Source organism: Mustela nivalis (genome assembly GCF_964662115.1).
Source record: "Mustela nivalis genome assembly, chromosome: 17".
Classification (NCBI taxonomy): Eukaryota; Metazoa; Chordata; class Mammalia; order Carnivora; family Mustelidae; genus Mustela; species Mustela nivalis.
This window is the reverse complement of record NC_139036.1, coordinates 37,646,358-37,707,305: the sequence shown is the minus strand read 5'-3', so window position 1 is coordinate 37,707,305 and position 60,948 is coordinate 37,646,358. Positions and strand designations below refer to the sequence as shown.

General features: G+C 55.9%; 1 protein-coding gene and 2 long non-coding RNA genes across 4 annotated transcripts; 2 read left to right on the top strand and 1 right to left on the bottom strand.

Annotated features, from left to right (window-relative positions):
• Window positions 1-2,399: 2,399 nt before the first annotated feature.
• Window positions 2,400-10,419, bottom strand: TAC4 (tachykinin precursor 4). 2 transcript variants are annotated; one of them, XM_082704722.1, is made up of 5 exons: window positions 10,059-10,419; window positions 7,154-7,238; window positions 5,028-5,060; window positions 4,019-4,090; window positions 2,400-2,774 (listed from the first exon to the last, which is right to left on the bottom strand). In XM_082704722.1, exons 1-5 carry the CDS (start codon window positions 10,173-10,175, stop codon window positions 2,743-2,745), a joined length of 339 nt encoding a protein of 112 aa, XP_082560848.1. In that variant the 5' UTR covers window positions 10,176-10,419; the 3' UTR covers window positions 2,400-2,742. The 2 variants fall into 2 exon arrangements, with proteins under 2 accessions (XP_082560848.1, XP_082560847.1); XM_082704721.1 differs by having other exon boundaries at window positions 2,400-2,786; window positions 10,059-10,408.
• Window positions 10,420-23,334: 12,915 nt separating this feature from the next.
• Window positions 23,335-26,669, top strand: LOC309850597. The gene is made up of 3 exons (XR_014304346.1): window positions 23,335-23,463; window positions 24,928-25,017; window positions 25,420-26,669. It is a non-coding gene; the product is annotated as an uncharacterized lncRNA (long non-coding RNA).
• Window positions 26,670-29,053: 2,384 nt separating this feature from the next.
• LOC309852246 lies at window positions 29,054-40,977 on the top strand. Its single transcript, XR_014305132.1, has 3 exons — window positions 29,054-29,113; window positions 37,765-37,856; window positions 40,489-40,977. It is a non-coding gene; the product is annotated as an uncharacterized lncRNA (long non-coding RNA).
• Window positions 40,978-60,948: the final 19,971 nt, after the last annotated feature.

Here is a 60,948-nt window from a genome sequence, read left to right as displayed (position 1 = left end):
TCTCTGTCAAATAAATAAAAAATAAAATCTTGAAAACAACAACAACAAAAAAAAAAAAAACAAAAAAAAACAAAACAATGAGGAATTAGTCCAAGGAGGAGTGAAGGGATGGTGGCAGCGTTTAGACAGTGGGGACGCCTAGGGACAGACCCCAGTATAAGGGGGTCCTTTGTGTGTATGTGAGGGCCTTCAAGAAAGCCTGGCTGGAGGGGGAAGGACCTGAGAACACAGGGCCTTGGAGGCCTTCATGAGACTGTCAGGTTTATCCCAAGAAGCTGAACTGTGGCCAGCAGGGGATGGCATGACCCAATTTCTCATTTTAAAAGCTCGGGCTCCCAGTGAAGAATGGATGGGCCAGGTCTGGCAATAAGATGGGAAGCAAGGAAGTCTCCCAGGGCTTCCTCCTTCTGGGCAAAGCCAGACTGGTTTGTATTAAGGGTGGTAGTGGAGGGGGTAGGAATTGGAGATGAATTTGGAGAAACCAAGAACCAGGGCTTCTATATTCCATGTGGGGAGCGTAGGGTAATTCCCAGGTTTCTAGCTGGAGCAGCAGAGTACAGGGAAGCACCATTTGCAGGATTGCCCACCACAGTGAGGAATGGCCTTGGGGCAGTAGGTGAAGAGTTCAGCATTGGGACACACAGAGTCCCAAGAACTACAGGATAGGCGTTCCAGAAGCGGTAACTGCTATTATTTATTTCAAGCGCTTGTGTGAAGTGTGGCTCTCTAGAGACAGAGACTCCTGGAGGACAGGAAGTGTGAGTCCTTTGTCAAAATACTCTCCAAGGACCTCTCACCGGGCAAGCACTAGCAGTGGCACTGGGCTAAAGATGAATAGGATGTGGTCTGTGTACTTGAGAGAAACGGAATTGGAACATCGTATGTTAAGTGTCATGGAGGAATGTTCAGGGGGCTTGGGGAACTCATAGGAGGGAGAGAATAGGTAGTTCCTGGCTTGGGAGGGCTTTACAGAGACATTGACTTCAGAGTACGAATTGCCCAGAATGGCATGTGCAGGAACCAGAAGCTTGAGGGACGTGGTAGGTTGGAGAACAGTGGAGAGCAAGGCATGGGCTTTGCACATCTCAACTCCCTGTTAAGGGCATTAGGTCTACAAGGACCAATGTGTCCCCGACTTCTTCCATCCTCCCGGGACCATCTGAGTTCCTGGCCAAGTGCCAGCACAGAGAGGAAACTCACCAAATATTTAGTGACTCTAGTTTCTTTTAAATGCCCCAGTCTTCAAACACAAAAAGAAAATCTTCAGTCTTTGTGTATTCTTCAAGTCTGGTAATGACTGAACCACCTCTTGGGCCGACAACACTGAGTGGGGTGAGGTGGGGAGGGTACCGGGGGTACCCCGGGAGTGAGGGGGTCGGGAGTGGATGGAATAAGTGCGTCCGCTGGGGTATTCTGCCCTGGAGAGGGCGAGCACCGCTCCCACCCCTAGATGGCTCGCTGGGCGTGGGTAAGGTAGGAGAAGGAAGACCAGGGAGTCCTGACGTTTAGTCAGGACTCATGCAAACAGTCGGTTTTAATATAGAGGCTGTTTCATTGCAAGGCAGAGGACTCTTGCTGGTTATGCTGACACCTGGCCATTCCTTAGTGGTCTCTGACGTCGCTAAAACCTTCCCTGGCACCCAGGTGAAGGGCCTGCCCTCTCCTCCAGGGCCACCTTCTCCTCCTAAAATAGCCTGGCCACCCCACCCCCAAAGGATCAGACATCCCTGTAAAAAAACGTCGAACCCATTTCCTCTTTGTGGGGAGAGGGACCTAGAGGCTAAATGTTATGCAGCTTAGTGAATTCACGAATTGTCCTCTACTGCTGAACCCACCCCACTCCCAGCTCATTCCTTTACGTAGCCCTCCATGCTGATGACCAGCTTTGCCCTCCATGATTTCATTCCAGCTCATGTGCCTCTCTCCAAGCATCCTGGGGTCCTCTGCATCCTGTCCCATGAACCATGGGGGCAGTGACAGTGGTGTCCCCGTCAGATGGGGGGGGGGTCCCTGAGAGCAGAAAGTGTTTGGTGGTGCCCATGGAGCTCAGAGCATGCCTCACTGCCTGTGGTCCCAGAAGCAAAGCAGCTGAAGAGCCACTTTACGCATGAGAATTGATGACAGACCCAGGACCCAAATCTCCAGGTCAGAAGCCAGGGTGTTGGAATGATGACTCTGAGTAGGGAGAGGGTGTCTGCTTTCCAGTAGGGCTTTCTTTACATGTATCCCAAGCCTGTGTTCCCGCCTGAGGGTGGGGACCAGGACTGTTTACTATTCCCTTTGCAGTTCTGGAAAAGCACCACCATGCCCCCGCCCCGTGCTGCTGCTCTGCAGTCCACAGCAGGGTGTAGCACCCAGACCATCCCTGCCCTCTGCTCTGCACCAGAGAAGAAACTATACACTGTTTGTCCATTTATTGAGCCCCTCCTGTGTTCCAGGCACAGGAGACATGGAAATGCGTAGCACTCGGCCCTGCTCAGCAGTGAGATGGGAGCTGAGTGTGGGGGGAGAGCAGGGTCACTGCAGCTCATAACTGGAACAACGGTGCATGTGTGCATCACCATGGCTTAGGACCGAGAGTTCTAGAAGGAACCACAGTGAGTTCAGGGAGGCCAGGTGGGACACACCAGTGTCAGGCGCAGGAGACACACGAGAAGAGAGTTGGTCTGGTCAGCTGTCAGCTGTATTGTCCGGGGAAGGAGATGGGCATTTCGTCCTCCAGGAAGGGTGCAGTGGGGGCGCTCAGTTGGACCCGTGGTCCTCATCCTCTCTGCCTGGGAAGAGTTCTGTACGTGACAGTGGTTTCAGGAGTCTTGTCTTGTCTGTCTCCTCCACCCTTGGGGGGCGCTTCCCTATTCACTCCTCCTTGGGCCCTCCATTTCCCTAACTCGGCCTATAGATATTTGGGACGATCAAATTACAAGTCCATCTGCCACATCTTCCAGTTCTCAGCCGGAAACACATCTGGAGCTGGGATGAGCCACCCCTTAGCTATTCTATCTAAGAGGAGGGAAGTGGTGATCCAGTATTTGCAAGCCTGCAGGCCTTCCGAGAGATGTGGAAGGTGCCGTGGACTAGGTCATGGGAGACCCAGCTTTAGCCCTGGCTGTCCTCGGCTCACTGTGTGACTCCAGGCAAGCTTTCCATCCCTGAAAAATGGGATTCCTGCCCACACTCCGCGTGCAGGGACGTTCACTTCCATTTAGGTACTGAGATGACTTCCATGGCCCTTAGGATGGAATGGCTGAGACATTTAGAAAAGAATCTTGGGTGGGGGGAGGAGAGGACTTGCCATCTTTAGTCCCAAGAGCCTATGTTGGAAGGAGCAGGTGTTGGACCAGGGAAGCTGGAAGGGCATTCTGCTGAAGGATGCGCTCTGGGGGAAGAGGTCAGGCTTTACTGAAGGCGGACTGGAGCTCAGTGTCTCTGACCCCCTCGGGTGCCGGCTGGCTTGAACTTCTGATCTTCCCCATATCCCCACCCCGGCCTGTGTCTCTTACCTACCTTAATGACGTCTCATTCATTTGAGTGTACCCTTGGGCCCCTTTGGGGTTGTGACCCCTGCCAGAAGGTGTTAGCTGGTAACTGCTTAGGGTGTGATCCCTCCTGGAGTGATTCACACTTATAATTGCTGAGGATGTGAAATACTTCAAGGCTAAAGGCATGACTTTTAACAATCATTGATCACTGTGGGAATAAGGGGGATGTTCCTGGGCCTGAAAAACACACATGATTCTTGTGGCTCCAGGTGGTCCTGAGAGAGGCGGGGGCAGAGTGTGCCTGGGTGCTGGGGTGGGTGGAGAGGGTGCAGCTTCTGGACTCCGGCTATCTCAAGCCTAGATCATTGAAGGGACCACCTCCCTGTGCTTCAACCGCTCTCTTCTATGGGACATCTGCCCAGTGGCTTGTGGGGAACTTGCTCCGTCTGTCCATCTGCCTGGCCCCCACCATGGAGACGGGCAGAGAAGCATCGGTTACTTTCCCCTGATGCCCTTGCAATTCACCAGAGCTCACCTACCTTCTATAGATAGTTGCGCCCTGTCCACAAGGCCCTGCACCATTTGTCCTTGCGGATGCTCTGGTGGTGGAGCTAGAGGAGAAAGAGTGCAGCAGAGTAAGTCTGTGCTGGGACCCAGGAAGAGCAGGGCAGGGCCAGGACCAGAGCTGGAACACAGCCATTCCTCAAGCGTTTGGGAGTTGAGGGGAAAACTGTGGATTGGTTCATTCATTCACTGAGTCATTCATTGGTTCCCACCCCTTTCTCTGGCATCCTCCCTCCCTTTGCTCTTCCCTCCACTAACACCTATGAACACCACTCATAGAAACTGCTCGCGTTGTGGGTACAGAGGCGGCAGCCCACCCTTTACTGTCGGTGGTGGGAGGCGGTCTACTCTGGGGACAGCACCCACATGACCTGGCTGGGCAGGGCTGGGCAGGGCGCCAAGGACAGCCTGGCGCCCAGGCCATGGAGACCAGCTCCATCCGGGTAGGGCAGGCACTCAGGAGAGGGGAGGTGGGGCCGGGAGTCAAGTCAGTGAGGAGGATGTGGTAAGTCGTCAGAGCATTGAACTTGAGAGAGTACTGAGGGTGTGGTGGGTAAGAGTTGGTTGGTTTTTTTTTTTTTATTTGTTTTCCCCCCTTTTCACCAAGGATTTTGGGCAGGGTACTAGCTGCTCAGATTTGCACTTTCCAGATCCTTCTAGGTGCACGGGGCGGAATGGATTGGTTAGCTTTTTCCAATCCCAGGCTTTAGACCCAAAGCAATTTTGAACCTTTGGCAGAACTGGATTCATACTGTCTCCTCCTTATCCCTGCAGCTACTCCCCCCACATGTCCAAATCCTCTCTCTGAGGAGACAGCCAGCAAGCCCAGCGTGTGGCCAAACGGTGCTGGCCCCACCCCCTCCAAGGCCAGCATGGGGTGCCCCTGGCCAGAGGGTCTCCCCCATCTCGCTGACTTGTTAGCGGCCTGGCCAGCTCAGCCCTCCCCGGGGAGCAGGCTGAGGGGAAGATCTGGAGAACACTTACCTGTTCTTCTGTCCGGCCGGATGGGAGGTATTCCTGGGGGAAAGAGAAAGAAGGAATGAGGGCCGCACTGCTTCCCCAGGGGCTTGGTGAGGTGGGAAGGCTCATGGTTCTTTGGGGTTTGGTGCCTTTGGTGGGTAGTTGGCAGAATTCCAGTCCCTTCCCATCATCCCTGTATGGCTGGGCTGCTTGGCTGCTCATGGAGGGAGACAGTGTGGAGCCCTGGGAAGGGCACAGACTTTGGAGTCTCTGGTGCCTGGCACTGCTTGGACATCCTTGGAAAAGTTTGTAACAGGTCTGAACCTTAGTTTTCCCGCTGGTGATAAAGGGGACGTTGTTGTGAGATGTCATATGTGAGCATTCTAGGTGCTCAATAAATCTTTCTCTGCTCTCCCCATCCCCTGTTCCTCATGGGGTGTTGGATTTGGAAGAGAACTCTGAAATGGCCCAGTCGAGAACACATTTTGTGGAGAAGAAAACAAAGGTCATAAGTGTCTGGTCATAAGTCAGCTTTCTCTGTTTTTATGTGCATATATATATATTTTTTTATTACAAAAGCACTCTTGGGGCACCTGGGTGGCTCAGTGGGTTAAAGCCTCTGCCTTCAGCTCAGGTCATGGTCCCAGGGTCCTGGGATTGAGCCCCGCATCGGGCTCTCTGCTCAGCAGGGAGCCTGCTTTCCCCTCTCTCTGCCTGCTTCTCTGCCTACTTGTGATCTCTGTCTGTCAAATAAATAAAATCTTAAAAAAAAAAAAAAAAGCACTCTTTGAGTACATGCCCACTATAAAAAGAAGCAAGCCATGAGAGGTTTGTACAGTAAAAATTAAAGTCCCTTTCACTCTCTCTCCCTCACTTCCCCTTCCCAGCCTAGACGTAACCACTGTTGACAGTTTCGTATTTATTCTTCTAGAAATTTCCCTATGTATTTGCTTATACAAGTGTGTAAGTAAGCAGTTAAAAAAAAATTTTTTTTTAAAGAAGTATTTATTTGTTTTAGAGAGAGAGGGAGAAAGTGCAAGCTGTGGGTTGGAGGCGGGTGAGGGAGAGGGAGACTCTCACACACACTACCACGCTGAGCCTGGAGCCTGATGTGGGGTTCCACCTCAGGACCCTGAGATCATGACCTGAGCCGAAACTGAGTTAGACACTCAGTGACTGCGCCACACAGGTGCCCCTCCATTGATGGTTTTTATGTTATTTCTAAATTCTTGCTATTACAAACAAGTTGGCAGTAAACACTCTGATGTAAATATCTTAAGATTCATGCATCAATAGCATTTCTATTTTGTACATGTTCTGAAGTGAGACTATTGGTAAAAGGTATGTGTACTTCCAGTTTTTTTTTTTTAATATTTTATTTATTTATTTGACAGAGAGAGATCACAAGTAGGCAGAGAGGCAGGCAGAGAGAGAGGAAGGGAAGCAGGCTCTCCGCTGAGCAGAGAACCCGATGCGGGACTCGATCCCAGGACCCTGAGATCATGACCTGAGCTGAAGGCAGCGGCTTAACCCACTGAGCCACCCAGGCGCCCCTGTACTTCCAGTTTTGATGGAGACTGCCGACGTGTCCTTGGCAGGGTATAAAAATGGTAGTTTCCTCAGACCCTCACTGACAACACTTAAATGCGTGTATAGATATAGAGATAGAGATAGATACAATATAGACAGTGAAAAAGGAGGAACTACCCTCTGTCCAGATCCCTTCGGACATGACTTCTGCATTAAGAATATCTTCAGGGAACACAGGTTCATTTTAAGGATTCTATATGAGCTAAACAGAATCGACTAGAAAGCTTGGCCAGTGGCTTGGCTCACATCTAGACACTGATTCCCAGCTTCACCAGCTGTCTCTGGAGTCATCCCTTGGATGGATGGCAAGGGCACCAGCAGGCCAGGAGGCACTCCCTCACCCTTAGGGTGACTGCACCCTTGCATGCCTGAGCCAGCCCCGGGTTTAACACCTGTAGCCTGGTATAATGAATTCTCCGAAGTGTTGGGTTTGACGATCATTCCTATGGCACGGGCGACCCCTACCAGGCCCTGGAGGCCTGGGCTTGAAGCTGGGCCCCTGCTTGGTGTCACCAAACCCGCTCAGAACCCACCAGACAGCACCCACCTTTGTCACTCACCTCTCACCCGCTTTCCCATCAGCCCAAAGAACTGGCTGGCTTTGCCCCTCTTCACCTGCTGGAGCTGGAGGTGAATGCCACCATCCTGGGGAAGCGGAGAGGTCATTGTTAGAGCTGTGGGAGAGGCTAGGGTCTGGACACTGGACAGGGTGGGCAGCCTGAGCAACAGCAGTATCATGCCCCCTGGCTCTGTGCCAACAGGTGGCTCTGGTGCCTTCTTTAGCCAACACGGCGCCTAGACACAATCATTCATAGACAGTGTTCCACCACCTGCGTTCCTGGCTCGGGGCCCAGCACTTTCTTATATTAACTCATTTAATCCTCGTTGAAGCCACACCAAGCTAGAACCTGTACGGTCACCATTTTACAGATGAAGACACTGAGGCAGAGAGACATTAGTCCTCCCAAGCTCACCAGCTAGGATGTGAGAGACGGAGCCAGAGCTTGAACCCAGGTCACCTAGCTCAAAGGCTCCAACACTGCAGATACAATCTCACTCTTTGCACATGCTGTATGAAGTGACTGATTTTTTTTTTTAAGATTTATTTATTTATTTATTTGACAGAGAGAGAGAGAAATCATAAGTAGGCAGAGAGGCAGGTAGAGAGAGAGGGGGAAGCAGGCTCCCCGCCGAGCAGAGAGCCTGATGTGGGGCTCGATCCCAGGACCCTTAGATCATGACCTGAGCCAAAGGCAGAGGCTTTAACCCACTGAGCCACCCAGGCGCCCCTGAAGTGACTGATTCCCCACCTACGGATGGGGAAACTGAGACTCATGGAAGGTAAGTGACTTGTTCAAGTCACACAGGAAGTGGCGGAGGCAGAATTTGAACACAAGGAGTCTGATTCCAGAGCATGGTTCTGCTCCATCATAGAAAATGTCTCCAACATAGACAGGAGCAGGCAGCTGGGGAACTCACGGTGGGCACCCTATAGGCAAAGCGGGAGGGCTTCCCCAGCACTCCCACTCTCACTGCTGCTGTCCTCTCTTCCTCCCAAACTCCCCACATGGTCCCGGATCTACCCTACCCCACAGCCTGCACCTCCCACATGGAACATGGCATGTGGCCTGGGGTGGAGGCCACTCCTTTGGGCAAAGACATTGTCGTCCTTGAGCTGATGGGGCGAAAAGTCTAGGCCAATGGTGCTGAACTGAAGTTCTCGTTTTTTTCACCAAGCTTTGTGATATTGGCCAAAAAGTGTGGCCTCACTTTCTGGCCTTAACCTGAGCCCCCAAAGGGCTTCTCAGCCCTGTTGAGAGGGAGAGATGCTTGCTAGTGGAGAGGGTGACAGTGAGTGACAGTCATTAGACCATCCTCACGTCTCTGTGTGCCCAGCACCTGGCACAGAGCTTAGAACACAATGTGTGCAGGATACTAAAAGCTGAAGAGGGGCCCTTTCTAAGCCCTGGGCCAATTCAGTCACTTTCAGTCTGTCTTCTGTGCAGGACGTCATGGACTGGGGCAGCTATCTCAGGCTGGAGTCACCTAGTCTGGCTAGGAACTGGAAAAGTCTCTTTGGAGATTTGGACCCACTGCTGAAAAGCTCATGAAAACCACTTGGCCGGGGTAAAGGCAGCCTTCAAATGCAAGCTGGGGAGAATGGCTACTTATGAATGAAGTCTTACCTTTCTCCCGCCCTCCCTGGGGTTTCTGGACCCTGGCTTCCCTTGACTCAGGAAAGACCCCTCCTCCACCTGAATCCTGCCTTATGCCTTTAACCCAAATGCCTAGCTCCAGGGATGACTGGCAGGTGGGGGACCCCCCCAGGGCTGAGGCAGTGATCTGCTCATCCTGAAGGTTTCCTTGTTCCTTCTGTCACCTCACTCCTCTTGTGTGAATGGTTCCTCTACTCCCAGCCCCGTGTCTCAGGGAACAGAACAGCCATGAGACCCAGCTGCAGGGGGAGGTGCTCACAGGTGGAAGGCCCAGCAGCACCTGGGGAAGAGGATGTTTCTCTTGTGGCTGTGAAGAGAGCTCCCCATCACACCACTTGGCTTTGCTGGGCCTGGGCCAAGTCCCATGCTGTTAGGCACAGACTCTGCAAAGACTGCTGGGGATGATTTTCTTCTCCTCCCATGTCACAGGTGGCCAGAAAGCAGCAGTGACCTTCCCAAGGTCACGCAGAGTCCATGGAGAAGCTGGGACTTGAACCTGGGTCTGTGCACCCTGTGGTCTTCTCCACTCCACACGCTTCCACATCAGACAAAGCAGGAAGGAAACTCGCCACCAATGGCCGTTCCTTCAGTGGCTCTTCCAGTGGCCCCAGGGTCCTGGCCAGATGCTGTGTGCCTCATTTTTGGATTTCTCCCCAGTGACCACATTCAGGTCCATTTAGTAGAAGACAGTGGCCATCGGACCAAGTACTTATTATGAAGTAAGAGAAACGTGGGAGATGTTAACAGTGATCTTGCCCTAAGTTGACCCCCTTGAAAGGAAATTCTGGAAAATGTCCTCTGATGCACAGACAAACCAAATCTGATCTCGGACAAATGTGCTTTTAAAGCTGCATAACACTGGACAAACTGTTTGACCTTTCTGTGCCTTGGTTTCCTTAGTTGTGCAAGGGGATAGTAATGGTACCTTTCCCACAAGGCTGATAGGAGGATTAAATTGGTCAATATTTATGAAACATTTAGGACAGTGCCAGGAGCATAACATATGTGACATAAAACACAAACACACACGTACACATACACATACATACACACACACACACACACCGTTGCTCCCATGTATGCTTGCCCCATTGGATGTCTGCCCAGCCAGGGCCCGTGGCCTTGAACCCACCTGCAGAGGGGAGTCCGACAAAATGGCTAACAATGTACAACCCGCTCTCTGGGCAGCTGTGGAAGGGATCTCCCACCCTCTCCACCGCCGACCAGCCCGTGTCTCACCCCCCAGTACCTCCAGGGTCAAGGTTATCCAGGACCCTGCTTCCGCTCCAAGTGCCAGTTCCTCGTCAGCTGTCACAGTGCCTGCAGACAGCCCCATCAGGAGAAGCAGGGGGAGGCAGGGCAGCATAGTGGGTACTGCTCTGTCCTGGGACCCTCCCAGAGCTCCTCGCAGCTTAAAGATGCTGTCTCCAGCACGCCTGGGGCCTCTCTCTGGCTCCTTTCGTGTGTGTTTGGGGAGTGGGGGGTGGGTGAAGCTCCACCTACTCTCTGTCCTTCCAGTTACCCTGCTTTCCTTTCTTCAGCTTATCTGGCCCCTGGGGCCACTTCCTGTGACTCCCTTCCCTCCCTCCTGCTGGCTGGAAAGACCAATGATACCAGAGGAGGGACCAGACCTCTTCCACTGCTGGCCCAGCACTTGATCCCAGGGCTTAGCACTCTGATGCAACACTGGCCTCACCTTTTGGCTCTGTTCCCTTGGTGGCAGGTGCACAATGGGGCACTGTGTGGGGGCCTGGCTGGAAGCCCAAGGGGGCCTGGTCGTCCTGGACATGGGAAAGGGGAATGTGTGGCCCCTCCCCTCCCTGTGCTCTGCTCCCCTGTAAGAGAGGCCTCTCCACTTGTCTCCCCATCACTGTGCCGCCCCCACCCCAAGGTTCCCCTCCATCTAGGGACCTCCACGTGTATGTAGAAATGCACATCTTCTCCTGAGAGAAATAACATAGTGCTTAAAGGAGTAAAGCTCCTCAGAGGGAAGAATTGGGATTTGCCAGAAAAACGGCCTTCTGCTCAAGTGTCATCAGCTTTAAACTACTTCCCACTGCTGTCAAAGTGATCTTTCTAGAGCCCTAATCTGGCAAGTCTCTCCTGGCTTACAGCCTTCCAGTGTCTCCCCATGGCCCTTGGCATAATGTTCGGGCTCCATAGCATGGCATTCAAGGCCCTTCTCCACTTAGGTCCTCCCTGTCTCCCATCCATCCATCCATCCATCCAACCAACCATCCATCTGTCCATCCAATCAACCATCCGTCCGTCCATCCATCCATCCATCCATCCATCCATCCATCGGTCCATCTGTCAGTGTAGAACAAGGGCCCCGTGGTCAGAGACCTGAATTCCAATCCTAGCTCCACCATTACATAGCTGTGTCACCTTGACACATTACTTAGTCCCTCTAAACCTTAGAACCCTCATCTGTACATGAGGTTAACAATAGCACTTATTTCCAAAGTTGCTGGCGGGTGAAATATCACACGTGTGCCACACTTAGCACAGAGCCAGGCAGTAAATATTTGACACCATTAACTGTTACTACTGTAACTGTTATTGCCCAGGTGAGGCCCTGGGCCACAGATGATGAATAAGATGCCAGCCCTGTCCTCCAACATCTCCCAGTCCAGGGGAGACCCCTGGCTGGTGGGGAAGCTCTGTTCCATTTGGTGTGCACAGGGATGGGAACAAGGGAAGGGCATACCCCCCCTCCCCATTGGCCCCAAAGCCATTCCTTGGTCCCAGACATGCAGCACCGCTCAGGACAGGCTCAGACTCCCTGCCCCGTGCCTTGATCTTGGCTTGTTGGCTCTGCCTAGACCTCCTTTTCCACCTGTACGACCCCACCCTCCCTAAAGGGCCCACTTCATGGTCACCTCCACAGTAGGTTTTTCTGTGCCTATTTCCTCACTCCAACACGAATTGATTCGTCCTTTTCCTCGGTTTTCCTAGTATCCCACTTACATCCCTTGTAGCTGAGCACAGGGGAGGGGCAGGAGTGGCAGTGGAGAGGGAGAGTAGATGGGAAACCCAGCCCTTGCTCTATTCACTGAGCCTCACAGCCTGGTGTGAGGATTTGCTCCCCCGGAGGAAGGTGCTTTGCTCCCCCGGAGGAAGGTGCTTTGCTCCATTTCTCCCAGAGGGGACTGCTGGGCTAAAAACAGCCCCTCCTTTTCTGCTGGGTTACGCCCCAGCTATGCGAGAGTGGGGCTGTGATATATGTGCTTGGCACACAGTGGGTCTTTAAGAAATGTGCAGTCACTCAGAGTCCAGGCCAGTGGAGGCAGAGAGGGATACGGGCAAGCACAGAAATTTGGGGGAAGACACCCCCTACACATCCCCTCCATTCCCACCCCGCCCAGCAATCTCTTTGGTGGATCCCAAGTCTGATCCCAAACCTGCACGTGCTAACATGCAGATTCCCCCCGCTCAGCCCTCTTCTGGCCCCACCAGCCTTGGTTTCTGGGTCTGTCTCAACACTCCAGGTGACGGTCACTCTGCCTCCCACTGAACTTCCCCAAGGGCGGGGCATTCCACTTTGGGTTTTCCAGTGTTGTTGACAAGCTCTTCCTTTCAGGGAACAGTTTCGCTTTTCATCTTCATTTTACAGATGTGGAAACTGAGGCGGGTTGGGCTTGCTCTAGATGCCTGTACTAATTGGTGGCAGACTAGCGCCCCAGACCCCAGTCAGCTGCTTCCCACCTCGCACTAGAGCCTCAGCCTCTAAGGGCAAGCAACACAGGACTGGAGGCAGAGTGACAGCATGGACCTCTGGATGTGTGTCGGGGGTGGGGGGGGGGGGGTGGGGGGGTGGGGGGATGGGAGATGGCTTCCTGTTTTGCAGGTCCAAACAAAGTGACCTTAGGACTTAAGAAATATCCCTGGGCCTCAATTTCTCCATCTGAAAATTGGAGCTGCTGCTCATTGGATGGTGGTAAAGATTTCATGAGTTCCCCAGTTTTAAAGAGCTAAGCACAAGGACTGGCACATAGTAGGCGCTCAATTAATCCTGTGACTGGCACATAGTAGGCGCTCAATTAATCCTCACTTGTTTTCTGTGATTATTCGACCTCTGAAACCCTGGACCTCGGCGTGGACTCCCGGCCCCGCCCGCGCAGCAGAAGCCGCTCGTCGTGGGACAGGATGTGGCTGGTGCACAGCAGGGAGGAGGCAGGAGCCACGGGGCAGAGGAGAGGGCGGCGGGAAGATGGGAGAGAAAATCCCAGAGATCCGGAAGGCCGGGAGGAAGGCAGGGCACCGGCTGGAAACCGCGGCTATTTGCAGCGCTGCCTTCGGGCTGCGGTCTCCCGGCTGGCGCTCGCTGCCCCGGCCGCCCAGCCCGCCGCCCCGCCCGGTGCCCTCGGCCACCCGGGCACGGCCCCGTGCTCGCGGCCTCGGCGGGAGGACTGGGGCGCGGCAGCCAGAGCCCGGACGAGGCCGACGGCGCCGAGCCGGGCGCGACCCCGGAGGGCTGCATGGAGGCGGGTGCGAGCCGGACGCGAGGGGCAGGGGCGGGCGCGGGGGGCCGTGTGGCCCGCGAGGCGGGTCGCGGCCGCGGCGAGGCTGCTGGGGCGCCGGGTGGGCGCGCAGGATTGCTAAAGGCTGCGGTTTGGCGAAGACCGCGGAGCCGAGAAGAGCAAGGGCGCAGGAGGGAGGGAGTTTTTTTTAAAGCTGAGGGCGAACAGCGAGGAGGGAAACACGAGAGGAGGGCGGGCGGCGGGCAGGAAGCTGACGTTTCCCGAGCGCCCACTCCGTCCGCAGTAGGAGGGAGGATGGGCGCGGGGGGCGGCGGGCTCCCGGGCGCCGAGCGCTGTGGCTCAGGCGCCCCAGCGGCGGAGGGGTAGGGCCGGGATTCGAACCCCGTGCGCTGCTGCCGCGCGCTCTCTCATCTGCACGGAGCCCGAGGACGCCGGTGGGCGGGGGGTGGCGGGGCCCGACCGCCGAAGAAGCCGAGCTGGGAGGGGAGGCCGCGGGGAGAGAGCTTTGGGGAGGGGTCGTGGCTGCCCGGTGGGGACGCTTGAGGAGAGGAGGCGGGCGTGGGGCGGACGATCTCTTCCACCGCCCCCACCCCCCACCGATGACGCCGCAGGGGGCCCTGCAGCTGTCTTTCCCGCGCCCCTTCAGCGCCCCCATGTGGAAGCTTCTCCTGAAGTCTGGTCTCACCTCCTACGACTCGGAATTGGCGGGTCCAGGCAGGGCAACCGCTGGGTCCTGGTCCCCACGGCCTGGCCTTTGGCTCGAAGGACAGGAGGTGACGGAGGGGGTGAGGCTCCTCGGGCCGGCAGCCTGGTCCTTCTAGGGGAGGGCAGTGGAGCGGAGTAGCCCGGAGAATGTGACTGGCGCCACCCCTGAAGAAAAACTCCCGCAGTCGTTGAGGCTACGCTGGTGCATTGGGTCAGGGATCCCGGGCTTACTAAGCACCTCTCAACGCGGGAGTTGCCCCAGAGCCGAGAGCAAAGAACCACACAAGCATTTATAGCAATTTTAACTCAGTGTGAAAAGTGCCATGGAAGGGGCATTTGGGGAGAAACCAAGATTCCTGGGCCCCCTTGACTCCCACGGATGGAGCAGGCACCCTTCAGACGTTTGTCCTTAGATAGGACACTCTGGGCTTGGGAACGTGGGTCTCTGCACCCAGAGCGCACAGGAAGCTGACAGAGCAGTTGCCCTCTGCCCCCAGAGGTTGTGGGGACCAGATACCTCTGTCCAGCGTCACCGAGGACATTTGGGCCCCAGCCTGCCTTGTTTTTGACATTTAGACCCTCAGTTAGGCCCGGAATATTTCTGGAAGGTCCTGAAGTTATTGCTCAGTTTCAGAAAGAAATTCTCAAAGTCTGGAGAATGATTCAGAACATTCTCTGACCTCACGCTTATGGTCAGACACCTCCCCCACCATGGAAGGCACATCCTGGCCCTGGGGCCCCTCTCTCTGTAGGAACTGGCACCCACTCACATCTTTTTTTTTTTTTTTTTCAGTTAGGCTCAGCAAGGAAAGAGAAATACATGGTGGGAGGTATTTTGTCCCCAAGAAAGATTCAAGTCAAGAGTAAAAGCAAAGCAAATCGGCTAAGAATGAGACTCTGGGGGGTCTCTGGGGGGCTCAGCCAGTTAAGCATCTTCCTTCGGCTCAAGGTCATGATCCTGGGGTCCCTGCTCAGTGGGGAGTTTCCGTCTCCTTCTGCTCCTCACCCTGCTGTCCTCACCCCGCTAGTGCAGCTCTCCCTCTCTCCCTCTCTCAAATAAATAAAATCTTAAAAAAAAAAAAAAAAAAGAATGAGATCCTGGGTTCAAATTCTGACTCCAGAATTTTACCCTTTGTGTGATGTCAGGCATCAGGCTTTAACCTTTCTGGCTTTCTGGGCTTCATTTCCTTTATCCCCAAGGTGGGGATCATAATATATTCACTTCAAAAGGTGCTGAAATTTTTTTTAAAAGATTTTATTTATTTATTTGACAGAGAGAGACAAAGTGAGAGAGGGAACACAAGCAGAGGGAGTGGGAGAGGGAGAAGTAGGCTCCCTGCTGAGCAGGGAGCCAGATGCAGGACTCAATCCCAGGACCCTGGGATCATGACCTGAGTGGAGGACAGAAGCTTAACAAGTGAGCCATGCAGGCGCCCCTGCTGAGATGTTTAAATGAGATAATGCATAAAACAACTTCATGCAGCTCCTGGCACATTGTAAACCTTAATAAACGGTGGCAATTATTATTGCCATTAATAATATAATTAAGCAATAACACTCATCCATGTTTTATGGGACATCCCAGATTAAGCAAAGTGATTTCACACATTCCCTGATATTTTGCCATCAGGTTGAGAATCTTGTAAGAACAGGGACTGGGCTTCTCTTGTTGGACTAGCAGTCCATTTCCTGTGGCCAGGCCGCTTGATCTTAAAGATAGGGTTCAGAAGCCTGAGAGCTGAGGGAGGCGTGTGAAGGTCCCCCTTGCTAAGGGATGGGGGTTCAGGTCCTGCCCCTGCCTCAGCTGTGGAGGGCGAGTGGAGAGAAGTGCCTGCTTCTTCTAGAACCCTTTATGTGCCTAAAGGCACCCAGAAGTCTGAACCCATTAGTGGGAGAGGAGAAGCTCATGTTGTAAATCGGCCTTTTCTTCCTGGATCTTGGTTAGCGAGTGTGGGAGAAAAGTGAACAGCTAATTGAAAATATAATTATAATGCACTGTCTTTTGTCTACCCAGTGGAGCCTCCAGACCCCACTGTCTGCGGAACAGTTTGCTTCTCTAGTCCAGGAGGGCTCTGGAGCCAGCCATCCGGAGACGGCACCCACGGGTTGGATAATGTGGCTGGCTGGGGCTCGGCGAGAGGTTCAGGACTGAACCTCGGTCCCGCTCTCCCTGACCACTGTCCGAGCTGACCGAGTTCTCAGAAGTCTGCTGAGTTCAGGGGGACCCCGAGTGGGCTGTTAGGGAATTGGGGAGGGAAGAGAGGAGGCCAGTCTGCGGAGTGCAAATATTACCCCGCAGACACTGGGGAGTCACTCTAAGCTTCAGAACAAAGGATTTATGTGGGATTCTGGTTTTTTTCCCTTCATGGGTTCCCAAAGCCTTCTCCCCTCAAATGGGGGGACAAGAAGGAGGGGCTGAAGTGGGGGGAAGCTGGAGACCGAGAAGCCTGTTAGGAGGTGATGGTGATAGTCTTAGGAGGCACGGGCTGGGACGTGGGGGGGGGGTGTGTGTGAAGGGAGGGCGTCCCCAGGTCTGAGCTCCAGAGGGACAGAAAGGGGAGGCACTGGGATGATGAAGAGGAAGAAGAATAGGTTCTGGAAGGGCGAGAGCTGCTGGTGAGTATCAATTTGGACAACCTGATAGTTTAAAGTATTTCTGTCCACAGGGTAGACCAGGAGGGGCTCGGAGCTCAGGAGACAAGGTCAGAGAACTTTCAGGAGGTCAGTGTACAGGCGAGTGAAGCCAGAGGAGAGCAGGGTAACACAGGGAAACCAGGAATAAAAAGGCCAAAGCTGGACATCTGAGCAGTCTCACTATTTAAGGGGCAGGTGGTGGATGGGGTTGGAGTGAGGTGGCAAGAGAGACTGCGAAGAAGAAAGTAGAAAGATGGGTGCCCGGGAGAGAGGAGAGGTACAGACATACAGATGAGAAATGCTTATGAAATATACTATGGATATGAAAAAACGTGTATGATTAACACCTGGAAAAAGTAATGCAGAGTCCACGCAGGTGGCGGGTCGTAGTACCTCCGGGATGGGCAGCAGGTAAAAGCGAGTTCCCATAACCTATTTGATATCCTAACATTACCTATTTTACGAGATCTGTGCATACATCTCTTTCACAATTTTTTTTGTTTTGTTTTTGTTTTACTTTCACAATTTAAAACAAGACAGGAAATACTCGAACTGTCCATTAACAGGAGAATGGACAAGCCAGTTGTGGCATGGAACACTACACAGCAGTGAAAATGAATGCATTGGAATGAATTGGATAAAACTCATCAGGTGTTAAGCCGGAAAAAGCAAGCCGCAGGAGGATCTCTGCGGTATGATTCCATCAGTGCAGAATTTAAAAACATGAAAATATAGATCCATATTATAAATGGACCCATATACATGTAATGTATAAGTATATATACACACACACACAATGCATAATCATGTAAAATACTCATGGGAATAACTGGTACATGCAGGGGAGAGCTTCCCTCTGGGAGGGGGAGGGGATTGGCGAGGGGACACAGGTGGTTTCAGTTTTCTCTGTAATGACTCATTTAGTAAGCTAGGTAGTGGACATTCAGGTTTGTTGTACTATTACCTGCACATTTCTATGTACCTGATGTAATTAATACATTTTGAAAAGCCAGAAAAGTAATGGGAAAAGCCAGGGGCAGGGGGCGGAAGGGTTTCAGGAAAGAAGGGAAGGATGGGGGCACTTGGGTGGCAGTTAAAGCAGCCAGCTCTTGGTTTTGGCTCAGGTCATGATTTCACGGTCCTGAGATCCAGCCCCGAGTCGGTCTCCACGCTCAGCACAATCTGCTTGTCCCTCTCTCTCTGGTCCTCAACCTATTGATGTGCGCCCGCTCTCTCTCTCTCAAATAAATAAATAGATAAATAAACTCTTATTTTTTAAAAGAATTTATTTATTTATTTGACACAGAGAGAGAGAGAGAGAGAGAGAGAGAGGATAAGCAGGGGGAGAAGCAGGCAGAGGGAGAGGGAGAAGCAGGCTTCCCTGGGAGCAAGTAGCCCAAAGCGGGACTCGATCCCCAGACCCTGGGATCATGACCTGAGCCAAAAACAGTTGCTTAACCAACTGAACCACCCAGATGCCCCTAAATAAAATCTTAAAAAAAAAAAAAAAAAAAGCAGAGGGGAAGGGCCAACAGTATGAAATGTGGCAGTGAGCCCTGCACTGAAGGAGGACTACAGGCGGACCCTGGGTTGCACTGGGGTCAGAGGGTACCCACCTGCATTGCTGGCCTGGAGGCAGAGGCTCTGCCTCAGTGTTCCTGCTAATAGCCCTGATATGATGGTTCTGAAACTCCACTATCAGCCAGTGGTCACCCCGGGGCCCCTCACTGCCTCTGGGACACAGGACGGAGCCCTCAGTGTCTTTGATGTTGCTGCGGATGCTACAGGGAAGCCATCCTCATCTCTCACCAGAGAGTAGATGCAGGTAAGATCCTTGGAGAGACTCCTGGAGGACCCCGGGGGGTGAGGGGTGACAGTAGCCCTGCCAGCCATGCTGCTGGAGGCGTAGACTGGCCCTGAGGCAGGGGGATGACCAGGCTGACTTCGGCAGGAGTCAGCGAGTCTCTGGCGCCCAGGGGGCGGGTGGGCGAGGACAGTGTTGAGGCTTGAAGGTTTGAGGAGGCAAAAGCCAAATCCCGGTGCCCAGGCATGGAGAGTGGGCGCTGCCCAGGCTTGGCAGAGAGCGGGCTGAAAGATGCAGTGCCAAGGTGGGGAGAGGGGCTGCCAGGGCTGGAGATCAGAGGAATGGAGGGGGGAGGGCCCAGGCACTGTCAGGGCTTGAAGTAGGAGGCTGCCGGGGGCAGGGTTGGGGGGGGGGAGGGCGGAGAATGGGGGATCAGTGGAGCCAGGGGTGGCCAGGAGGAAGTGGGTAATGCCAAGGGAGCAATGGTAGAGAGCCGGTGCCAGCTTGGGGCTGGGGGCTGGAGGCGGGGGTGGGCTGAGCCGAAGGGAGTTGTAGAACTTACTCTTTTCCCTTGTTCTCATTCAGTTGTGCAACAAAAACCAATGCCTTTGTTGGTGAGTTCTAAAACCTCTGTTGGTGAGTTTCAGGGTGCACAGGGCCCTCTGGGGTCATCTTTTCCCATCCCTTCTTTGCACAGATGGGGATAGTGATGCCCACAGTGGGAAGGGAGGCTGGCCTTTCCAGGGCCACCAAGTGCATCTAGTGAGGGACCTATGTGTCCAAGTCTGTATCAGACCTGTGGGGTACTGGGTGGGGGGTTGGGAGCTGCGATGGGGGTTGCCTGATGGAAGGTTTCCAGTTTTGGCCAAGGAAGCCAGTGGTCTTGTTGGGGCGGCAGGCCAAACACATTGAAACCCAGCCAGCCATAGAAGGCCACACGCACTGCTAGGGCAGAATTCTGGGACAACAGTGAAATGAGCTGGGACCTTTGGAAGAGGGGGTCCTAGGGAAGCTGTAGCTTCAGGAGAGTTCAAAAAAATGGGGCGGGACTAAATTCATTAAGAATTCATTTTCAATGGAAATCAAATGACCTACATGTACTAGAAAAGACTTTGCTGGGCACCTGGGTGGCTTAGTCATTAAGCCTCTGCCTTTGGCTCAGGTCATGATCCTCAGGGTCCTGGGTTCGAGTCCCACATTGGGCTCCCTGCTAAGCAAGAAGCCTGCTTCTCCCTTTCCCACTCCCCCTGCCGTCTCTCACTGTGTGTCTCTCTCTGTCAAATAAATAAAATGTTAAAACAAACAAACAAACACTTTGCGGGACAAAAACACATCCTATAAGGTAGGATTATTACTGGGTGTCTGGACCTGACATAGGTTCCTCAGCTGTCCTAGGAGGTCACGCCGTGGGAATCCTGGTCTGCAGGTAATCCCGAGGCCTGTAAGTCTGTCAGGGGACAGAGCTAAGGCCTTTCTTTTAATTTTCTTCAGCTGTGGGCCCAGGAACACATACCATCAGCCAAGGACAAAGGTCATTTGGGAAGGGCCCTTGGAGAATGTGGATCCCCCTCCCCATTTTACAGTGGAGCAGACCGAGGCCCAGGGAGAAGTAACATAATCATCCATACAACCATTTCTTCCCCCAATATTTCATTGATTTCCAAGATGTGTCCGAAACCTTGCATGTGAGTGGAGGCGCACTTGGCATTCTGGAAGGGCGTTGGCCTAAGCGGGGATGCCTCAGAGGGGAGGGAATGCTCCTAGATGAGTGGTCAGGGGAGCTGGCCTGCCTGAGCAGAGCGGTGGGGATCAGCCCTGTTGTCCTCTGGTCAGGAAAGGGGCCCAGTGGTCGCCTCCACCTCAAGACCCACCCCCGTGGTCCATGTGGCTGCAAAGGCCTTTGGAAGTGCAGCCTGCTGCTGGGGAAGGATAGGGTGTCCAGCATCTGCCAGGGGCTGCAGGATGGGACCCATTTAGCCTCCATAGTCATCTAACCCCCATGACTCAGGCCTGGCCCTGCCCGTGGAGGGCAATGGGCCAGCCTGAGCTCATCACCACTGCCCGGAGCATAAGTGGTAAACAAGCTCACCCTTCGCCGGCCGCCCCTGAGAGGAAGCAGGAAAGGGTGAGGTGGGGGCCCCCCAAACATTCCACCATCTGCATAACACACGTCACGGGTGTCCATGGGGCCTTGTGTTGGGCTCTCGAAGGTGGGTGGCGTGTGGGGAAGTGTGTTTGCCTTCACGCATGTCCCCAGTAGTGCTACGGCCCACCTTTTCCAGGGGTCAAGTCAGCCAAGCCTCATGGGGACCATTCCACCCCCTGCCAGGTAACTGCCCGCCATGTATCGTTGGCTCATGAGGTTGGGCCTGGCCTTCGGGCCTCATGGCTCAGACCCATGTGCTGGGATTGGGTGGGTGGGTTCCCTATGGCTTCTGGGAGCCTCTCAGAGGTTGCAGTTGCTGTGGGCCCCGGCTCCTTCTGTCCCTCCACCTCACTCTCTCTCCCTCTGTCCTCCTCTGCTCCCTCCCTCCCTCCGGCCTTTCTCTGTCTTCCTCCTTTTCTTTTAGACCCACTTTCTCCATCTTTCCTCCACCTCCCCTCTCCGCGGAGTAATTGGCATTACTCTTGGGAGCCGCCAGATGGCAGCAGTGCATCGCGGGTCCCATACTTGCTGAGGGCTCCTTGCGGGTGTGCGGGGAGGGGGGGGGGCACCCAACCTGCCCCTGCCGCCAACCTCACCCTTCACAACACCCACACCCTGCCCAACACTCCGCTGGGACTTTAGACATGGAGGAAAATAGAGCAGCAGACTCCGGGCAGGGCTAGGGGTGGGGGCCTGGAGCTCCCGGAGCTGTTCTAACGTCCCCCACAGAGTAGCACCTGGCCTTTGCTCCTGGAAGCTGGGAGGGCCTAGAGAGCATCCCTGCTTTACACGTGAAGATGAGACCCGAAGAAATGAAGTCACTGGTCCAAGTTGGGACCAGTTTCTGCCTTTCCCTTTGTTCTATGTACCTTCCCATTGTCTCTTCTGACGAAGAGGCAGCCTCTGTCTGCTCTCGGGGAGCCCCCAGGCTGATGGGAAAAGATAGCCTTGTCCCAGGAACCACAGAACGGGGGAGACAAAGTGGTAATCTTCTGGGGCCCCTATTGGTTTTGAGCCAGAGCTAGGTGAAGGCAGTCAGGCCAGGCTTCCTGGAGGAGGCAGGGACCAAGAGCAGGGGAAGGTAGGCTGAGTAAGGGCAATGTTTTCCACGGCAGCTCTCAGGCCAGTTGCTGCTCAGTGGACCTCATGTATGGGGAGCAGCTGGGGTGGGCTGCTGCAGTCCTGGAGACAGGGGAGGGAACCACGTTGACCCTAATTTGAGCCAAGCTCCTTTACTGGCCCATTGCCCTGCCCCACCCCCTCAGTCCCTGCCCGGCTGGGAGGCCAGCAGTGGGCTGGGGCCAGGAGGTCCAGGGTGGGGTCCCTTCCCCAGGGCCCGAGCAGGATCCTGAGCCGGCTGTGGCAGTGCCCAGGAGCCAGAAAGGAGCCACCGCCCCCCACCCCCTTGGGCCCCTCTGTAATTAGGGCTATTTTTAGGCCCCTCTTCCTTCCTATTTCAGGCCTCTGGACTGGGCCGGAGAGTGGGCTGTCCTGGGGCCGAGGGCTGGAGCCGCTAAACTGGGCCGTGGCGTGGGAGCTGCAGCCACAGTGCAGACCACAGCGGGGGCGGAGTCCTGGCGGGGGAGGGGAGCCAGGACGTGGCCAGGCCTGGGGCAGGGCGGGGTGTGGGTGGAGCTTGGCTCCTCTGACCCCTCCCCGATCCCCTCACTGCTCTGCCCCACACCGGCCCATCCTCTGTCCTGTTGCCCCCCGCCCTGCTGGTTCCAGGCAGTGAGCCCTGGGTCCGCATCTCCGCGTGTCAGAGACTGTGCAAGCCCAGCGCCCTGACAGAGGACTGTCACCCTCGGAGAGGGGCCTCTCTCCCTGGGTTGTCCATAGCGACGACCAGTGTTTATGGTGGGCTCACGGTGTGCGGGTACTGTCTCAGCACTTAACCTGTATTAACTCATTTACTGTGGCCAACAACACTAGGAGGACTGTGCTATTTTATCCCTATTTTACAGATAGGAACACTGAGGCCCAGAAGGAGCCCATTTTCCGTGTACCCGGCTTGGTCTCGCATGGCCTGCGAGACCATGGGAGCATTGTCTCGCAGGCAGACATTCTTGTGTCAGGGAGACATTCTTGTCAGGGAGCATTCTTGTCTCTTCAATGGGGTTTAAAGACAGGGACCCTGAGAGACATGGTTCTCTTCTTCCTGTCTTTGCAGGCTCCACACTGAGGGGAGCCCAGTCGGGCATGGCTCCCGTTGATGATCGGCCTGTCCACCGTCCGACAGTCCGTGGCCTGTCCTGCAGGCGGAAGGGTGGGTCTGGCCCAGCTGGTTCCAGTTAGGCACAAGAAAGCTGGCGAGGGGTATATTTAGCCCTGGTTTCTGGAGGAGCCAGAGGTCTTTCATCCTTGGAGGCGCTGGCCACAGTGGGACTCAGGCTGCCAATGCTGGGCTCATGGGCTGTGGGGCAGGCAGGCTTCGGGGCAGGGAGTGGGGTCAGGGAGGAGAAGGGGCACATCCCTGAGGCTGAGGGGAGAGTGACCACGCTGTCCAGGGCAGCCGAGGTCTGGCTGCTGCGCTCAGGATGTGTTTCTGTAGGCCGGAGGGCTTCTGGCGGAGGTGTGGGAGGTATGGGAGGGGAGGGCTGACCCAGGGTAGACTGGCCCAGGCCCAGCTCAGGCCTCACGTGTCCACGGCCTGGGGCTCATTACCAGGACTTTGCCCTCTTCGGGGGTGGGGGACTACTCTTAGGAGGGGTAGGCAGGGGACAGAGTTCAAGGAATAGGAAGGGTGGGGGGTGGCCTCTCTGTTCCCTCTCAGCAGACTGACATGTTTGGGCAGAGATGTCTGGAGACAGTGGGAGGGCTGGGGAGCAGGTCCACGTGTGCAAGTGAAGAAGACAGAGGCATGCAGAGGGGCCGCCATGAGGTGTGTTCAAGTGTGCGGAGGGCGCACACCTGTTTGACTCAGTACCACGTGTCCCAGGACAGCGGGCAGTCACTGAGCACTGTGTGACCGGGCTGCCAGTCTGCGATGCCAGGCCGTGGCGGGGCCTGTGGCCGGGTTTCGGTGGCCATGCAGGGCTGGGAGGACCCATGGGTAACCGTGGCCTTGCTCCCCCATGGGGGAGCGGGATGGCTGGTCACCCTGTTTCTGGGGGGCAGCGGACCAGTACGGTGGTGACTGAGGGGCTGTGTGATTGTGTGAGGGTGTTGGTCTCTGTGTGTGTGACGTGGAGACACATGTATGGGGGCAGTGTGGGCCTTTGGCTGTGAGTGCGTGCCTGCGTGTGTGTGTGTGTGTGTGTAGATTGTCACGGGCTGTGTGTGTGTGTGACAGGGTTTGTGAGGGCAGCCAGGCCAGCCGCCACCAGCCGGCTTTCTATTGCAAACAAGACCCGTTCCTGCTGAGGGTCATGCCCTATTGTCCTTCCGGGGACCCCCACCCCAAAGCCGCAGGCCCTCTGGGCCTGAGGGAGGGAACCCTATGGGTTGTAAGCATCTGTCTCTCCCCTAATCCTCTCACCCCACTCCCTCCGACCGTCCCCACAGACGGCAGGCTTATACCTGCCCCAGGGCGGGAGGCAGGGGAGAGAAAGAGGAGCCTGCCCGCCTGCCCGCCGCCCCTCTGTGTCTCTGCGCTCAGACAAAGAGCTCACCCTGGTCTCTGTGGGCGTCTGGGAGACGCTGGGGGGATTAGCTGCCCGCGCCGCCCTCTCCCCACCTCGTGCCAGCCCACCCGGCTGGCACCAACACCTCGGAGCCCAGGGGCGGTGCCCTCACCGCAACCTCTCCAGCTCCGAGTGTGTGTGTGTGTGTGTGTGTGTGTGTGTGTCCTCCCCCAGAACCTGGTGGAAGCAGAGGCACAGCCCTTAGAGAAGCGGGTTCTGGGGCTCACACCTCCCACTGCGGGTCGGGACTGGGTCTCCCCTTGGTTTCTACTTTCCCATCAGCCAAGCACGGTCCTACCAGGTCCTGGCGGCACCTTCGTGTCTTTGAGTACCATTCCTGGCCCTTGTACCCCGCTCCCACTGCTGACTCCGCCTCAGACCTTCCAGACCTTTCCATTTGCGTTCCTTGGGGGGAAAACCTGATGGGGCCGGTTGAGCCTCAGAGTAGGGGGGAGAAGGGAGTGGGCACCCCTGCCATGTCAGCGTCAGTATTGGGTCAGGAGGGATGGGCTCAAAATGGAGGAGACTTGGGGAATGACCTCAGGTCTCCGCTGCTCACTGTGGATCTGGAGAGCTCTTGTGGCTTCTCCATCGGGGAGGGTGAGGGCATGGTTAGAGTCACCGGCCCACGGCTTCGAGGCTAACCTTTGCTGTGTTTTGTGCAAAACCAGACGCGATCCTCCAAGTTTTCACGTTAACTCTCACTGGATTTTTCTCAACAGATAAGAGAGGGATTGCTTCTTTTCCCGTTCCACAGATGTTTAGACCGAGGCTCTGCGACACTAAAGGATTTCCCCGATGTCCCATATCTGGTGAGCAACAGGGCCAGAATGGACCCCGGGGTCTTGCTCTGTGTCAGGAGAGCCCCTTCGGCCTTCGCGTGACTGGGCCTCTGCCTCCTCTCTACCTTGTCCCTACCACTGCCGAGGAGTCTGCTTGAGAAACCTGGGGATGGAAACAGGCCAGCGGCACCTGGGGGAGACGACCCGGGCCCTCCCTGAATCACACCCCACCCTTAAGCAATAGGGCTCCATTCCACGGACAGTTCTCGCCATCCCTCCCAGGCGGCTGTGGCTATTTGTGGAAACTCCCATCCTCTCCCTGCCGACTGGGTCGGGATCTACTTTGTCCCAAAGACCTCTCCCAATTAATGTTTTCTACGAAAATATGATTCTGGGGGTCTAGTCCCCTCTTGCTGCAGGTGTCTTCTTCAGTCTTTAGGGGAGGCCGCGAGGCACGGACGCCTTCCCACCTGCGCGAGTAGACTACCAAGAAGGAAGCTCGATTTCTCAATGGCTGAAAGACGCTGTGGAGGCTGGGAGCTGGCGCAGCACCTGGAAAATAAATCATGATCAACACACGGAGATGGACATACAGTGCATACAGAGTGGGTGGGTGATATATGGAAGAGGGTGAATGAGTGCACAGGTGAGGGGGTGGGGGATGCATGGGGGCTGTGGGCGAGCAGGTAGGTGGGTAAGGAAGTAGGTGGGACGTGTGGATGGGTACGTGGGCAGAGTTTGAATGGACGGGTGGGTGAGTAGTTAGGTCAATGGGTGCATGGGTGAACGGTTGAATGATAGATTGTAAGGTGGTTGGAGGATGGATGGATGGAGATGGATGGGACAGTGGCTGGATGGTGTGTGAGTAGATTTGTGGCAGGAATCTTGGAGCCTGGAGGTGCCTTTAGAAGACCGGCTATACACAGGGAATGAATTTTCCATGGTTTTGGTCAGTTCTCAATCATTTGGACTGATGGAGAGAAACCATGTCATGGAAGAATCTAGAAGATGCTGATTGGACTCAACCTGATTTATGTCATACTTGGGAGGGTGGGAGTGAGCAACGGGCTCTCACCTATGAAGTCTGAGGGTCTGTGCATTTGTGACCTGTCAGTCACACAGGCAGATGTGGCTTGTCTTGGGAGCCCAGCTTGGACTCTTCTCTTGCTCGCCGACACTTTCCTTGCTCCTGCGCTGGGAAGGACGGCCTCTCCTCCCAGATGGACACAGAGTGCCGATGGCACTGTCATGATTCTCCCGCATCTGTCTCTGGTGGGCTCCCTCCTCCCCCAGAGTCAGGGAAAGGTGACCAGACTCTCTGAGGGTCCAGTGTTTCTTTCAAGTTTCCTTGAGGGTAGTCAGCACGGAGAGGCTCCGAGTCATGGAGGTTGGCCTGGCATCTGCCAAGTGGTGTGATGGGGTCAGGAAATTAATAGCAGCAAAGCTCCCCTGACAACAGAAGGGGGACAGTGGCGAAAGCTCCCTGAGCTGTTCCCTGGAATGAGGGGAGGCTACCAGGAGCTGTAGCAAGACCCAGAGAGCAAGGGTGCCTGGGTGGCTCAGTCAGTTAAGCGTCTGCCTTCAGCTCCTGTCATGATCTCAGGGTCCTGGGATCAAGTCCTGCATAGGGCTCTCTGCTTAGCAGGGAACCTGCTTCTCCCTCTCCCTCTGCTTGTACTCTCTCTCTGTCGCTTTCAAATAAATGAATAAAATCTTAAAAAAAAAAAAAAAAAAAGACATAGCACTCAGATGCCAGGGCCGGGGTGTGCTTGGCAGGGGGATGGCTGGGGTGGGCTGTGAAATCATTTCTCTGTCCCACCCCAGGTACCAGGCCTCTTCTGGCATTCGAAAGGACTCTCTTTGGCCCTTCTCTTCGGGGGGAGAATCCCTGGCAGAAGGGGGAGTCTGGATTGCCCTGCTTTCTGTGACATTAAAGGAACCTCATGCAGACTGCCTGCTGGATACCAGACACCTTGCAGATGGTCCCACAATTTCCTTTCAAGATAGGGAGCATTTCCCTCCATTTTACAGATGAGGAACTGGGCTCAGAAAGGCGGAAGAATGTGCCCAGGATTATCAGTCTAGGAGGTCATAAAATCAAGGTTCCCCTTCAAGCTGGCCTGGCTTCTCGGCCTCATGCAGCCTCTCATTTCTGAGACCTCCCCTCCCCCTCCCCCTCCTGGATTCTCAGGTCCAGATGCGGGAACGGGTCCGAGGAGCCCCAGCTTGAAGTCTCCCATCAAGGAGACACAGGAGAAGACTGTAGAAGGACTTTCTTGCCCACTGGATGTAGAACTCCGGCGTGGGCAGACGAGGAAGGGCAGAAAGACACGATCTTTAGAGGAGGCCACCTTGGTGTTCCCAGCACAGCTGACTGGCTGGCCGGAGACTGAAGATGGTCAGAGGCTATCTGGAGAACCACCCCCCGCCCCCCACCGCCACCGCCATCCAGCGGGGCCAAGAGGGGCTGGAATCCCCTGCCTGGGCCGGACTTGGGAGTCTTGAGGGAGTTTTTTGAATCAGAGGAAAGGCAGATCATGCAGACCGGTGTTGGACAGAAGCTGGGTGGTTCGGAGCCCATCTCCGGATGCCAGAAGTGGGTCTGGCGGAATGCCGGGACCTATTTCCTGGGAGACGGACAGGGAGACGGTAGCTGCAGGAACCATGAGGGAAGCCAATCTAGACAGTCCCTGGGGCCAGAAGCCAGCCATGCCCCTGGGGATGCTGGGAGGGCAGCGGGGCCAGCCGGAAGGGATGCTGGGAGGGCTGGGGACCAGGTGGCTCAGGCCCCCGGCCAGTTGAGCAGCTGGGTGGAGGGCTGGGGGCTAGGGGCTGGGGCAGGGGAGGGTGGAGATGGGAGGTCCAGGTGGGCCTGAGCAGAGGGCGGCCCCTCCTGTGTCTCCCCTTGTCCCGTTGGCCTCCCTCCGCTCTCTTTGATGCTTCTCACCACAGACTTCAAACAGGCTGCCCTGTGCTTCCACAGCCATCCATAATTAGGGCTTCTCTTTCGCTTCCTTCCCTGCTCTGATCTGGCTCTGGCTCTCCTGTAGTCTTTGTCTCTCCACCCTCTCCCCTTCTCCCTCTTTCTCTTTCCCTCTGCTCCTGGTTCTCTGGGGCTCAGGTTCTAGACTTGCCCCCCAGCCTCCCCAGGCTGCCGTTCTGCCCTCTCTCCCCTTTGATCTGTCGCAGTCTCTTCTCTTTGTCTGACTGTCCACTTGGCTTTTCTGTCTCCTTTGCTGTAGCTTTTTTCCATCTCTACAGCCTCGGCCTGTGCCTCTCCTTTCCCTCCTTCCTTCCTTTTGAAGTGATCTGCACCCCCTTCCCACGATGAAGCCTGCCCTCGGCTGTGCCTCCCGGGGTTGAGACTGGCCCTGGGACAGGCCTGTGGGCTGTCAGCTTCGTCCCCGTGGGAGCCCTCTGGGCTCTCAGCATGGCCCTGGGGCCTCCCACTCCTCCCTCGACTTCCTTCAGGCCCTTCCCAGCTCTGTTTTTTCTGGCCAGGCTGACCTCCCTCTCAGGGGCCGTCTTTGTGACCCTACGACAGGTGATGCCTTGTCCATTCTCTTTCCTGGGAGAAGATTCACTGTCTCAATGGGAGACTTTACAAGGCCTGGAAAATAGGGGATGAAGAACCCTACAGATCCCCCAGCACTAGGGCTTGGATTGGACCTGGAGCCCTGCTGGGGCCCAGGCATCCCTGTCTCTATCAGGCATAGAGCTTCCCTGTGCCCCGACCAGGGAAAAGGCTCCCACCCCCTGTGTCCAACCCCCTGGGGCACCTGGTGTCCCCGACTCCTTGGAGAGACTGGCCTTGAGGGGTAAACCTTGTGCAGTGAGTGGTCTGGTCTGTGGATAGACCCCCAGGGCAGAGGCAGACAGGTTGAACCCTCCCACGATGCTGCAGTTCTGGACTGGCCCTGTCCTCCCTGGCCTGTGTCCCAAGGACACCGTGAGGCGGTGATAATGAGAGGGGTGTGACTAACCTCTAGGTTGGACATGATGTTTGCCAGCTAACAGTGCCCTTCCCTGGTCATGTGGGAGCCTCCTGACCTCCACTATGGCTGGGGAATGAGATGACCACATCCTTTTTACAGAGGAGGACTCCCGGGGCCCAGGGATTTCCCAGGTATCCCTCCAGGGCCCCTCCTAGAAGCGAGGGCAAGCTGGCAGGGCAGGGGACTCAGAGCCCCATGGGAGCTTGGGCTCCAGACCATGGGGAACAGGCGGGACACCTGGATGGTTCTGGTCCGTTCTACGTTCTAGGCCAAGATGGGTGCCCACTGGGTAGATGGGAGCTCAGGAGTAGTGGGGATATACAGGAACCCTAATTTTAGGCATTTCGGGACAGACCCCAGGAAAGAGCATGCCTGGAGTATGCCGGGGGAAGGGGTGGGATCAGGAACTCAGTGGGCTGTGGGGGGAGGTAACTCCTCAGAGTTGGCCAGACCTTGGGCAGAGGGGGCTCAGTCTGGCAACCCAAAGATGTGTGAGTGTGTGTGTTCATGCGCATGACGGTGAGGGAGTGTGTGATTGTGTGTGCATGTGTGAGTGACGCGGTGGGTGTGCACGCTTGGTGTACTTGTGACACTATAAACAGGCGTGCGAGCGGGTGTGCTTGTGTGAGTGAGCCTGTGCAGTTGAGGGAGCCTGTCTCCAGATGGGAATGAGGAAGAGGGACTGTGTCCGCCAACAGGTCCCCAGTGTGTATGTGTGTGTGTGTGTGCGCGCGCGTGAACTGCCCCGGGGTCTCAGATGGTGTGCAGCGACACAGACACACGGACACCCACAGATGTGAGCAAAGAGCTGTGAGAGTCTGGGCCCCGTGTGCCCATGTGCCGGTTCTCTTCCCATCTTTGGGATTAGCGTACCGGGCCACCCACCTCCTTCCCCTTTCCTCTTTCTTTCTCCCCTCCCTACTCAGCCATCCTTTGAGGACCAAGCGCTGGGACCACTGCCCACTTCCAGAAGCACCCTGGGGACACTCTTTTCTCCCTTGGCTGGCAAGAAGGGGAAGCAGAGCCCAGGTGGGGGTGGCTGGTTCAGGAAGGACGGGCATGGAGGCCCTTATCTCGGTGAGGCCAGGGAGCAGAGGAGAGGAGGAGGAAAGTGGCCTCTTGGCCTCCCCCTTCCCCGCAAACCCAAGGCCCAGTGTGCGAACGGGAACAAGAGAGATTGTTCTGTGTCAGCGTCTGAGTCCCGAGTGTGTATGACTGTGGGACCATGCGGGGTCAGGGAGGCGGCCCTGGCCTCACCTGCCCTGGCCTCTCTGGGTCTCTGCTCCTCCCTTGTGAAGGCCTCTCCTCCTGGTTCCAGCACCTGGCTCCCTGCGTCTCACCCTCTCCCCTACCCTAAGAACCCTGGCCTCTTCTCCCACCTCTGCTGACTTGGCAGGGCCTCTGGTCTGAGGTTCTTGGCTGGGAAGAAGTCTGGAAGAGTGAAGGAGGATTTTCTGTTTTTTTCTTTTTGCCTTTAGAAATTGGGGATTTGGGCTAAGGTTGGCATGCTCACCCCAGACAGACTTGTCTGAGCACACCTCTGCGGCAGGGAGGGACAGGTCTTTCTGTCACCATGCCCCGGGGTGGGGAGACTTGGGCACGAGGAGAAGAGCACCAGGCCCAAGACAGGCAGCCGGTGTTCTGCGGAGCCCCCATGTGAGGGAGGAGGAGCAGCCTTGGCTGGGGACCCCTTGGTTTGATGGGAGAGACAAGACACACTGGATGCCTGGAGAGCTGGCTCCATGATGAGCCGTCAGCCAGAGCCTGGAGACCCACAGCAGGCCTGGGCTCAGAGTAGCCACACAGTTCTTTGGATGAACGAAAGGAAAAAAGGAAAAAAGGAAAGCAGGCAAGAAGGGAGGACACCAGAGCTGGAAGGGACAGGGGGACAGATGGAACTGAGCTGTGGGGCTCTGGGTGGCTGGTTCCTGAAGGCCATCTGAAGAACACAGAGACCCCGTTTCACCCTGGAACTTTGCATGCTGCAGCAGCTGGCATATTTGGATCATAGGGGGGCCTCACTAAGACCCTGGCTCCGAGCCCTCCAATTGTCCTTCCTTCATCGTCTCTTCTTCCCTCTGCCTCAATCTCCCACTAATATTCTGGGGAGACTGTCTTTTTTCGGCATCCCAGATGGCTGTGGGATGGCTCCTTGCCTGCCTCAGTGCAAAAGGCGATAGTGACAAGAGCCACCAGGTCATCTCTGTGGGGGCAGGTGGGATGGGGAGACTGCTGTGGGGAGGGAGCTCTGGAGAATGGAGCCCCTGGGGGTATCTGGGGCCCACCCATTCCCAGGTAACCTGCTTGGCTGCAGCCTCAAAAACGAGGCTCAGAGAACCCCAGAGATGAGTGGGTGAGTGGGTGGAAGCAGGCTCCAGGCCACTCCCTCTTGGATGATTCCAGCACTGTGAACCCGCTCTGCCTTCCTGTGCCCTGCTCTCAGCCGCAGGGGCCTTGTCTTGGGAATCTGATGGGGGAGGGACAGCAGCGTAGGGAGGGGGTCCCAAGACCTGAGACTAGTTTTCCCCCATCAACTGGAGACACAGGGGTTAGGGAATTCACATCCCCATCTGACTGTTTCTAGCTTCAAGGAAGAGGGAAGTGGTGGGTATGACCAAGTATAGAAGGGTCCAGAATTAAATCCTGACAGTAGATGGGCCCATTCCTTCCTTTCTAGAAGGTCAAGGTTCTGGAGGGCTGAGAGTGGGCTGGCCCTCCGCCGGACACTTGAGTTTGTGAGCACTTTATAATTCACACATTAGCACACCTGATCTCATTCGGAGCCCAGGGGGTCCTGAGACACAGGCGGGAGTGGGCTTCTTTCCCTCACTTTGCAGGTGAGGAAACTGAGGAGGAAGGCGCTCCGGCAGTTCAGGAAGAGTGCCAGGTGCTGGGGTCAGAGGCCCATCTTTTCCACTCTGCCTTATTTACCACATTCAGGAAATCATTTGGTTTGGTCCGTAGAGCCAGGAAAGCCTCAGGTCCCTTGTGGGCGCGTTGTGTCTGCCTCAGACCAGGGGGAGTGGTTGGGCTCACCTCAGCTGAGTCCAGACCCCTCCCCACCCTAACAAGGCCATAGTCTCTCAAGTTCTGTCCTCCCCCGCCCCACCAAGCCTGGGCACTCAGGCTCCCTTCTGGGGAAGAGGCGACTTCTCTCCAGGGGTTGTGCCTAGGAGCCCCAGCCAGCATCTTGCAGCCCTGGGGCTTGCTGGGGACAGGCAGGAGGCATAGGGGCCCAGGCTGGCCCCGGACAGGGCTGCCCCTCCATGAGTGCGTAGGCGATGCCAGTGGGAACCCTTTGATCTGGTGCCATCTTACCCAGAGCCCAGAGCCAATGCAGCCCCCTGCTGGCGGGGGCATATTTCTAGGGCATATTTTTCTCTGGGTGACAGCTCCTCCTCACCCTGGCCCCTGGTGTCCCCTCCGTGCCCTCCCCCAACAACTTAGACACCTCAGTTGACCATCTCAGGACCCTGGGTCTTCCCCCTTCCTGCTCTGTAGGGGGCTCCCAGTGGAGGCTGCACCCAGCAGGCACATTACCCAAAGGACCTCGTGGAATCTGCTGGAGACTAGGTGTGTTCTTATGCCCCATTTTAGCGGATGAGGAGCTGAGGCCCAGGAAGGCAGAGTGACTCACCCAAGGTCACACAGCAACTGGCAGAGCCCGGCTTCCCTCTGTCAGGCTCCCAGGGAGAGGGAATGTTACAGAAGGAGTTCAGAGCTTGGGAAGGGCTTTGAATGCCTCACTGAGGAGCCTCCACTTGATTTTGTAGGTGGAGATTTTCCTGTTTTTAAATAAGAAATCACAAAGCAAGAGCAGAGAGCCAGCCTGCCTGGGTCCAAATCTTGCTTTGAATATCCTCGCTGTACGACCTTGGGCAAATTACTTAACCTCTCTGTGCCTCATTTTGTTCATCTGCACAAGGTGAACGGTAATAGTGCCCAGGCTTGCTGTGAGGGTTAGGTGAGTTACTGAGCCTGAGCCCTTTGTATTGCCTTGGCATTGGTAGCTTCTGAGTGGTCCCTTCCCTTTCTGACCACCCTCTCCCCACCCCCTTGCCATCATCCTCTCTTTGAGGAATGAGAGACACTGTCTGGAGTGAGGAACTGAGCCTGTGAGCTGCTGTAGGCAGAGACCCTCATGTGTCCTGCTGTCCTGCTGGCTGCCCAAGGCCTGTGCCTTTGAGTCAGGTGGGGGCAGGGAGGCAAAACAAAAGTCTGGAGTGACCTGAAATAGCCTTTCTAAAGACTAGATGTGGCTCAGTTCGCAGAAGAGGCATGAAGGGATGCCTCCTGGTCCGGGATGTCAGGGTAGAGGGTCTCTGGGTGCTGGGTGAGGAGGAGACGGGGCGGGCTTCTGCCAGGAGGGCGGAGAGGGAGGGAGGAGTGGGCTGGAGAATGATGCGGGAGTCTGGAAGGGGACTGAAACCCACCCCTAGGCGGGAGGTTGAGGGCAGGCCTGCTGGCAGAGGAGGCCCGCCAAGACAGAAAGGTGGAGACAGCGGCCACCGCCCAGGTGGGGAGATAAGTGTCTGGAGGAATCCCAAGCCACCCACACACTATGTCCCCTAATCCCGGCTCACTCCTCCGGAGGCTGTGGCTCCAGGTCTGCTCCCTCTCATCTCTCAGGAGCCCACCCCCCTACCCCCGGCTAGAGCCAGGAGGGGGGCTGTGGACAAGGAGCAGACAGAGCCCCCAGAGCACAGGGTGGTCCCCGGGGTGACCCAGCTGGAGGGGCGTCCCAAGGCCTGAGAGGCACATGGCCTTTTTATTTTTCTTCTTTTTTTTTCAGATTTTATTTATTTTTTTGACACAGAGAGAGAGAGAGAGAGACAGTGAGAGAGGGAACACAAGCTGGGGGACTGGGAAAGGGAGAAGCAGGCTTCCCACTGAGCAGGGAGCCAGACACGGGCTTGATCCCAGGACCCTGGGACCTGAAGGCAGACGCTCAATGACTGAGCCACCCAGGCGCCTGGGCACATGGCCTTTCCTGATGGTGGCAGGGGGCAGTAGGCTGAGGGGGCAGGTAGGATCTCAGCTGGGATCCCACTGGCTGTCTCCCAGTGGCAATTAACAGAGGAACAACTTGGTTTTTTTCCTCCCCTCCCCACTCTTTCCTTCCCTTTATTCTTTTTCTACCGCCGAGCACTTTGCCTGGCATACAGTAGGCATTCAACGATTATTTGAATTAATAAACAGAGCTAGAAGATGCGGAGTCTACGGTTTCTGCTAATGACCTAATGCCAGGATCCTGTGCCTTGGGCTGTGTAGACAAAAGTCGGGGCAGGAATTGGGGCTGAGGTTGGTGGCGGGCAGGGGAGAGCACTGAGACAAGATGTAGGGGTGAACTCTAGGATAAGACCCAGAGGGGATGGGCCTGTAGTCTGTGTCTTTTCTCAGCAGCCGGGATTGGGCGGAGGAAAACAAGAGAAATGGGTGAAGGACTGGACTGTGAAATTAATTAATTAATTTTCACAAACAAAGCAGATAAATAATTGGACATAAAATTCCAATTATGTCCCTTGAATTCAGAGCTTCCCACGCTGTAGTTGTGGGAACATCTCCATCACAGTTTCTGCTGTATGGGATCTTTACACTTAAAGTTGACAAATTTGGTATCAACCCACTTTTTTTTTTAAAGTAAGCTCCATACCCAGCATGGAGTCTGACCCAGGGCTTGAACTCAGACCCTGAGATCCAAGACCTGAGCTGAGATCAAGATTCAGCTCCTCAGGGGTGCCCGGGTTGCTCCGTTGTTAAGCGTCTGCCTTTGGCTCAGGTCATGATCCCAGGGTCCTGAGATCAAGCCCCACATCGGGCTCCCTGCTCTACGGGAAGCCTGCTTCTCCCTCTCCCACTCCCTCTGCTTGTGCTCTCTCTCAGATGCTGAACTGACTGAGCCACCCAGGTGCCCCACACCAACCCACTTTTTATTTTTATTTTTTAAAATTTAATTTAGTTTTATTTATTCATTTGACAGACAGAGATCACAAGTAGGCAGAGAGGCAGGCAGAGAGAGAGAGAGGAGGAAGCAGGCTCCCTGCAGGGAGCCCGATGCGGGGCTTGATGCAGGGCTCGATCCTGGGATCATGACCTGATCCCAAGGCAGAGGCTTTAACCCAGGCGCCCCTCAACCCACTTTTTAAACCTCACTCCTCTACTGCTTACTGGCTATGTGACTGGGGCAAGTCCCTTGACTTCTCTGTGCTTCTGTTTCCTCCTCTGTGGAGGGTATGTAATGAGAGTGCTCCTCTCATCGGGTTATTGGTAGGGTCGCGTTTGTAGCTGTAAAGCGGCTAAAGTGGGCCTGATGAGTGTAAAGGGCGATGTGTTTGTTAAACAGAATAAGTAAATAGCACGTCTGAGCAATGACATCTGGGAAATTGTGGCTTGGCGCACCAGTTCTATGTCCTCACCCATATTAAAATAGTGAAATATTAGCTCTACCTGTTGCTAACATCCTTCCACACCACACCACACCTTCCACACCACCCAGATGGAGTGTCCATGGCTGTGTGTGCCCAGGTCTGTCCTCTGGGTTTCAGTGCCCTGCTAGCCTTGGCTCGTATCCTCTTCCAGTGGGTCCCCCTGCAGCGTCCTCACCAGCCTCTTCTCCTTGACCTTGCCCAAGCTCCTCTGCAGAAAGACACTGCTTGTGTCCCGAGTCTGCCGTTGGGAAGGACACTGCTCCGTGGAAGTCACTGTTCCCAAGAGGTCCCGGTGCGGGGTGGGGGGGACACATCGTTTTGGGAATCTTCCCCGGGAGTGTCTGCATCCGAATCCCAGGGATCCCATACTTTGCCCCAGCCGAGCACCTCATTTTCGCCTTCTGCCTTTCCTGAACCTGGGAGGAATGAGGGCCGGGCCTTAAGCAATGGGAACTAGGATAATTCCAAGGCCGGGGCATGTTGCCTTCAGTTTACCCTCTGGGCGCCTCCCATGTGATGGGCTGCAGGACTCATTGGCCTGTGTTTGAGGTTAACCGCCTTCCTTAATGAGGCTGGGGATGGAGAGGGCGGCGGGGGGCGGGGGGGGGGAGAAGCCCCTGAAGGTGTGAGAGCTTGGATGGCCTCTCTTGGAGGCCCCCCAGGGTGACTGTGTGGGGTGGCCGCGGAGAAGACCGAATCCTGGGGAGGCCATCACGAATGCCATGTGACAGGGAGAGGAGAAGGCCCCAACGCGCTTCCCTCTGCTGGCTGGAGAGCTGGAACTGTTGCAGGAGGATTCAAGGGAAGACTTTCAGTGGGACCTCGAGTGGGCAGAGGGGCGGATTGGGGACGCAGAGGGTGTGGGCATAGCGACATTGGTCAGTCATGCAGTGAGTCTTCTGGCTCTGCTGTGGCTTTAGGTCAAGATGGCGGCTTCCGGTCAAGATGGCTGGGTGGCCATCCTCTACCTGCCGCCCAGTGTCTGTAGGAGCAGCGGTCTCCATGGCCTGGATGTGTGTGTGTGTGTGTGTGTGTGTGTGTGTGTGAGAAAGAAGAGAGAGCTGCTTCCCTCATCAGACTAGGAGTTCCCAAGGTAGCGTTGTATCTCCCCCATAAGCTAGGGGCCCCCTGAGGACAGAGGCAGTGCTGCTTCAGGGCTCCTTCCTGCCTATGGCGGGTACTCACTCTGCCCAGAGCAGGCCTCCGGGCCCTGAGCCCTCACCCCACCCTGCTGCACCCCCTTGGCCTTCTGTGTTCTCTCTCTGCCTACTCTCCCTTCTCCCCTCCTCTCTCCCTCCCTCCTGTGCACAGGCACCACCAGGAGACTCCCTTTGAAGTCTTGCTGAGTCGTGTTGTTCTTATGACAGAGTAAACAGGCAGGGCAGAGCCAGGGGCTGGGGCCCTCGTAATGAGGCTTTTCCGGGGGAGTGGGCCTGAGTGGGGCTCCCATCAGATAAGACAGTCTCTTGCTGCCTCTCTATTTGCTATTCTGATGAGGGACGCAGCTGAGAGACAGGTGGGTCCCCTGGGTGTGGGGCCCCTGCCTGCCCATCTTGCCAGAGACGGGCCATGTGGTCATGTGACCTCTGGGGACCCATGAAGTCCTGTGTCCAAGAAAGGCTTCAGACTGTGCCTCCATCCTCCAGCTGAAGGCAGGGACCCTTGGTTGCCTCTCTCATCCCGAGTAGAGCCTCCGCCAAGCTGGTAGAGAAAGGATTTGGGTCAGATGCCAGGAGGAACTTCCCAGGTCATGGGAGTGCGTGACGTTCCCCGTACCAGATTGCAGTGGGGCAGAGTTAGGGGAAGAATTCCCTGCTCCAGGTTTGGAAGGGCTCGTGTGCCAGTGTGGCTCTGGGAGTACAGGATAGGGGACGGGCAGCAGACAGGAGAGGGAGGAAGGATGCTTGAGAGTGAGCACTGAAAACACTAGAGGCTCATACAATTGGTCCTTCTCTGGCTCATCTTCCTCTTCCATGCATAATTCTCAGGTCATATGAAAACACTGGGGAGAGAAAAGCCTGTAGTGGGGTCAGCTGAGGCCTGGATCCATCCGCGATAATGGGGAGGGCACAGTCCAGCTCTGGGTGAGTTGTACCAATAAACAATGGAAACCTACAGGAGGCCTGACTCCTAGCATTCCCATGTGCTTTTTGAGCTGTCTGGGAAAAGGGAGCTCACTCCACTCAGGGCAAGCCTTAGTTTCCCCATCTTTGACAGGAAAATAAGAATTAGAGTGTCTCTCTCATTGGGAGAACAGAGGAGATGATTCCTGCAAAGCCCTTGCCATGGAGTCTGGCACTCCCTGGGCTCTGGGGAGTCCTCGAAAGGCCACTTTCAAATTCTCATTTTCACAGCTCTCCTCCTGGAAGTTCTTCCTGACATTTGGCCTCTATCTCTCCTCTGATCATAACAAAGTGTCATCTTTCCAGCCTTCGTGGGGAGCAAGGTAGGTGGGTATGATGACCCCTTCTGGCCTCAGTTTCTCCCTTCTTAAATGCCACCTCCCCACTTCTTCCCCTCCCCCCGCTCGCCTCCATGGTGAGATAATGTCTAAGAGATCCTTGGAGTTACTTGGAGGAAGAGGCCAGACAGTGAGTGACCAGAGGTGATTATCTGGCGTGACTAAAGCAGTGGTTTCCCTCCCCCCACCCCCGGCACGGGCAGAAGGGAGGGAGACATCTGAGGTCATGCTCTAGGAGGAACTTCCCAAGAAAGGCTAGACCTGGGGAAGCCTAACTTGGGGTGGGGGAAAGAAAGGGAAAGAGGAAGGAGACCAGGAACTTGGTTTCAGGTGGATTTTCACAGGGGAAAAAAAAAAAAAAAAAGCTACAGCCAACAATAAGTTATCCCATTTAGGAGGGCTTCGAGGCAGGGGGCTGGCCAAAATAGCCCACCCACCCCACTCCTAGTCCAGACATCTCTGTCCTGTCTCCAACTCAGCCTGCCTCCTCGGTGGACACTGTCATCTACCCTTGACCTTGAGCCCAGCCCTTCCTCCCTCCACTGCTTAGCCTGGACCCAGCTCCCTCCTAGCCCCATCTCCCTATCCCACCCCTGCCCTGGGGTCTCCGACAGCAGCAGCCCAGGTCCCGATGTCCTTTGTCCCTCAAGCTGGGGAGCTCCCTGTGGGAGGCCTCTCTCTCTCTGTCTTCCCTCTGCAGGCCCTCTGCCCACCCCACCCCCAGAGTCCTGCAGAGGGCCAGGTAGCTGCCTGCCCGGGGCGGCTGGGGCTGGTCTCTCCTCCAGCTCCCCTGGCCTCCTCTCTCCAGGGACGGAGCCAGTTAGGGGAAAGCGTGCAGTTCCCACTCAGGCCTCTGGGTGCTGCCCAACAACTGTGCTTGGTCCCTCCCCTGCGGGGCCCTGGCACCTGGCAGGTACTTACCTTCACCCTGACCTTCTTCCTGCACCCCCCCCCCAAACAGGGGCCGCCTCCATTTAGAAAAGAGAAGCAGCCACTACTAAATATTTTCACTCCCGTCACCTCGTTTGCTCCCACTTACTAGTCTCTCGCCAGCCCCCATTTTACTCATGGGGAAGCGGAGGCCTAGCGAGGACACGAGGCTTGCCCCGGATCTCACAGAAGGGGGAGGAATCCTGACAAAGACTCAGAAGGACAGGAACGGGCCTTTGGAACAGGGGTAACCTTGGTGTCCATGTGTGGGAAGCAGGTACTTGGGCTTGTTTCTGTCTCCCTCGGTGCCACAAGAGGACACTGCAAGGGGTGCCTGGGTGGCTCAGTGGGTTAAGCCTCTGCCTTTGGCTCGGGTCATGATCTCAGGGTCCTGGGATCGAGCCCCTCATCAGGCTCTCTGCCCGGTGGGGAGCCTGCATCCCACTTTCTCTGCCTATCTTTCTGCCTACTAGTGCTCTCTGTCAAATAAATAAATAAAATATTAAAAAAAAAAAAAAAAAGAGGACAGTGCAAGAGGTAGGCCCACCCCCCGGGACAGAGCCTGAGCGGGGTGCCTTCGCTGCACTCCTGGTCCTGTGGTGAGAGGCCGGTTCCCTTGTATCAGTTGCTTTCCTTCCATAGGTGTGCCAGGGAAGTCTCCTTTGGGGCCATCTGGACAGTTAAGGATGGTCTTGGGGGAGGGACTTTTGTTCCCCAAGCTCAGTGGCCAAGTCTCTCTGCTTTCTCTCTGTCCCTGAAGGTCCTGTGCAGGGCCTGTGCGGGGGAAGGGGTGGGATATGTGAGGGAGGAAGGGACAGATGTGGAAGGGAATGGAAGGAGGGGAGCCCTGAGAGACAGCCTGATCTGCAGGGAATTGCTTCATGGAGGGGGTTCTTCCTCCCCCATCCCTCTTTGACCTCCCACTCCCACCCCTCCAAGCAGGCTGGGCCCTGTCTGAGCAGGCATTGAGGAGGGGACAGCAACTTTGAAGGTGGGGCTGAGAGTATACTCTCCCAGATGGGGTCAGCATGAGTGGGCCCCAGTTTGCTGAGTTGAGAGGCTGTAGGTTTGAGTGGCTGTGTGTGTGTGTGTGTGTGTGTGTGTGTGTGTGTGTCCAGGCACCCTACCCCAGCTAGAGTTCTTTCCAGGCCTTCTTTACTCTAGAAAGAACACTCCTCCAACACTCCCCTGAGACATAGGTGTCCTGTCTCCCTCCAGAGACCCTGTGGGGCCCCACAGGGTGGGGCCTGTTGCCCCTTACAGGGACCGCTGAGGCCTGGCCTCCCCCTACCCACACTGTGCAGGACCCACTAGGGCAAAGATCCTCCTCCTTCTGCTCTAAGCCCTCTGGGCTGGAGCAGGTGATCCGTGGGTTTTCCCTGGAGCTCAGGTGGGAGGGGCAGGCCTCTCCCTGGTGTGAGAAGGGTGTCTCCAGAAACTGTCCCCCCACTCCACTGCCTAAGGGCGGGCAAGACCCTCTTCCCTGCCCTGCCTCCTCCCCTCTCCCCACTAGGATGCTCTATGCTTGTTCTAAAATGTAAGCAATGCAGGAATCTATAGACTAGAAGAGCTGCTCCCCAAGCCCATCCCCCAACGGGGAACTGAGGTTCATGTTTGGTTGTGTCCTCCCCGACCTTTCTAAACATTAAATCTCTCCCTCTCTCTTTTTTTTTTTTTTTCAACACAGATGGGACTTCACTAACGAATGGTCCTTCAACTGGTCCGTCGGCCTGCCCACGCGCATGCGCAGAGCCATCCCGGGTTTGAGGGTTGCGAAGGACTCCCTGTGTGCCCGCAGTCTGACTTGGCTGACTTCTCTCACGACGCGCATTTAGACAGAATCCAATCTTTCATCATCACAGTAACGCTGAACAAAGATGCGTGTCTGAGTGTCCAAGTACCTCGCTGTGAATGGGAGCGCGCTTCTCCAGGACCGACCTCACACCCAGGACAAGGGTGGCGGGGATCCCGGCCTCTGAGTGACGTCTGCGTTCGCCAGCATCCCTAGAGGAGGGCTTCCTGCCTTCCCCCTCCAGTGATACAGTCTTGGGGTGGGTGTGTCTGCCCACCTGGGAAGTCCTTCCTCAAGTCAGACCCAAGTCCCCGCAGCTTTGCTTGGAACCGCAGGGCTGTTCCTTACTCAAACCCTTGGGCAAGGTGGTGTTGGGCTGGCTGGGTGATCTGGGGAAGGCTGTTCACTCCCTGTAGAGTGGTGTGTGCCTGCTGGGGAGTAGAACCTTCCTCTCCTCTCCTTGTTGGAAGCTGCTTGCAGAAAAGAGGACCAAGTTCTCCTGGGAGGGCCTCTGAAATTCTGGATTACCATGGTGGTTGTGGATCAGAGCTGGAACTGACGGTCCCAGAGGGCACCTTCCGGCCTTATGCTCTTCATGTCTGGGAAGGACTTGGACGTCCTCTCAAGGCTACACACGTCAAAGCACTTCCCAGATACATACGAAGGCTTCTCTCAGGAGCAGGGGGCTGTCTCTTTCGTCATGGGAAGCCAGGTGGAGGTAGAGCTTGGCAGAAGCCTAGCCATCTCTCTCTTTTTGTTACCTGTGATATTAGCTCCTGCCCCGACTCCTGCCCTCCCCAAGTTCCACCCGTGGGTCAGCCTGGAAGACTGTGGAAGCCTCCTGTATGTGTGTCTCTGTCTCCACGCTCACCCAGCAGCTCAGAATACTGGGTCCTTGGGATGAAGAGGGTCGGGGGGAGTCAGCATTAACCCTTTGTGTGTCGACCGAACCACAGAGCTGTGGGTTCTCAGCCAAAGACCAGCCAGGACCTTCAGAACAACCCTCAGTTCCTTCCAGAGGCTGGTGCTGATTTCACTCTCCCTGTACTCACACAGAAGACTCTTACTGCACACCCAGGCACTGAGACCCACAGTGACCTGTCTGCTGTGTGTGTGTGTGTGTGTGTCCCGGAACAGACAAGAGCCAAAGCCCACACAATGTGATAAGTGCTTTGATTGGAGAAGCAGCAGCAGGAGAAATGGATGGTGAGAGACTCACTCACTGATGTGGTTACCTCAATTACCCCTAATTGACCCTGCTCTTGGCACTCTAACCAGCCAGGGGAAGTCCCAGGCACAAGGGGCAAAGCCCTAGGTGGTTTTCACCAGGAGCCGGAAGGCTGGGTTCGAACTCAGGACTGCCTAACCCGGCTGCACTGGCCCATCCTAGACACCAGAGCTGGCTGGAGGAGGTCAGGCCTAGGACACTTGGTACGTGGATGACTGAATGAGCAAATGAATGCCTGAACGGCCTGGGTCACAAGTGTTTATTTCATGTGTGGTCCATGTAGGCACATCTCTGCAGGAAGCCAAACTACAGGGCTGGAGGTCCCCTCACCTCCATGAGGTCCAGCACCTTCCGTGATCTGCATTCTTACCTGACCCCGAGCAGTGCCATTGGGAGGCAGAGAGAAGCTTAGCTTTTCCTGATAGCTGGGGGTGGGAAGGCTGGGCAGGGGTGCCTCTGGGTCCCCAGGGGACCTCAAGGGGTCATTGTGCTCCTCCTTTGCCCCTCAGACAGGTGGGCAGGACCTCTCTTGAAATGACCAGCTTCTGGAACAAGGCCTGGCCTTTAGTGGGTTTGCAGTAAACATCATTCAGCAGATGTCATAGGAGGAGAATGGAGACACTGCAAAAGGGTCCTTGTTATTTAGGCCACTTGTCACAGGGAAGACCCTGCCCCCCCCCCCCAGTCCCGCTGCTCTCTCTGAGGCTACAGAAGGCTTAAAAGCTTCTCTCCACCTGGTTTGAGTCCCTCAAACAGCATCCTTTAGGAACTGCTCATCGTGTTGGTCTTTGCAGATTGTCTTAAAAGTTCTGAGAATCTCCGATGGGCTTGGAGGTGGGGACTTTGATGGGAAAGCCATATAAAATGCTGCAAAGGCTCCTGGGTCCAGTGAATTTCAGTGCAGACACTGTGGGAATCTGCATTTTGAACAAGGGCTCCCTTGAATCTGATCCATGCCCTACATTTTGAAAAACAAAAGCTCTGTGTCTGTCTCCCTGAATGCTGGGGAATGACCTTGAGCAGAAATCTGGTCTTTTCCTCTCTAAGAGGGGGTGGGTTTTATTTCCAGGGGACAAGACCTGTGGAGCCATGAAAAAGCCTCACGGGGCTGGGCTTGGTCATCAGAGCCCCTCCCACACTTGCTAAGGTCTACTATGTGCCAGCACCAGGACCACAGCGGGCCCAGGAAAGATGGGTGCGGGGTGACAGCCCAGAGAAGAGGGAGGGACCCAGGATACAGAGTGAAGCCTTTCTGAGAAGAGGACTGGGCTTGACAGGACGCTGTGGGACTTTTGGGACTTGGGAAGCTTACCTCTGGCCACCAGGGGTCCTTCTTTGGGTCTACAGTAAATCTCTCTTGCTGCAAAGTATATTGTTCTAGAGGTGGTGCTAGGGGTTGGAGTTTTTCTCAGGTCTAACACAGCCTAGGAGTCCAGGAAGCTGGAGGGATCCTTGAGGATAGTAGGACAGCACCCCAATCCTATGCAGCCGCCCACCCCTGCCCCTGGTAAGGAAGGGGACGGTCGCACCCTACAGCACACTTCCTGGGTTCATCCCCTGCAGAAAGCCACTCTCTCCTTTTCTCCTTAGAGAATATCTCACTCCTCCCTGACAATCATCCAATTCATCCATTGGGGAAGTTCTCCTTGATGTCTGACTGCAAGCTTTCCTGCTGACAAGCAAGCTGTCTTCCATTTCAGACTGAGAGGAATAAAGACACCTGACTCCCACTCTTCTGCTTCTGAAGTCCACGAGCAAGTCAAGACTTACTGGCCAGAGAGGCTCCTGCCTTGTTCCTATCTCTCCCATCCTGTGCTTCCCCTGCCTTCTCTCCTCCGGGACTTCCCTCCCAGTTTCATCCCGTGTGGAATGTAGGGAACCACCAGTTCCTGCTGACACCCTCTCCTCGAACTCCAGGATGGTGGAGGGGGGGGGGTGGGTAGGAAGACCAGTTTTTCCAGCCCTGAGACCAGCCTGCCCCTGGGGGCTCTTCCAAGCCCAGTAAGATGGCAACCTGGGCCTCCCCGGAATGTGGCAGATCCGGCTTTTGCCGCTGAGAGGTCGGAGGTAGCCAGAGTCCAGGGCCAGCGAGAGACATCCCCTCCCACTCAGCCCAGGAACCTGAGCCAGTGGCATCCCTCCCATCTCCAGTCCCCTCCCCTATGCAGCCAGAGAGCCCACTCATCCTGGCCAGGCCACCACTCCTTTCCTTGCCCCTGGTCTAGGGAGGTCCTCCTGTCGGCCTAGTCTGCCCTCCCACATTTCCTTCGCCAGCCAAGGGCCCCCTCCTCCCTCTCCTTTTCTGTCCAGCCTGAGATCTGCCTTTAGGGGCCCTTCTGGGGGTTGAGGAAGGCACTTCTCCCTCCAGACTAGAGGTGCTCCAGGCTCAGGGACCCTGACTTTGGCAGGGCCTGGCACAGTCAGTGCCCAGGAAATATGCCTATCTGCCTGCTGGCCTGGCGAACTCCATGACTCCATGCGTGGGGACAGATACATCTGCCAGAAGCAGGTGGGGACGGGTTAGTGCCCACCGCTGTGGACATGGCTCATCGGTACCCAACCTGATCCTGCCAGTGTGGGGCCTGGAAAAAGCCAGTGCAAGGACCCCTCCCCCAATGGCCCCATTGCACCTCTCAACACTCCATCCCCTACCTCCTATTGTTCCCTTGGGGGTGACTCTGGGTGAGCTACAGTGGGAACAGCTACAGTGGGAACGAGGTCAGGAGCCACTCGGTTTGCAAAGATCCAGCCTGGTCCATGGCCGATGTGTTTCTCTACATGTGGTCTCCAGGCTTAATATCCATCGCAATGACATCTGCCGTTTATTGAGCACCTACCCTCTGCCAGGCTCTGTGCTAAGAACTTTACATGGGGGATGCCTAGGTGGCTCAGTTGGTTAAGCATCTGCTTTCGGCTCAAGAGGTCATGATCCCAGGGTCCTGGGATCAAGTCCTGCATCTGGCTCCTTGCTCAGCAGGGGGCCTGCTTCTCCCTCTGCCTGCTCTGCCTGTTCTGCCTGCAGCTCTCCATGCTTCTGCTCTCTCTCTGACAAATAAATAAATAAAATCTTTAAAAAAAAAAATCTTTACATGATTTTCCATTTAATCCTCGCAACAACCTTATGTGGTAAGTACTATCATGATTCCCATTTTATAGAGGAGCAAACTGAGGCAATCAGCTTCCTATGGGAAGGGGAAAAAAAAACTTACTCTTTTTAGAAGCTCCTGTGCTTAGCATGAGCAAGCAGGTGTTCACTTGACATGAAATCTGGCTAGGGTGGCAGAGGGCTCCATGAAGAGAAGTGAGCCTAGATCTCCACCCTTAGGTCTGGGGATTCCAGAATCCAGAGGAGACAGAGCCAGACCAAGGACTGGCTTACCCGCTGCTTGTTTCCTAAGAATTCAAAGAGGAGAAGCTAGCAGGGAGAACTTTGGGACAAAGCTAGTGGAGCCTACAGAAGCCGTGGACCCCAGCTCTGGGTGGGCCTGGCCATGGGGCTCTGGGGCCAAGCCTGTAGGGGGAATGGGCACACGCAGCCTCTTGGCACCGGGGTGGGAGAACAGCCTGGATGACCTGCCAAACCCTCTGTGCCTCGAATCCTCCATCCTGTGTCTCAGGTCTTTCTCGTGAGGCCCGGGGGAGTCCCTGGTGGGTGGGGCTGCTGCAGGCCTGTGTCGTGATGTTCTGGGCAGAGGGCGGGGTGCGGCGCAGGCCCTGACCCGGTTGGGCAGGTTGGCCCACCCTGAGTGGCACCTGTGACCAGGTGCCAACCCCACCCACCTCCCTTTGAAGTCATCCAGCCTGTGCTCAAGGCCTAGCCCCTCTTCTGGGTCACCTCCCTAAAAAGAACTGGGGTCCTCTCTGGAGAAAGCTCCTCTTGCCTGAGGCCAGCTCCTGTGTGGGGAGAGGGAGGCAGGCCTAGGCCTGCCTGGAGGAGGTGGCAGTCTCCTTAGATCTGTCTCTACAGGGACTGGCAGGGGCTGGGCCAAGGAGGCTGAGTGAGGGGACCAGCGAAGGGAGGGGGCTGATGAAGACAGAGGGCTCAGAGTAGGGGGAAGCTTGGTGACAGGCAGGGAGTTCTGCTAGGGTGATGAGGTGGGGCAGGGAGGCACTCTCTCCCACCGCCGACCTGGGCTCAGTCCCGGGAAAAGTCCTCTCCAGCAGCCCAGCAACCGGTCCCGGGTATCCTAGCTGCCTTCCCCACCTTCATTAGCCTGTCCCCTACCCACTATCCCACGGATTGCTCTACAGGTGGCATTTCTGTCTTATGGAAGGTGCTGGTTAGTTCCAGTATTAAGACAAGCCCCTTGATATGCTCTCCCCACCAGCACCTTCACTCCAGATCTTCCTCTCTCCTCAGCTCCTGTATTTGTCTGCAAGGCGCAGCGCCGGCTGGGGGTGGGGGGCCAAGTGGGCACAAAGCAGTCTCCCCAGGGACTGCAGGACTTGGCACGTGCAGAGCCCTGTCCACAGTCCGCTGCAAGACCCAGGTCCCTTTGCCCAGCACAGCCCAGCGCTGAGGCCCAGGCCTTTCCCAGCTGGCCCCACCTGGCTCAGGCTCAGGGCAGACCTCTAATCCGCCAGGAGCCTCCTCCGAAAACCATTAGGCAGCCTGGCCCCTGCCCTGCGGGCCTCCAACCCGCCCTCCCCACACCCCTCCCCTAGGCTCCCTTTGGACACCGCCCCAACCCTGCGGTCCTGGTCCTGGGCGCCGGCCGAGGGACCCCTCTGGCTGGCTCCACCGCCTGATTTCTACTGCAGGCAGACCTCTTCTTAGACCTCCCCCACCAGGCTGGGGGCCCACGCCCCCCCCCCCAGGGGAGGAGGAGCTCAGCCCTTAAATCTCGGAGTTAGGTCCCCTCCACGCTCTCCTCATGGCGCAGGTTTGGGGGTGGCCAGGGACACGCTGGGGCCTTCAGTTCCGGCTGCGGGGCGGGGCCGGGGTCGCCCGCAGGCAGCGGCAGCGCCTACTCCCCAGCCGGCCCGTGGCGTCCCGCCCGCCATCGCCATCGATGCCCAGGACGCAGGAAGGGATGCCAGCCCGGCCTCCTGCCTCTCTGCTCCCTAGTCGCCCCGCCTCTGCTGCTCAGCCCAGGGCCTCCTCCTCTTCCTCTTCCTCCTCCTCTTCCTCTGCCCCCGAGCGCAGCACCTCCTCTCTTAGGCAGCCCACGTTTCCCCCACGGTGGGTAGCCCATGTTTCCCCCACGGTGGGTAGCCCATGTTTCTGCTCACTGTGCCACCGGGGGACCGAGCCTGTGCTCTGGCGTTGGGCAAGCCAAGCCACTTGACCCCTTGGAGCTGTTTGCCCAACTGTAAATAGGGCTATTAACCGCACCTGCCACATTAGGGTATTAGCTGAGCTTTGCCCATAAGTATTCCATGATCTTATGGAGTCGCTGAGAAGGGCCCGGACTTGTCTCTCCCTCCAAACTGGTCAGAGACTGTCGCCTTCCAGCTTGTGCCCATGCTGGTCACGTTGGGAGAGAGGCGAGGACAGGGAGTGACCTCTCTGCCTCACAGGTCCGTTTAGACACCAGAAGAAGGTGTTTCCCTTCCTGTCCTTACTGGCCAAGAAAAGGAAAGGCAAGACGGACCTGGTGTTGGAGGTTGAGCGTCTCTTGGCATGGAGAGTGGGGAGGCGACATGGCATCCTTCTCCCCAGTCCTGGACAGGACTTCAGATTGAGGGGAGCAACCCCCAAGGGGAGCAGAAGACCCCCTCAGGAGGGCTTCCTGTATCCCCCACCCTCTTCATTCAGGGTCCCTGCAGAGAGGAAGAGGAGGTCGGCTTCTGAGACTTTGTCATCAATGATAAGCAGCTTTGAGGGACGGGTCCCCGCACAGATCCAAGTGGCCAGGGAAGTGACATCTCACTGATGGTCCAGATCTCTCCCTCGGAGGCTGGGTGAAGAGCTCTTGAAGGAGAGGAGGAACTGGCAATGGTGGCACAGGCTCAAATTTTGGAACAAACGCAGTGGAGTCCGCCATCTTCTAATCAAGATGGATGGCAGGAATAGCCACAGAAATGTTTACTATATGAAGCAGTATACCTAATTTTGACTGAATTTTGTCCTTCTCCTCATGAAATTCCCATCTTTTTCAGTCAGGCTCATTGATGTGTGCTCAATAATCACAGTCTCCGTTTATTGCTGCCTATCACGTGCCAGAAATTGTGCGAAGGTGTGACAGGCTCTGGCTAGCTTAAGCAGAAGCAGCATAAACGGACAGTGAGTACTGAGGTGGTCTTCCTGGAGGTGGTGATATCGGAGCAGAGACCTGTATGAAACGAGGGAGCCAGCCATTTGAATATTGGGGGGGTCTAGCAATCAGGGCAAGAGGAACAGCCTGTGTAACAGCCCTGAGGTGGGTGCTTGCGTGACTTTTGGCGGGTTGGCACAACAAGAAGCCCAGTGGCAGGTTGGGGGTAGGGGGAGCTCAGGGGAGCATGGGTAGCGGGAAGCCAGATGAGGTGAGGAGAACAGTAGGAGAGGAGTCTATGAGGAAGGCAGTATTGTTAAGGCCATTTTACACGGGGAAACTGAGGTATAGAGAAGCGAAATACTAAGTGCGGAAACTGGGCTACACCAGGCCACCCCCACTTAGGCCTCAGTGCTTAATCACAGAACCTTCCTGCATCGCCACCACCCACCCCCGCCCCGTCATGTAGGTCTTCACTTGGTCCAGGAGCAGGGGCAGGGTTGGGTCACCTCACCAGGCCTCCACAGGCTCTGGTACGTTAGGATTTAAGTATATGTGAAGAAAAAAAAAAAAAAAGGCAGACTTCTAACATAATACTAATGCCCACATTTGAGGGTTTTTTAAAAATCTTGTTTTAAAGTTTTGTTTATTTGAGAGAGAGAGAAAGAGAGCATGGGGGGAGGGGCAGAAGGAGAGGGAGAAGCGGAAGCCAACTCCCCGCTGAGAGGGGAGCCCAACACTGGGCTAGATCCCAGGACCCTGAGATCATGAGCTGAACTGAAAGGCAGCTGCTTAACCCACGGAGCCACCCAGGCGCCCCCACATTTGAGTTTTGTGTGGGCGGGAAGCATGCTTTACCCGCAGCCCCAGAACCCTGCACAGACCCGGGCATAGGATAGTTGTTCAGTTAAGCATTGGCAGAATGAGTGAAAGAATATTCATTTTGAAGCAGAGACTGATTTTTTCTAGCAAGGCCTGCAGTTTCTGTAACAAGGTTAAGATTCTTCCTGTGGGAGGCATCCCAAGAGACCAAAGTTCAACCCCACGGCTCCGCAGCTGAGGACACAGGCAGTGGGACAGAAGGGAAAGAACGCAGGTGCGTGGGAACGTGTCGGGCTGTGCCAGGCTCCGTGTTGGTGCCCCTCAGAATTAGACCTGCCAAAGCCTCTTCTCTGGGTTGGAGCAAAGAGTTTGGATTGGCTGGAACTGGGACGGGTGAGCCGTGAGGGAAACCCCAGCGCAGAAAAAAGTCTGAGACAAGCGGCATGCTTGGAAGTCAGGGCTGGAGAGCGTGGTCTTAGATAAAGTGAGATTAGCAAGGGAAGGGAAGAGGAGATGGTCTGACAGAGCTTTCCCCTCTGCATTCCCTTGATCCCCTCTTCATGCTCCCATTCCCCCCCATCCCAGATCGCCTCCATCTGTTCTCCCCCCCACCCCACCCTGTCGTCTACAGCAGAGGCCCTGATGTGCCCTTGGCCACAGGGGGATACCCAAAGCCATTATGCGTTTTTCTGACACCTGCATTTAACCCAAAAGTTTTTGGATGGGGGAGGGAGGGAGTGGATAAAAAAGAACTCAACTAGAATATGTATTAAGGGGGTGCCTGGATGGCTCTGTTGGGAAAGCTCTGACTTCGGCTCAGGTGATCATCTCAGGGTCCTGGGGCAGAGCCAGGAGGTGGGCTCCCTGCTCAGCGGGGAGTCTGCTTCTCCCTCTCCCTCTGCCCCTCCCCCTGCTTGTGCTTTCTCCTTCCCTCTCTCAAATAAATAAATCTTTTTCTAAAAAAAGAATATGTTTTAGAGATTGCCTGTTTTTTTTTCCTTAAAAAAAGTTTTATTTATTTATTTGGCAGAGAGCGAGAGCACAAGCAGGGGGAGCGGCAGAGGGAGAGGGAGAAGCGGCTCCCTAGGATCATGACCTGAGCCAAAGGCAGCCACTTAACCAACTGAGCCAGGCAGGCCCCCTGAGCTTGCTTTTCATACTAAAACAAACTTGGTGAGAATACGAATATGGGTTAAGGTAAAGCTTGAAATGAAAGCATTTGAGCGAGCTGTGTTGAATTTTGTTTGTCCCCCAAGTCTCTGCCCCAGGAGGAATAAACGTCGAAAAATGCTGCTTGCCCATCACCACTCATTTCCTCACCCACCGTTTGGCATGGAGCCCACTTCAGAATGGGAACAGGCTCTAGAAAGACTCCCCTAACGGGAGAGGGCCGGAGCCCCGGCAGACACCACGGGCCACACCCTTGAACAAGCCGGCAGAGACCTCCTGGGTCAGGAGTGGGTATGTAGGCAGGGTTGGTTTCTAGGTAAAGGTGTTTGGAGCCGGCTTCCTGGCGGCAGCGGCGGAAGGAGATGAGTGTGTGTCCACAGGGGCTGGGAGGTGGCGGGTTTCAGCAAGAGGAGGCCTGAGCCACCAGCCCGGGCTGGTCCTGGCACCCAGTGCTCCTCCCAGGGCCTGCTGTGGACCTCAGTCTGCACACCATCGCCAGCCGGGAGAGCCCGGCCCAGGTGCCAGTCAGAGGGGCGGCTGGGGAGGAGGGCTGAGAGGGAGGCAGGTCACTGGCTGAGAGCAGGGCAGGGACACGGGAAGGATCAGTCCTGGAGACAGGGTGGAAAGGGAGACAGGGTGGGAGGAGAGGGTAAAGCTGCGCAAACTGGGGCCTGGGTGGGGCCCGGAGGCTCCGAAGAACACGGGGAACTTCCTGGAGTTTCTCTCCAGTCTTGGAGAAGAGTAATTCTGATCGAAGGAGTTTACTGAGCCAAGGGCTTTCGGATCTCCAAGGGGGAGGACTGGGCCTGTGGGACAATAAGATTAGGGGAAGAGGAAGGGCCTGGGGCATCTTTTCCTTGGCCATTGAAGAACGGGTGGGATGGGGGCGGGAAGGGCCCTGCTCTGTGAGGGCCCTGCTCTGTGTGTTGGGGGATGGCCACTGGTCTCACAATACCAACATTCCTGGGACTCTTACTGAGAAAAGACACAGCTCTAGAATGGACTCATTTAATCCTCGAAACAAGCCCACGAGGTGGGTATTTTATTATTGCCCATTTTATCGATGAGGACACTGAAACACGCTAGGGTTAAGTCCCTGGTCTGTTGGCAAACTAGATGGCATCCAAGAATCTGTGAGGAAATCAGGCAAAAGATATAGAGAGCCCTTTAAGTTCATTCTTTTGTCTGTTCGTCTTTTCTTTTTTTAAATATTTTATTTATTTATTTGACAGAGATCACAAGTAGGCAGAGAGGCAGGCAGAGAGAGGGGAGAAAGCAGGCTCCCTGCTGAGCAGAGAGACCCTGGGATCATGACCTGAGCTGAAGGCAAAGGCTTTATCCCACTGAGCCACCCACGAGCCCCTGTTTTGTCTGTTTTTTCATTCATTCATTGATTCATTGGATGGGTGCTGGGTCCGCCAGCTCCGTGTGCTAGGTTTCTGTGACCTGCTGTAGTCCTCACCCTGATCTCTGTGGTAGTTCTCCCACTCTCCAGGTGCGGAAACTGAGGCTCTGACGGGAGAGCTCAAAGTTATGTAATACCAGATCACGGCCACAGAGCAAGTAAGTAGCAGGACTAGAATCCAAACCTGGGCCAGAGTGACTCTTTAGGCCTGAGAAAGAGCTCTCGTTCTTAGGGCAGATAAGCCCACCAATCAGCTAGGAACTGCAGGGAAATAGGAGGTAGAGTGTGTTTCTAAAAGAAATCCAGGAACTTTCCTGCATGTGAGCTCAGCTCTCTGGAAGCCGGGTCTCTAACCCTGCCAGCAGGGGGAGCTCTGCCCAGCCAGGGAGGATCCGAGAGGCAGGTGGGGGAGGGAGGGGTAGGAATGATTACAAAACAGCATCCCAGGGCTGATGGGACAAGATGGACTCTGGGCAGCACTTGGCTCCTTCTCCCCTTCGCCCTTTCTCCCCCGGCATACCCCCTGACGTCGCCGGCAGGGTTGGCCATCTCCATCCTCTGCCTCCTGAGCCCCACTGCCTCCAGCTCCGTCCTGCGCCTCCCACTGACCAGGAGCACACCACACCTGGTCCCGCAGGTTATCACACCAGGTGACTTCCTTGTCTTCCCAGAACCTGGTGGCCCATTCCCCCCCCCCGCCCCCCGCAGGGCTGGCCCTTCCCCCACTGGTTTCCGCAAGTGGAATTCCCCCCAAGGGAGTAGCTGCTATTGCAACAGGGATGAGCCTTGGGAAGGTTTGGGATTTAGGGTGAAAGGTGGCACTGGAAAGTTTTTAAGGGCCATGCCCAGGGGCAGGACTGGCTTAGCCCTGGGGTGGGGGAGATCAAGAGTAGGGAAGGGGACAGGGTGATGGGAGGTGTTCTCTGCCCCAGAGCTGGCCAGGCTGGATCCCCCTCACCTTCTCTCCAGCCTGAAGTGAGGGCCTGGGGCACAGTGGCTACTGGGCCTTGGGCACCAGTAGCCTTGTCCTGGCCCTCTCCCAGCCAGATCCCTCCTAACCAAGAATGAGAACTCCATGAAAACAACGAGGAGCTTGACATAATTCCCTTTGTAGACTGCAGAACCCCCGAATTCCCTGAGCCCAATCTCAGTGTCTACACGGGCTTTCTCCTTTACCCCATTTTTTCTTCGCCCCAGGGTGGCTGTTTGGGAAGTGGGTGAGGTTGGTGGAGCAGGGGGTGGATGGACCTGGAACGATGAGCTAGGGCACCCAAATCTAGGTGCATGACCTCCCTTTCCTGGTACAGGACAGAGAAGAGAGAGTTCTAGAGACTGGGGCCTCCATTTATGCTCCTACCTTGACTTCCCAACCCCCCATCCAACCCTCTTATCCTACCTCCTGGAACTCCCAAACCCCAGTAGATGCCCATCTCTTTATCACCTTCTAATTTGCTTTGGAAAAATGAGGTCCAAATGGAGTGGAAGTTGAAGTTCACCAGCAGCCCTCCCGCTAGAGTCCCACCTTCTGGATGGTTTTTCAGTATGAGCATTTAAGGGGTCAGTTTGGCTCAGAGTTGGAGCGAGGTGCGAGGACTCTCCTTTGCCTCCCCTCACCAGCATGCTCCGAGTTTGTGGCCCTCATGGGACCCGGGAAACTCTGCTGCCTCTAACCGGTGACATCACCTTGTCTCGTCTCCCCTCCCTGCTCTTCTCAAGAATATCTCCGACCCCCTAGTTCCCACCAGTGCCACCCACTCCAAGGAAGCAGATGGCCTAGCCTCCCCTTCATCATTGCCTTCCCTCCCCAGAGCCCCTGAACTGTGTGGCCCTCAGCACCCAGGGCCCAGGGCGTTGTCCGAGAGGGAGGGCAGGCAAGCCCCAGCCAACTCCTGGGGTCCTCCAGGGAGAGAGGGTATGTAAATCTGGCCTCATCCCCTTTCCTCCAGCCCTGCTGTCAGCTGGCCAGCCCCATCCCTTAGAGCAAAAGTGCTTCCATGCGGGAGGGAGGGAAGCCTGCTCAGTGGGAGAAAGATGGAGCTGGTCCCCCCACGTGTCAGGGAACAAATTGGGCCAATTTGGTGTGATTAGTGAAGAATTCACATCTGGCCAGCAGAGTCCACCCCCCCAACCCCCAGCCCAGCCTGGCTCCTGCTCCCCATTAGAAGCTATTTTCTCTGACGGCTCCATTTGTCTCTGTAGTGGAGGATTTGACAGCTCCCTGCCCAGCCTGGGGGGCCTGGCTCTGAGGCAGAGGCCCAAGGCCAGGCGGCTTGCCCACCCCCTTGACCTGATGCCACGAAGGATGCCATGCTCCACACAGGGCCCCGGCACCTGCAGGTCCCATCTCTGCTGTGTGTGTGTGTGTGTGTGTGTGTGTGTGTGTGTGTGAGTGGTGGGGCGGGGAGGCAGGGGTCTGATGTTCTCTAAAGGAAAACAGCTGGGGAAGAATAAGGGAGGGGAGGGCCCACCCCCGCTTCCTTCACCCCTTCCCTGCCCCTCCCAGAGACCCCGCTGGAGCTACCCATCAGGAATGCCTGTGGACGGCTGTTGCACAGCTGGAAGCCTGGCCCCCAGAGGTGGCTTCCAGGTAGTGCCATTGAGGGGTGTGGCCTTCAAAGCCTTGGGTCTTCCTCCCCCAGCAGTGACCCCAGGTTGCCTGTGTCAAACGCAATTTGGGGCTATTTAAAGAAGCCTGACCTAGAGGTCACCTGGGCAAATCTCTTCCCTGGGGAATTACCACCAGATGGCAACATGGGGCTGGTCTCCTGGAAGGTTCTCCCTGGTTGCTTGGGAGTACCAAGGCTCTGCTGGTGCCTGGAGTGTGTGCAAGGGGACAGGGGTCCAGGACCTCAGCCCTCAGCTGAGAATTCTCCTTGGAAGAGGGATCACTGCTGGCAGGAAGGGGTCTTAGACTTTAGCGTGGGGTGGGTGAGGGCGGGAGGCTGCTTTTCGTCATGAGGTTATGTTGTTTGGGGGGTAGGCAGAAGTTTCTAAGGCCTCCAGCATTTTTCCACTGCCACATAGATATCGAAAGAAAACCAGGCAGAGTGAGGGGATCAGACATCTGTAATCTCCCTAATCCCCAGAGCTACCCTGAGAAAGGGGGACCAACTGTTCCCTCTTACCCCAGATTGGGGGGGGGCTTCTGGGATGTGGGACTTCTTTATTGAAGCCACAATAGGGCACACTGGGACAGCTGGTCACCCCTATTTAGGCACAAGCCCCAGAGATGAGGCAGAGGGACGGAGGACAGAGCAGCTCTTCTGAGGTCTCTTGCCTGATTCCTAATTTGACTTTATTTCATCCTTACCTGATTTTAGCCCAATGCCTTATTATTACTTGTAGCTTTCTTTTCAAGGCGATGCATGGAGGTTGGAAGATGTCCTGACCTGGAGGGAGGTGCTGATGGGGTGGGGGCGAGTAGCTTGGCCATCCATCTCATTCAGGCTGGGGACCACGGGCTTTGGGGTCCTTGGCCCAGCTGGCTTGCTCTCCAGGGCCCCGGCTGCTCAACACCCATTTCTGCCTAACAGATGAACCTTCAGCGCACCCTCTGTGTGTGGTTTCTGCATTATTATCCCATTTCAGAGATGAGAGAACTGAGATGGAGTCACTGGCCCTGGGGCTGAGCTGGGGGGAGAGGGAAGCAGGGTCTCCTGGGTATGGACTGCCCTGCACGGCTCCTCACCCCATCTCCTGCTCGGGCGTTTTCCTGAGGTCAGGAATCAGCCGTCGGCACCAGATAGGGGGAGAGTCCGCTGCTTCTCTCCTGAAGATGGCCCAACCCCGCTCATCAGACATTAATTTAATGACATAGTTAAGTGAGGACTGAGAAGGGGGAGGAGAGCTCTTGGCGGGATTCCAAAGGCACAGAAGGGCTTCGTTAAATCTAGATACCAGACCGCACTTCTACCTGTTCTCACAGCAGCGACTGGCATCCAAGAGATGGAACCCAAAGAAGTCCCAATGGGAAGGAGGTGCCCGGGAGGCCTCACGGAGGGACAGACACCAGCGGGCAGAGCTGTGCTCCCGCTGTCCTGGAACCAGGCTGCTCTGGGGCAGGTCCCCACCTGCTCCTGCCCTCACCCACCTCTCCTCCACATGTCTACATGCCCCTTTCCCCTCAGCCTCCCCTCTCTCTCCTCTGCACACATGCCCAGCGCCCTTGGAACCCGAACAGAGAGAGCCTGGAAGTCAGAGCTGAGCTTGCACTTCAAATGGAGCTTGAAGTGCCAGATCGAAGGGTGCACCTTTTTCTCGAACATTCTCGGGAGGGTTCTTTGCTGGCTGCCTAGGTCTGAGGACTCTGGCTACTGAGGCGTTCAGGAAGCTGTGTGGAAACTGTGTGGTTTAGGGCTAGGTGGCCGAGCTCCTTTTTCTGGGCTGCCCCAAACGCCCCTTTCCCAGAGGGCTTGGGTGGACAAACTGATACTGGGGGTTTGTCCCCCAGAAGAGGCAAGGATCCAGCCACACACACTAATGTGGAGGAGGGGTGCTGAGCCTTGGCGGGAGCTTCACTTCGAGGACAGGCTCTTTAGGATAGGGAGCCCCCACCCCATGAAGCCACTATCTCTCACTAGTCCTGCTGGCCTTCTCGGAGAACCCCCAGGCCTAGGGGTGGAGGGAGAGCATTTCCACCATTTTCTCAGAGAGAAGGACCCTCCCTCCTGTCCTGACACTTGGTGTCCATCTTGGGGAAGCCTGGAGGTGGGGTGCTTGCCTGTTTACACCCTGTTTGAGTTTGCTTCAAGCCAGAGGCGACTTCCTGTTTCCACCAACAGGCCCCAGGAGAGATCAAAGGCGAGGGCTGGTGAGTTCAGGGAAGAGGAATGGAGGATGGCCATTCTGCCACCATGTAATGGGAGGGTTGAAATTTATGTGGATGGCTGGAGCCGAGGGAGGACACGGGGGACAGAGGCCAAATTCCCAGGGCCCTGGGCCTTGATCTGGCTGTGCCCACCCTGTCCTGACCCCCTCCTCCAGGAAGCCCAGGGCATCTCTCCATTCCTGAATCCTGACCTCCCAGTGAGGCTGCGTCTCCCTCCTCCTCTGTACCCCAGCAGGGCTGTCCCGGTCCCTCTCCCGGCAAAGGGCTCCCTGACCAGCGCCGGGCCTGCAGCAGCAAGAGGAGAGGAGGGGATGGGGGAGCCGGCACTGCCCTCCTGGCGTTGGCTGCCCCCACTCCTGCGCGGCAGGCGGGGCGGGAGGCCGGTCGCTGTGAGGGGCTCAGGCACGGCGGCGGCTGTCACTCACGCACTCACGCGGGAGGAATGCAGACGGCAGGGCTGCCCTGTGGTCACGTCTCCGCCCCACCGACGGAGGTAGGCGCCCAGGTACCCAGCCTGTGGGCCTTGGGAGCCCGCCAAGCTGCTGATGAAAGGCGCTGCAGATTAACCCTTTCTTGGCCGCACCCCCTCGTTGCCGCCGCCGCCTGCCGGGTGGTCGCCAACCACGAGGGGCGCGAGGCTTAGATGGGGGCCGGGCGCGCCCGGGTGAGTGGGCGGCCTTGCCTTGGGGCACTGGCCCCGGGCCCCTTCTGGTTCGGGGCCGCCCCATTTCTGAGCCTGGCCTCCCAGAAGATCAACCCCTCTCCCACCGGGCCTCCCCTCAGAGCCCCCTCCTGGCAAGTCCCTGCGGCTCAAGAGCACTGGACAGAGAGTCCAGAAATTCAGCTGCACCTCCAACACCCACATCTGAACAGCCGAGAGGCTCAGCTGGGCTGACAGAAGCAAGGGAAGGAGGGCGCTCTTTCTCCAGTGTGTAGCATTTCAGGGTCAGCCTTATTTATCTGTGTCTGGCTTAGTAGCAGCCTACATTTCCCCCCAAGCAGAACCTCAGGCAGATGCCTAGTATATAAATCAAACAAAGAGGGGGTTTCTGGCTGGAGTAGGGAGAGAGAGAGGTCCACTCTCCCTCCCACCCAACTCCTGAGACCTCCTAGGGAGGACTCTAGGGAACACAGTTTGGAAAGCATGTAGATCTTGGTGCCCTGTGAAAGCCTCTTCGACTCCAACTGCTCTCTCTTCCTTTTGTCTGTCTCTGCTGGGTCATGCAGATGCAGCTTTGTTGAGTGGGTGCTTTGCCAGCTAGGTATTTGCTCCTTCACAGGGGCTGGCTGTGGGGTCCGTTCTGTGATGCTCTGAGGTCTGGGCTTCTGCTTCTAGGGTCCGGGGGCTGTGTCCTGTGCTCTCCAGGGAGGGCCCTGCGCTCGACCCGTGATTATCATTCAGGGGCCATGTCCTGAATATCCCCAAGTCCAGGGGCTTGCATTCTCTCTCTAGACCTGCATGTTGCTGGACCCAATGCCTCCCCACCGCCCCTGGGTGTCCCCCACACCCTCCCTTCCTGATCTTCTGAGAGTTGCAGGAATCCAGGTATGCATGGGGTTATCTGGTAGGCAGGGAGAAGAGGGCAAAGCTCTTGGAGCTAGACCTGCCTCAGATTTCAACTCTCTCCGCTCTTCCCCACTCCCTAATTACCAGAGCATCTACCAGAGACCGAAGCACTTTGTTAACCCTCACTAACTGACCCTCTGCCTGGGAGCTCCCAGGTCCCTTCCCTATCTTCTCCAGCCTGCCCGGGGAGCCTCCTCCCCACCTGTGAAGGGTAGGAGCTCCTAGAGGGGCAGGAAGTGGGACGTCCAGTCAGGAGGCAGTGCCAAGTGGGGGCAGGAAGCCAGGAGGCCCAGGGCTCCCCTCTAACCCCCACCCACCCACCCACTCACTCTCCAGTGGTCTCTGTGAGCCTCACCACCCTGGGGGAAGCCAAACCACCCTGAAGCTGGGGTTCTAGAAAGGTAAGGGAACAGAGGCTTTGGCTACAGTGGGACAACTGGAGAGTAGCCGGAAGGAAGGATCGTGAGTCTGACCTACCACGTCCAAACAGAACTCATCTTTCCCCCAAAATGGCACCTTCGATATGCCCGATTTAGCCTAAAGGCATCACGTCTCTAAGACAGTACACTAGAATTTAGAAAACCCCCCCCATCCAACAGCTCACCTAACCTCACCTTTCCTGCAGCATTAGTGGGTTCGAAGGTGTCCGCTTTTCTTTCCGCTTTGATTACTTTGGACACAGTTAAGGTCTTTTTAAACCAGAGATCATTGCAACCATGGCTGGTTCCGCGGCTCCAGGGGAGCACCCACCCCCAACCCCGGCCCCATCCCTCCTTCACACTGCACTAAGAGGGATCTCAGATCACAGGTTGGAACACGCCAACCTCATGCTCAAAAACCTTTGATGGCTCCCCATTGCCAGCAGGATAAAGTCCCAACGTTGCCTGGTATTTATGGCCCGCCCTGATCTGGTGCCAATTTGCCTTTCTAGCCTGGGCCCCCGCTATGTACTTCACCTTCTTCCATTCTGTCTACATCCAGTGGCTTGTTTTACGCTAGTCCTGCCGCGTACCTCCATGGCCGAGCACCTTGGCTCACGGACAAGCTTGTTCCTGGCACTTAGGGTATTGTGGGGGAGAAGGATTAATCACATAATCCCATAAATAAATATATCCTTACAAACAGCAATACGTTCAGGGTGTCTTTTGGAACCCAAGGAGAAGCTATAATGGGGGAGGGACCGATTTAGACTGGGGACACAGAGAAAGCTGCTGGGCAGAAGAGGCACAGCTGGGTGTTGGATTCTAGTTACCTTTGGCTTCTCGATGCTTGGGGAGATTATCTTTGATCTTTGGTAGGGATGAATTTCCCTGTCTGCACACCCCGATTTCTTGGCATCTCTGCCCAGCTGGGGTTTCATTCTGTCTTGAACTGGAACCTGTCTTGTGTGTTGCCATCCCTGGATGGTGCGCAAAGGAGGGAGGGGTGTGTTTCTCCGTCATGCTTAGAACACCATCATTGGGGGTGCCCAGGTGGCTCAGTCGTTAAGAGTCTTCCTTCAGCTCAGGTCGTGATCCCGGGGTCCCGGAATCAAGCCCCACATCGGGCTCCTTGCTCAGAGGGAGCCTGCTTCTCCCTCTCTCACTCCCCTTGCTTGTGTTCCCTCTCTGGCTGTGTCTCTCTCTTTCAAATAAATAAGATCTTAAAAAAAGAAAAAGAGGCGAATACAAGAATACAAGAAATTTAAAAAAAGAACATCCTCATTGGGCACACGGCAGATCTGGGATGCAGTAGGCCTTTAATGAAAGTGTTTTTCTCTCCGTGGTGAGGATGCGGAGACCTTAGCATAAGCTCATGGCAGTAGACCTTAAATCAGGAGACGTCGTCTGAGAGGTAGTCAGTCAGTGATGTTTGGCCCAGAAGCCAAGGGGTGGCTGAGATGGTCTTCCGGTCGCCCCAGCTCGCCCAGCGCAGTCCACACTCTGTCCGAATGACTCCCAACTCTACTTCCCAAGTGCCTCCAAATCCTTCCAGTTCCAGCCTAGGAAAAGCATTCCGTTTAGCCCAGCTCCTCTCCTCCCTAATCCCTCACCACCTCCTTGCCCCACGATCCATACTTGGATAGAGTAGGTGGGGGGGTTCTCTTTCCTGAAGGGAGACTGAGCGTGGGTATCATCAGCTGTGAATTTGGGCTTCCTTCATCATCCCCCCCCTCCATGGTCCCCACCACCCCAGATTGCCCCCTGCAGGCGGCTCTTTGGGCAGAGCACAGAGGGAGAGAAGGGGTTAGCCTGCCTGGATTTGAAGAGGGAAGGGCGGAGGGCGGGTGATTTGGGAATGACCCTAATCTAGAGGCTGCCTCTCTGCACACACCACCCTCCCCCTACCTCACCCATTTCCAGATCAGAGGACACCAGGCAATTCCCCAGGTTTTCCGGGGGCTCTCCAGCTTCCTCAGGGACTTTCCCATTAATAGCGAATTTTGGATCTAAGCAAGCAGTGGGGTGAGGCTGTGGGACCCAGAAAGGTGATGGCGAGAGCCCAAGCCCTTGCCTCAGGGAGCACCCCCCCCAGTCTGAGGGCATAAACCACGCCCCTGTTGTGAGGATACTCCCGAGGTGCTGAGGGGCAACAGGATGAAACCAGGACTTAGAGTCTCCCTCCCTCCATGTGGGAGCCCAGCAGGCAGTCCCAACCTGACCCACTCCCTCTGTTTATTCCTCTCCTCCGGGGAGCCCTGCATGGAAGTCTCCCGGCACTCTTTCTTGCTCCAGAGGCCAGGTGGCAGGTGGGGAGAGCGGGGGAGGAGGAATGTGCCCGGGGCCAGGCAGGATGCCACCGGACAGTCCCAGCAATCCTACCTCCTCCCCGTGACCTGCTCACACCACTGCTTGCCCGCCTTGGTCCTGGTCCCTCTGCCAGGGGTCATGGCCAAGTCCTGGCTTACAGCTCCCCCATTCCTGGGAGGAGACCCGGCCTCCAGACACAAGGGACATCTTGTGGGGCATGAGTCATTGCTGCAACTGCCATTTTAGGAACCCTGGCCTCGAACTGGCTTATTTAATGGGATTCCTCCCATTTCACAGGTAGGGAAACCTGGGCTGGCCTTGTGCAATCTGACATGGAGAAGCAGTGGGTGGTGGATCCTGGGGGTCAAAGGGAGAGATCACTTTTTAAAAAGATTTTATTTATTTGTTA

What these genes read in the sequence shown, in the direction of transcription:
- TAC4 (XM_082704721.1), bottom strand. Translation starts at nt 10,175, where the DNA reads ATGCTGCCCTGCCTCCCCCTGCTTCTCCTGATGGGGCTGTCTGCAGGC. An exon ending in GATGGGAAAGCGGGTGAGAG is followed by an intron (nt 5,061 to 7,153) that starts GTGAGTGACAAA and finishes TCTTTCCCCCAG; the next exon opens with GAATACCTCCCATCCGGCCG. An exon ending in CCGGCCGGACAGAAGAACAG is followed by an intron (nt 4,091 to 5,027) that starts GTAAGTGTTCTC and finishes TTTCTCCTCTAG; the next exon opens with CTCCACCACCAGAGCATCCG.